The sequence below is a fragment of the Benincasa hispida genome, chromosome 12 (genome assembly GCF_009727055.1).
Source record: "Benincasa hispida cultivar B227 chromosome 12, ASM972705v1, whole genome shotgun sequence".
NCBI lineage: Eukaryota > Viridiplantae > Streptophyta > Magnoliopsida > Cucurbitales > Cucurbitaceae > Benincasa > Benincasa hispida.
The window spans coordinates 4,107,798-4,179,171 of NC_052360.1; the positions used below are offsets into that span (position 1 = coordinate 4,107,798).

General features: G+C 33.5%; 4 protein-coding genes across 5 annotated transcripts; 2 read left to right on the plus strand and 2 right to left on the minus strand.

Annotated features, from left to right (window-relative positions):
* Positions 1-16,935: 16,935 nt before the first annotated feature.
* On the plus strand, positions 16,936-28,946 carry LOC120092919 (ABC transporter F family member 3). Its single transcript, XM_039051164.1, has 18 exons — positions 16,936-17,139; positions 17,417-17,632; positions 17,892-18,081; positions 19,374-19,582; positions 19,680-19,820; positions 20,378-20,506; positions 20,599-20,700; positions 20,827-20,973; positions 22,178-22,240; positions 22,448-22,494; positions 22,599-22,658; positions 25,281-25,363; positions 25,570-25,664; positions 27,030-27,116; positions 27,874-27,961; positions 28,132-28,217; positions 28,377-28,439; positions 28,585-28,946. Exons 1-18 carry the CDS (start codon positions 16,936-16,938, stop codon positions 28,705-28,707), a joined length of 2,133 nt encoding a protein of 710 aa, XP_038907092.1. The 3' UTR covers positions 28,708-28,946.
* A 1,360-nt stretch (positions 28,947-30,306) lies between these two features.
* On the plus strand, positions 30,307-33,495 carry LOC120068525 (putative E3 ubiquitin-protein ligase UBR7). The gene is made up of 6 exons (XM_039020329.1): positions 30,307-30,529; positions 30,661-30,817; positions 31,220-31,378; positions 31,788-32,048; positions 32,346-33,002; positions 33,099-33,495. The coding sequence occupies exons 2-6, from the start codon at positions 30,737-30,739 to the stop codon at positions 33,186-33,188; spliced, it is 1,248 nt and encodes a 415-aa protein (XP_038876257.1). The 5' UTR covers positions 30,307-30,529; positions 30,661-30,736; the 3' UTR covers positions 33,189-33,495.
* Positions 33,496-35,039: 1,544 nt separating this feature from the next.
* LOC120067314 (putative uridine kinase C227.14) lies at positions 35,040-42,423 on the minus strand. The gene is made up of 12 exons (XM_039018873.1): positions 42,151-42,423; positions 41,580-41,713; positions 41,438-41,481; positions 40,266-40,343; positions 39,130-39,322; positions 38,707-38,737; positions 38,569-38,627; positions 38,282-38,355; positions 37,719-37,805; positions 36,118-36,179; positions 35,448-35,476; positions 35,040-35,348 (listed from the first exon to the last, which is right to left on the minus strand). Exons 1-12 carry the CDS (start codon positions 42,182-42,184, stop codon positions 35,262-35,264), a joined length of 912 nt encoding a protein of 303 aa, XP_038874801.1. The 5' UTR covers positions 42,185-42,423; the 3' UTR covers positions 35,040-35,261.
* Positions 42,424-44,475: 2,052 nt separating this feature from the next.
* On the minus strand, positions 44,476-47,991 carry LOC120067842 (short-chain dehydrogenase TIC 32 A, chloroplastic-like). 2 transcript variants are annotated; one of them, XM_039019438.1, is made up of 8 exons: positions 47,659-47,991; positions 47,335-47,566; positions 47,108-47,187; positions 46,856-47,012; positions 46,190-46,271; positions 45,968-46,055; positions 45,839-45,885; positions 44,476-44,854 (listed from the first exon to the last, which is right to left on the minus strand). In XM_039019438.1, exons 1-8 carry the CDS (start codon positions 47,783-47,785, stop codon positions 44,654-44,656), a joined length of 1,014 nt encoding a protein of 337 aa, XP_038875366.1. In that variant the 5' UTR covers positions 47,786-47,991; the 3' UTR covers positions 44,476-44,653. The 2 variants fall into 2 exon arrangements, with proteins under 2 accessions (XP_038875366.1, XP_038875365.1); XM_039019437.1 differs by having other exon boundaries at positions 46,190-46,274; positions 47,659-47,990.
* Between the last annotated feature and the right edge of the window lie 23,383 nt (positions 47,992-71,374).

Below are 71,374 nucleotides of genomic sequence, written 5' to 3' on the forward strand. Positions count from 1 at the left end.
TATATTAAATAATTTTTGTATTTTGCTCAAGATACAAGCATAATTGGAAAGAATACGAAAAATCATATGAAAACAGTGGTCATTTAACTAAAACAGAGTCGTATCGATGAATATATGACAAAACAAAATTATTGTGCATGCATAAAAGGTGGACGATCATTAACGTCATGGTGGATGATCGCTGATGTCATGGTGGATGATCGCTTACATCATGGTGGGCGATCGCTTACATCATGCAGTGCGATTGCTTTACAAATTTGTTTTTGTTACATCTTCGTCGATAAAACTCTGTTTTAGTTAAATGACCACTTATTTTCATAAATTTGTTCGTGTTTTTCTGGATCATGTTTCTAAATTTAGCAAAATGCTAAAAAAATAATGAATATAAATTATATTAAACATCTAAACTTAGATAAAATTTATGCATGATTGAAAAGAACGTGAAAAAATGTATAAAAACGAGTGACATTTAGCAAAAATGAAGTTCTATTGACGAAGATAAGACCAAAACAAAATTGCAAAAATGAAAAATGAGTGATCGTGTAGGCTGATATAAGTGATCGCCTATGCTAATATAGCGATCGCAATATACGGATGTAAGCGATCACACACTTTTTCTACACAAATGATAATTTTGTTTTTATCATATATATGTCGACACAACTCCGTTTTAACTAAATGGCCACTCGTTTTCATATGATTTTTTGCATTCTTTCCAACCATGCTTATAAAGTAAACAAAATGTTAAAGCATTTTTTTTTAAATGACTTTAAATTCTCATTTTGTTGCTGTTAGAAGGGGGGAGTACAAAAGACGTAGATAACATAAGAGAACAAAGCCTTTGATACTGAAGGTAAAAGTGGTATTTCACCTATCAAAAGGGTTAACAACAAAACAATTTTTAGAAAGAGGTAGAAAATTTTTTGCCTTTTGGTCATTTTATACAATTTTCTATACAAAAACCTCGAAAAATTGGAAAATTTCACAAAATGACCCAAAAATAAAAAAAATAATTTTTTTTTTACCAATGACCTATTCCTAAAAACTTTTCTACCACTGACCTTTTACCCATACAAAATTCCAAAATTACCCTCAGTTTTAAAAAGCTTTCAGTCTGTTTGCGCGCCTTTATGAATACTTTACAGTAATAGGTCTCTTCATTTCTTTCATTTCATTCTCAAAGTATTTCTCTTCGAAGAATTTCTCTCAAATTTGCTCCAGTTTTCTCTTCGAACTTCAACCGAGAACTCCTTACAGGTTTCTCTTTGGTCGTCTCTACACACTTGTTACCATCATCGTGATATGAAAGGTACGAGACACTTCTTCTTGAAGAATGCATGTTGATATTTGAGGTTTGACTATCTTTTAGGGTTTAATCGCATATTTGTTCGTAATTGATCGTTGAAAGAATACTAAGCGATCAGATAGAGAATCTAAGCGATCGTTTAGAGAATACTAAGAGAGCGTTTATAGAATATTGAGCGAGCGTTTAGATATTACTAAGTGAACGGATAGAGATTACTAAACGATCGAATAAAGAATACTAAGGATCTTTAGATATTTATTGTGTGATTGTTTAGGTTTATATCGTGCAATCATTTAGCTAACTGTTACATGATCTTTTAGATATTTATTGGGTGAGCGTTTAGGTTTATATCGTGCAATTGTTTAGATATCTGTTATGTGATTGTTTAGGTAACTGTTATGCGATCGTTTAGATATATGTTATGTGATTGTTTAGTTTTTGTTATGCGGTCGTTTAGGTTTTGTAGACGATCATTTAGATTTTATTGTAATGTACACGATTGTCAGATTGGTAAGATGGCGATTGTTTACCAATTCTTGTAATGTACACGATTGTCAAATTGGTAAGATAGTCATCCCTGCTGAGAAATATTTCCCTGCTGCAGTCGCTTGCCAAGTCCACAAAATTGCCTCCATGATTAAGAATAAGTTGACAGAAGAATAGATGAGATTGTATAGGAAAACGACCTTTGGTCCACTATTGGATATAGATATTGTTTTTAATGGACAACTTTTGCACCACTTTTTGTTAAGGGAGGTAGCAAATGCGAACCCAGACATTATATCATTCAACATTCTAGGGAAGAAAGTAACATTCTCCCAAGAGAATTTTAACTTGACAACTGGGTTGTGGCCAACCAGGGAAACAGTAGAAAGAGAAACAAGCAGTGAAAGGCTGCGAGAACTCATTCTTAGATCGCGAACCCAAATGGAAAGGATAGTTCTTGCAAGGATGTGGAGACCACATTCGAGAACTTCAATTTTACTAATGACGAAGATGCTGTCAAGGTTACACTGGATTGTCACTGTTTATTGAAACAGTGATGATTGGAAAAGACAAAAAAACTCAATTTGATGTGAATATATTTGGGATTGTCAATGACCATGACGTCTTCTATATTACGATTGGTCTTCTCTATTTTATCGACGTACATTGAATAGCATGAAGACTATCATGCGCGGGAAGAAGGAAGCATATGATTCAAAGAAAGCAAAAGGTGATCACCATGCCTCACATTACTGTATAAAGGGATTTGTACTTGCTTTCCAGGTATGTACTTTTGTTTCTGATTCACTTTAATATACATTGAACCTGTGTGTTATGTACATGTAACAAAGTTTCCATATCATAGGTTTGAGCTTAAGAAATTTTATCCACATCAAATAAGTTCGTAACCACCAAAGTCAGCAAGATTGAAATTCCTAGGACTTGTTCTCATACTCCATCTTATAAATAATTGAATAATAAAGTTTTCCACCCAAAAAAAGTAAGTAACTGATCACTTCTAACTTGCTCACTTGTTTATAGTTTCATGCATTATGACTTGCTTGTTTGTTTATGTACAGACTATTGTTGTGTCGAGACTTATACCTAGTGTATAAGAGATAAGGTACAAGGAGGACCAACTGGAAGGGCTTAATGTGGTTCCTGTTGTTAGAGCAAGAAGGATTGAAGGGGTTGAACACTCCATCAATACTCACGAGTCCTTTTGGAGGCACGAAGAGCATGAACCCTGTGAAACTCAGATTTCTATTTTCCTTATTTAAGCAAGTGATAAAAGGAATTAACTAAGTGAAAGTTAAATCCTAAGTTAAGGGGAGGGAAATTTCTAAGTGTTAAGTAGATTTTCCTTAAATAAATTAAGTTGAGCTTTAATTGGTAAAATTGTGATGAAATTAAGCATGTAAAAACCCTAATTTGAATGTAAGAACCCTAATTTGATGAAATTAAATTAAGCAAAAGGTGATCACTATGCCTCACATTACTGGATTATGCATGTAAAAACCCTAATTTGAATACAAACAAAGTTTGAAGACATAAGGGCAAACGTCAATTAAAATTTAGGTGTCTGATTAAGAGAAATTATTTGGGAAGAACACATTGAACCAAGGTGAAGTCAGCTTACGTTTATAAAGGGAGGATTAAACATTTGGCCATGCAGCCAAGTAGGTGCTGTCAATCCCACGAGCAATTTGAATGCCTATGAATAGGATTTCATTTTCAAATTACACAAAAATCATAAATTTCGTAGAGAAAGAAGAGGGCAGTGAGGGTTAAGAGGAATGTGTCAACTTTGGAAGAGGAGATCTTCCAACTACTCGTACATTTAGAGTGATTTCAAAGCCATCTGAAAGCTCTAGAAGTCTAGTTTTTAGAGTAGGGCTGCCGGAGGAAAAGGCTCAAAGGAACTGGGCTGGAGGTTGAGAAGAAGGCAAAAGGGTCAGACTGTCGGATCAGTCTGAGCTAGTCTTGAAGATTTTGAGATTCCAGCCAAACCACGAGGAATTCTGAGCTGAAAGTTTAGGATAAGATTCCTAAGAAATTCTAGAATAAGTTTGTAGAAGGAAGTATTTCCAAATACTATGAGTAATCTAAGTTTTAAATTGAATCTGGATTCTAGGGGTGAAAAAGGGACCCGAGGAGCTACTAGAGTGAAAAGTTCCTAAGAGTTCGAGGTGAGTGGCTAAAATGTTTTCGAACTAAAATGTTTTTAAATTGTTTTGAATACAACATTTACAGAAAGCATGTTTGCGAAAATAATTCTCATAACTACTAGTTTTACAAAGTGGTTTCCAAACAAGTTTGAATTGTGATTTGAACGCATGCATATTGTTGAAAAACTATTTACATATGTATATGTATTGATTTTATCCAGCATGTGTTAACATACTTTTAAAGTCATGTTTGTATATGTGTTATATTGTACATGCTTTAAAGAGAAAAGTTGTTTATAAATAGTTTTGGTAAAATGCGATGCCGAAGTACAAGGAAAAGGCATCCACCCAACTAGATACTGAAGTACAAGGAGAAGGTATCTATTGGTACTGAAGTACGTTTGAGAAGGTACCAAGCCAACGGGATACTAAAGTACGTTGGAGAAACTATCCTAGTAGCTCGATACTGAAGTACAAGGAGAAGGTATCTGAGCAGTAGTACCTAATGTTGCCACAGGTGAAATAAAGTCAGAGATTGAGCAAAAGGGTTCTCTCTGGACTAGTAGTTGGTGTTTGGGATTATTTTACCAGTTATACAGTACTTTGATTTGAGAAATGATTTTACTGTTTTATTGTTTAAAACAGTTTTATATACATTACGCTTGGAAATTGTTTTATGCTGCATTAAATTATATTTAAGATAAAAACTATCTTATGAAATTATGCATGAGATTTACAATGTTTAGGCATAAGCTCACCCCATTTTCAAATGTTTTGTTTTCCCCCCCATAGGTAGTGGTCAAATCCTCTGAAGACAGCTCAGTATCTACTCTGCCACTAAAGAAACTAAAAGACTTATAACCATTTGCTAGGTGGTTACTGTTAATATTGTACACATGTTACTATTGTTCATATAGGAACTAAGTTTTATGGGTTTTGGGAACTTGTAAATCTAGTGTTGTAATGACTCTAAACATATTATGTTTCTAAGTTAATAAATTGTGGGCCTAAAGACGCCCGTTGCATATGAATTATAATTGGTATCAGAGTTATTCTGCAAGAGTCATTAGGCAGTAAGTGTCAGCCCAAGGGTTCGTAACTGCTGCAGTCACGCCTTTCTCTAGGCTAAGAAGGTGGTCTGGGGCGGGGTGTGACAGTTTGGTATCAGAGCATAAGTTTTTGGGACAATTGAGGAATTAGTTGATACCAACTTGGTATTAAAGGATGGGTTATACGTAAGTTTGGAAAGATTTAAGCTAGCTTAGTATTAAAACATAAGACTTTGGGTGAAATAGAGAGTTCATGCATTATATTAAAGTCCCATAGATAAGTCCCTAACATGTGTACATAATAATTAGGCAAAGATGCTGAAGAAAAGAGGCAGACCGAGCAAGCAGACTGAGAAGAGGAATATTGACCCTACCAGTGGAGGTCCTGAGGTTTCGTCAGACCCAGATTCGAAGGGGAAAAGAGTTAGAGACTCAGTAGAACAAGAGGCAACTTCTGAAAACGAGTCTAGTACACTAAAAGTAGATGTAGAACCCCAGATGAAGGATCGAGTATTAGATAGAATCACTCAAAGATTAGCGGCGAGTGTAGGATCGATCCAAAATGATCCAGAAAAGAAGTTCGACATCGAGAGGCTGAAAGCTTTAGAAGCCACGACGTTCGATGTAACCACAGATCCATTAGATGCTGAGATCTGGTTGGATTTGATTAAGAAATGTTTTAAAGTTATGAGATGCCTTGAGGACCATAAGGTCGAGTTAGCGGCATTTTTGCTGCAAAAAGGGGCTGAGAAATGGTGGAAATTGATAGAGTCTAGAAGGAGTAGTTCAGAAACTATGACTTGGTCTGAGTTTAGACAAGTATTTGAGGATAAATACTACCCTAGTTCTTTTAGAGATGCGAAGAAGGAGGAATTCCTTAGGCTAACTCAGGGAGTGATGACGGTTGCTGAGTATGAACAAAAAATTTACTGAGTTATCTCAGTATGCCCTTTCGATCATCGCAGAAGAGAATGAGAGGTGTAGAAGATTTGAGAGTGGCCTAAGAAGAAAAATACGTACACTTGTTACCTCTACATCTAATTGGGTGAATTTCACTCAGTTAGTTGAGACCGCTATCCAAGTAGAGCGGAGTGTAGCGAAGGAGGATGAACTTCAACCAGGAGAAGGACAGTTTAGAGTGCCTGGAGAAACAAGAAGTAAAAAATTTAGATCTTCGTTCTCTGGACAGTCGGGGATAAAGAGTTTTGGGGGCATGAGCCAACAAAGTTTGAGTCGAAAGAAGTTCAAACCTGTAGCTAAACAAAGTGGTAGATCAGTATCAGGTCGTGCTAGTGAGTCGATGGCTAGTACGGAGAGGAAACCACTTTGTGTAAACTGTGGTAGGCCTCATACAGGAGTATGTTATGGTAATAGGAATGTGTATTTCCAGTGCGGACAAGCTGGGCATTTCAAAAGAGATTGTCCTCAGCTAGGTCATGGAGCACAGAATGAGCAAAGAAGAGTTACCTAGACTGTAAACCAACCTAGAACGACCAGAACTAGAGGTGAGGGATCCGGTGTAGCTAAGCAGAAAGGGGTAGTTGGACGACCTCAACAGCAATCGCAACAGCAGCAGGGTAGAATGTACGCTATGACACACCAGGAAGTGGAAGAAGCTCCAAATGTCGTAACTGGTACGATAACTTTATGTAATCAATCCGCTTATGCATTATTTGATCCTAGTGCTACATACTTATTCATATCTAGTATGTGTGCATTACATATAGATAAAATACCTGAACATATGGATGAGAAATTATTTAACTCTACGCCTATAGAAGATACTCTAGTGGTACATGAGTATTATAGGAATTGTGAAGTAATTCTTGGAGACTAAAGTTTTTGGGTCAACTTGATTCCATTAGAATTACTAGAATTTGATGTTATCTTAGGTATGGATTTCCTAAGTAAACACTATTCCACTATGGATTGCTTTAGAAGAGAAATTGTATTTAGGAAACCCGATGAAAAAGAAATAACTCTGGTAAAAAGTAAAAAAATACTCTCAGGAAGTTTAATATCAGCTGTAAAAGCTAGAAAACTGTTGAGTAAAGAATGTGAAGCTTATTTAGCATCTGTAGTAGTTTCCCAAGATAAGAAACTAAAACCTGAGGATGTACCTATAGTACAAGAATTCTTGGATGTGTTCCCTGAATAATTACCAGGCTTACCGCCTGATAGAGAAGTGGAATTTACTATTGAGTTAATTCCTGGTACTACACCTATATCCCAAGCACCATATAGGATGGCCCCAACGGAGTTGAAAGAGTTAAAAGTTCAATTACAAGAACTTGTGGATAAGGGGTACATTCGACCCAGTGTATCACCTTGGGGAGCGTCAGTCTTGTTTGTTATGAAGAAAGACGGTACTCTTAGACTATGCATAGATTATAGACAGTTGAATAAGGTGACCATTAAGAATAAGTACCCATTGCCTCGTATAGATGATCTCTTCGATCAGTTAAAGGGAGCAACGGTGTTCTCTAAGATAGATTTGAGGTCAGGCTATCACTAGTTGAAGGTGAAAGACATAGATGTTCCTAAAACTGCATTCAGAACTAGATATGGACATTTTGAGTTCCTAGTAATGTCGTTTGGATTAACAAATGCTCCTACGGTATTTATAGACTTGATGAATAGGATATTCCATTCTTATCTGGATCAGTTTGTGATAGTATTCATAGATGACATACTAGTGTATTCTAGTAGTGCGGAAAAATACAAAGAACATCTAAGGATGGTATTACAAACTTTAAGAGAAAAGAAGTTATATGCCAAATTTAGTAAGTGTGATTTTTGGTTAAATCAAGTTATATTTCTTGGGCATATAGTTTCAGCTGACGAAATTAATGTTGATTCCCAAAAGATAAAAGCAGTTGGGAACGACCCCTGAATGTAATCGAAGTATGCAGTTTTCTGGGTTTAGCAGGTTATTATAGGAGATTCGTGGAGGGTTTCTCTAAGATAGCCCTTCCATTGACAAACCTGACCAGAAAATATGCGAAGTTTGAATGGTCGCCAGAATGCGAGCATAGTTTCCAAGTGCTGAAACAAAGGTTAGTATCAGCACCAGTATTAACTCTACCTACACCAGGTAAGGAGTTTGAAGTTTATTGTGATGCATCATGACAATGATTAGGATGTGTGCTGATGCAGGAGGGAAAAGTAGTAGCTTATGCTTCGCGATAGTTAAAGAAGCATGAATGTAATTACCCTACACATGATTTAGAGTTAGAAGCAGTTGTGTTAGCTCTAAAGTTGTGGAGACATTACCTGTTTGGTGAGCGTTGTCATATATTCACGGATCATAAGAGTCTAAAGTATATCTTTGATCAGAAAGAACTGAACTTGAGATAGAGAAGATGGCTCGAGTTGATCAAAGATTATGACTGTACAATTGATTATCACCCAGGTAAAGCAAATGTGGTAGCTGATACTTTAAGTCGAAAAACTGGATCAGCTAGAGCTAGTATCAATTCAGTGAAGGGTACACTGATTCATGAGTTGTTAATGCTAAAGCAGCATTATCAGTCGGTCAAACAGAAGGGTTACTAGCTTCATTTCAAGTATGTCCTACGCTCGTAGAAGACATTCTACGTGAACAGTTAAAGGATTCTAATCTTCAGAAGTTAGCTGAAGAAGTGGATAAAGGATTGAGGACGGATTATCAATTAAGAGCTGACTAAGTGCTACTAAATGAGGGTAGAATATGCGTACCTAAAAATCTACCCAGGAAGGTAAGTGTGAATTTAAGTTATTCTCATTTTAGTTTTAGATCTGTTTATCGTGGTAGATAGTTGGTTCACATCTACCTTGAGATATCAGGTGAGGTATCATTGGATAACAGGGAATTGCATATAAAGTAGCCAGTGGAACACGTGGTATAGACAGGTTTAGGAAGGTTCCAGTGGTTGTTGTGAAACCTTACCAGAGTTTAGTTCGGTATTTCGAGGAGATTTTCTTCAAAGGGACGTAATGTGACCGGATTTACTATTTCTACTAAGCAGTGTATTAAAGGATTAAACTAAGTGAAAGTTAAATCCTAAGTTAAAGGAAAGGGAGGAATTTCTAAGTGTTAAGTAGTTTTTCCTTGAATAAATTAAGTTGAGCTTTAATTGGTAAAATCGTGATGAAATTTGTAATAATAGTAGGTTGATGAGAAAAGTTAGTGTGAAATGGTGAAGAGAAATGAGGATTTGAAAAGAAAAATATGGAATTGAGTTGGGAAAGTTGGGGAAAAATAATAAGTAGGTTGAGCTAGTGGTGGAATATAATATGGAAATTAAGTTTGGGAAAATTGGGGGAAATTTTGGCTAAGTATAGAAGTTTATGTGAAAATGCGTTATGGCTGAAGGACCGAGAAAAAATATGGAAGTTTATGTGTAATGTGTGTGTGCACAAAGCATGGAAGGCAAGTGACTATGGGCACAATCGTGTAGAAATTGCATGGAGACAAACAATGTTGCGCATAGCTAAGAGCGAGATCGTTGAGAGTGAGATCAGTTGAGATCGTTGAGAAGCGAGATCATTGAGATCAGAGACCAACGAGATCATTAAGAGCGAGATTTTGAGCGAGAAGTGGGAAGAAGCGAGAGTGGAGAAAAGTTGGAGGAAATCTGGAGAGAGTGGAGAACGAGAGCGAGATTGAGGAGAGAGCAAGGCCAGTGAGAAAAGTTGGAGAGAGCGAGACCAACGAGAAAGCTGGAGAGAACGAGAGTGGAAAAGAAAAGTGGAGAAAAAGTTGGGAGAAGCGACACTGCCCGAGAGCGGAAAGAGCGAGAGCGCCTATGCGTTAGCCTTGCTTTGTCCTATCTCAAACGTCACGCCCACCACCTCGCCTATGCATTGAACGGCCGACAAGCTTCTTGGGCGATGTATTTAGACGCGTTTGGGGTGGATTATGCATGTAAAAAACCTCTAATTTGAATACAAACAAAGCTTGAAGATGTAAAGGAAAAAACGTCAATTAAAATTTAGGTGTCGATTAAGAGAAATTCTTAAAACCCTAAAGAAACTGTGTTGGATGCGTTTGGGAAGAAACAATTGAACCAAGGTGAATTCAGCTTACGTTGATAAAGGGAGGATTAAACATTAGGCCATGCAACCAAGTAGGTGTTATCAATCCCATGAACAATTTGAATGCCTATTAAATAGGGAGTTGGGATTTCATTTTCAAATCACACAAAAATCATAAATTATGTAGAGAAAGTAGAGGGCAGTGAGGGTTCAGAGGAATGTGTCAAATTTGGACGAGGAGATCTTCCAATCTACTCATGCGTTTGGAGTGATTCCAAAGTCATCTGAAAACTCTGAAAGTCTAGTTTTCAGACGAGGGCTGCTGGAGGAAAAGGCTCAAAGGAACTGGGCTGGAGGTTGAGAAGAAGGCATAAGGGTCAAACTGTCGGATCAGTCTGAGCCAGTCTTGAAGATTTTGAGATTCCGGCCAAACCACGAGAAATTCTGAGCTGAAAGTTTAGGGTAAGAATTCCTAAGACATTCTAGAATAAGTTTGTGGAAGGAAGTATTTTCCAAATAAGGTTCAGAACTATGAGCAATCTAAGTTGTAAATTGAATATGGATTCTAGGGGTGAAAAAAAGGGACCCGAGTAGCTACTAGAGTGAAAAGTTCCTAAGAGTTCGAGGTGAGTGGCTAAAATGTTTTCGAACTAAAATGTTTTTAAATTGTTTTGAATACAACATTTACAGAAAGCATGTTTGCGAAAATAATTCTCATGCCTACTAGTTTTACAAGTGGTTTCCAAACAAGTTTGAATTGTGATTTGAAGCATGCATATTGTTGAAAAACTATTTACATATGTATATGTATTGATTTTAATCCAGCATGTGTTACCATCTTTAAAGCCATGTTGTATATGTGTTTATATTGTACATGCTTTAAAGAGAAAAGTTGTTTATAAATAGTTTTGGTAAAATGCGATGCCGAAGTACAAGGTGAAGGCATCCACCCAACTAGATACTGAAGTACAAGGAGAAGGTATATATTGGTACTGAAGTACGTTTGAGAAGGTATCAAGCCAACGGGATACTAAAGTACGTTGGAGAAACTATCATAGTAGCTCGATACTGAAGTATAAGGAGAAGGTATCTGAGCAGTAGTACCTAATGTGGCCACAGGTGAATAAAGTCAGAGATTGAGCAAAAGGGTTCTCTCTGGACTAGTAGTTGGTGTTGGGATTATTTTACCAGTTATACAGTACTTTGATTTGAGAAATGATTTTACTGTTTTATGTTTAAAACAGTTTTATATACATTACGCTTGGAAATTGTTTATGCTGCATTAAATTATATTTAAGATAAAACTATCTTTGAAATTATGCATGAGAATTTACAATGTTTGGGCAAAAAGCTTCACCCCATTTTTCAAATGTTTTGTTTTTTCCCCCCATAGGTAGTGGTCAAATCCTCTGAAGACAGCTCAGTATCTACTCTGCCACTAAAGAACTAAAAGACTTATAACCATTTGCTAGGTGGTTACTGTTAATATTGTACACATGTTACTATTGTTCATATAGGAACTAGGGTTTATGGGTTTTGGGACTTGTAAATCTAGTGTTGTAATGACTCTAAACATATTATGTTTCTAAGTTAATAAATTGTGGGCCTAAAGACGTCCCGTTGCATATGAATTATAATTGGTATCAGAGTTATTCCGCAAGAGTCATTAGGCAGTAAGTGTCAGCCCAAGGGTTGGTAACTGCTGCAGTCATGCCTTTCTCTAGGCTAAGAAGGTGGTCTGGGGCGGGGTGTGATAAACCCTATGTTGAAAGCTCTGTAAATATGCAAGGTATAGAGCCAGAACCACGTATGTCAGTTCAAGCTAACCTAATAGAGCCGGAACCACGTTGGCAACAAAAGTCCTCAAGAAATTGTCATTCCAAACCATACAAGATTCTTAGTGAGGAAATTAGAAAAGTTCGCAAAGATTTGGCGAACTTGACTACCATGGTTCGTCAGATGGTAGATACATTTACTATCCAACATCATCTGATGGCCCAATAATTGAACAAAATAAATATAATGGTCCATATTCTGAATGAGGTATGCATTTCTAGATGATAAGTTAAATATTCTTTAACGATCGTTTAGATCATATTAAACGATCGTTTTGATAGTCTTAAACGACCATTTAGATTTTTTAGACGATCGCTTTGATTTTCTAGACAATCCTTTAGATTTTATAGACGATCATTTAAGTTTTCTAGACGATCGTTTACATATTCTTAAACGATCGATTAACTTCCTTGGCAGAATAGTTCGTTTGATTTGTTCAAGATAGTAATAATACAAGGACTCATCATGATGAGTGGTACAATAATGACGGACCTCATAATGATAATAATGGTGATGGTAAAAATAATGAGGGACCTCGTAATAGTGATAATCCCCCTCGTACCCCCTAAGAAATCCACAGTGTAGAAGATCCCCCTTAAACCGATGCAAAAGAACATGTCAGTGAACATGTCAGTGAACAACTAGTCAATGAACAACTAGTTGGGACGATCAGTGAAGTCAATGAACTCCCCACTTAAGCGTTCAGCCTTAGGGGTCATTTCATTGCGGATTCAACCAAGGTTGTGGAGACGTCAACTCAGAAGGATGCTACTGGAGTCGAGGTATGACTATTGCATGAATTAGTCTTCTTAATATTGTACTATCACTAATTTATAGTTTAAATATAGGGGGGAAAATGATCGAGAGCGTCGGAAAAGGAAAAAACCAGTCAAGTTCACACCCGAGTTGGTGAAAATGGGGAAGAAGGGAGATTCTCAGCCCCAGTAGGCCAAAATCAATCCCAACCCCTTGGTCCCTGTACCTGACTTTCTTATAAGGACCGTTAGTTCTTATGACCCATGCTTCCCAATACCAGATGTTTCGTGGAATGCATACAAAAGATGGAAAAGCCATCATTAAACCAAAAACGAGGAGCGGACAGTCGTATATACCTTCAAGACCAATGATTTCTTCAAAACGCTTGAACATAACACATGGGTGCTTGGAGACGTGAGGAGTTCTATTTATTCATTAACCAAGATCGACCGTTCATAAGTTTCTTGAGCTATCACACAGACAACTTATACTTTTCTTTGTTGGACCAGACTATGGATCTTCTTTTGATGCACGTGCATCAGAAGTTGCACTCGAAACATGACCTATGCACGTATCGATTCACTGTGATTGACTCGTATACATGCCAGAGTTTCATTGACTGAGTTAAAGAGATTTTTTTCCCTAAGAATCAGAAAACTTTGATAAAGATTGAGGATAAGGGGGGAAGCCCCTAAATTGAAGGCTTCGCTCGCTCACTTTAACGTCGTTTATACGACAATGAAGCTTCACGGTATGGAAATTTTACTTGTTTGTTGAAACTACTCTTCACTCAACCATGTATTTACATCTTGCCTGTCCCAGGATGCTTTGATGGAGTTAGAGAGTATTTCTTCTAAGATCCGGTCAGGAGGTATTGAAATGGAGGGTGGCAAAGTGGCAAGCTGGTTGGATCATGAAGCACACCTGAGGTTTTGGGCAGACTCTCACTTCTTTATTGACTACGTGCTTGGATAGTATAAAGAATACAAGCCAGCGTGGATGGATGTTGACTTCGAATTTGGGCTGATCAACATCAAACAACATTGGCTTTGCTGGCCATCAATTTAGAGAGGTGCACAATCTTTGTATTTGACTCAATGCCGAACTACATCAATAGCGACATACTTGATGGTTATCTCAAGTAGCAAGCACACACTCAACGGTAAACCATTTTGCACGTAATATTTGAACATTAATGTTTCTAAGGGTTATTGTTGATATTGCTTGGGAGCACAGGATCTCGATGCAATTAAACTCCATAAAAGTACATGTCCGTTAACGAAGATCAACCAACCCCCCCAAATATCCATTGTCTACATTAATTATATGTTATCTACCAGGAAAACACGATATGTTCTAGACATCAATTTAGATTTCTTAAGAACATCATTGCGTAATCAGTTATAATGTTTGTGCATACCATTGCATGTATACGTTGGACATAAAACCAACCTTGTAACCACTCGCGGATATGCTCTAATAGCTTCATGATTGGTAGTTCTCGTGCATCTTTCAATACTCCATTGAGGCATTCTACTATATTTTTCGTCATCTTGTCATACCTACAATTGACTTGATATACCCTTGCCCACTGTTGTAATCCAACCTCCTCAAGATAGGCCGTCACACCCAAATATTGATGGAGCTTAGCCTAATACATCTTAAACTCAGACATTCTATAAACTTTTGTTGCTAGGTAGAAGTGTGGGATTGTGTCCTTATTTCTGAATTTGTCAACCAAATTGTTCTGAATATGGTATATACATAGAGCATGAAATGCATCAGGGAATATACTTGCAACAGCCTTTGCAATTGAGATGTGGCGATATGATATAATCACTCAATTCAGAACATCTCTTATTGAAGCCTTCAAATGAGTAATGAACCAAATCTAGGATACATCGTTCTCACCATCTACAATACTGAAGGCGATAGGATATATGTTATTATTGCCATCGATACACGTTCTTATTAACAATACACCTTTGTATTTCTCGTGCAAATGGGTCTCATCGACAACGATTACCGGGCGGATGTAGTTAAAAAAACCCCTGATACACGGACCAAGTGTCATGAAGACGTACTTAAAGTATTGCCCAACCTCTACTTCAACCTCAAATATCGTACCTGGATTTGCAAGCTTAAGTGCCTCGCCATATGCCCTAAAATTAGCATATGATCCTTCCAACAACCCTCGTGTGAACACCAATTTGTACTTTTTAGTGCGATAAGCCTGCCTGTAACTTATGTTCACTCCGTAATCTCGTCGGACGTCCTTAATTATATCCCTCAGATGGTATGTTCGACCAACTTATTCGTATTTGGACTTGATTAAGTGTCCAATAACCCAACTTTTTGCTTGTCGATGATTACCCATTCTTATTTCAAGAGAACATGTATGTTCGCTTGGATATTTCGTCACTTTGAAGGAATCACTTTCTTTCATTTTTTTCCACACGGACCCTCCACTTGCATTCCTCCACCGAACACTGGATAGTTAGCTAGCTCTTTGTTGATTTTTTTACACAATAGTCAAAGTTCTTTCTTATTGCAAACATCAATAATTTAACTGACAAATCATATTTTGAAAATAAATTTTGACCAACCTTTATATCCTCGTCATTCAAACAGTCATGAGGTATTGTGATGAGGTCGTCATACGATGGGACCTTTGATGGTCTGGGTATATCTACAAATGGTTGGGTTGGAATGGTGGAATGCATTTAAATCGAAGGCATCACAACTTGTGGGATGAAAGTAGGTGGGGTTGGAACATGGATGTAAGGTGTTGGAGAAGTTTATGGTCCTAAAGTTGTCCATATCCATGTTCGGTATCGAATTGTGAAGTACACCTGGGTTCATTGTTGTGACTAAACCAAGTTTCACTTCGGTCACCTCCAAAGTTACATGGTTCAATATGACCATCCAATGAAGACATGGTGTGAATATTACGTGTTGAAATGGTTGCAAATCCACAGTTTTGATTGGTGGAAATGGGTTGATTGGCTGGATTGCAATGCTGGTACACATTGTCTGTGTGTACTCAATGACTTTCATAAGGTATAACTGATACAAATAACGACATCTGGGATGCATCACTGCCTTCTAAAAAAAAGCTAAGGTCTTCATCGCTGATCATGTCGATTGGGGGAGCTGGGACCAATAAATTGTAACAATATTTGATGTGTATATCAAACATATTTAGATCGATATTTAGTTGTTGGTGCATCATACTCATTAATTCACTTACTGTTATATCATTTATGACTTTCAGATCTTTCATATGACCTCCAACATAATTCCTCCCGGACTCATCCTAATCCCCACCAAATTGTACAAAGATGTGAAGTAGTGTCATCGATCTACAATAGGATAAGCAAATCTTAAGCAAATATTGTAATTTATGACCACCGTTTATATATATATATATACACAATCGTATACTAAGTTATAATCGATCATATACTAAGTTATAAACAATCATGTAGTAATAAACTTTCGTGTAGTACTGTATAGACGATCTTTCAGAAATTTTATTTCTTAAAAGGATTTAAATACAGTACTACACGATCGTTTATAAATTATTACAAGATCGTTTATAACTTAGTATACGATCGTCTAGTAATTTATGACCGACCGTTTATATTGTAATGAATGATTGTGTATATATTACTATATGATTGTTCATTTAATGTTAAACAATACTTATTATGAAAGCGATTTGGGAAAAGAAATATTGTAGAATATCACTTACATTCTCTCCTTTCTGAATCTGACGATGAAAGCAATCAACAAAGATGTTAGACTAAAACTTTGAGAGAACACTCTGAAAGAACAATGGGAGAATTTCGTGGGGAGTTCAATAGAAAGTGAATACTAAGAGTACCTTCTATTCTGTTCATACTAATGTATTGTTATTTAATGCTATTGGTAGAATATTAACAGGAAATAAATACTTTGGTAGAATATTGGTGAATACACATTTAATTATTGAAAGAATATGGAAGACTTTGATCTAAAGGCTTTTTTAAATTGGAGTAATTTTGGAATTTCGCTGGAGTAAAATGTCAGCTATAGAAAAGAGTTTTTAGGAAGAGTTTTTGGTTTTGGCCCTTTTGTGAATTTTTAAGGTTGAAGGGAAACTCCAATATCCATAGCCGTCTTGGTGGGTGGCTTCTCGCGTTCATAAATCGAACAGCTGCTGGAGTTTGAAGGCCGACGAGTCTCCTGCCGAAGGAGGGCAAATAGCGGCAAAGCACTAGATTCAGCAGCCAATCTTCATCTGCTCAAGAGCCCCACTCAATTTTGGGTTCTCGAGATGGCGGAGGTGGCGAGCTCAGTGGTGCACGAGGTCCTTGGACACAGAACACAGGACGTGGATCAGCCCATCATCGACTACATCGTCAATGTTCTAGCGGATGAGGATTTCGAGTTCGGCGAGGATGGCGAAGGAGCTTTTGACGCTCTTGGTGAGCTCCTTGTTGGTGCCGGCTGCGTTTCCGACTTTGCCGAGTGCCGCACGGTTAGTTGAGCAGTGGTTTGTTTGATCAAGCAATTACCTTGTCCATAGAACGAAGGAAAAGTGAGATAAATATGTTCAAAATTCTAATGCATTTTGGATTATGTGGTTGAAGGAAACACTTCATCTATAAAGGTTAATTAAGAATTCAATATAGCTATCTGCCTTGAGATAATAATTTCCACCAAATAATGGTTACTTCGATGGTTATCATGTTGGTAACTTGAAACGTTTGTATCTTTGAAAATATATATTGATCTGACACCTGGGAATTATGCAGGTTTGTAGTAAAATCTCAGAAAAGTTTGGGAAGCATGGACTGGTCAAGACTAAACCAACCGTGCGCAGTCTTGTAACACCCATGAGAATGAATGAAGGAATGGATGAAGAGGAGGTTCCAAAGAAGAAGCCTGAAGTTACTGATGGTCCTGTACTGACTGAGCGTGACCGATTAAAACTAGAGAGGAGAAAGAGGAAGGAGGAACGTCAAAGAGAGGTGAAGAATTACTGATGTTTTATGGTTACCTTTTCAAATATGTTATTGCTACTTTTTAAAGAATATTATGTCATTACTACTCTGAAATATTTGCTAGCCATGGGCAACACAGATTGATTTATTCATTATACTGCCAGATGAGAAAATAATAAAAATAAAAACAAAAGGGTGTAGAACCTTTTCACTTGGACTGGATTTTCTAAATGGTCGAATAGATTGATTCCTTAACTAGCTTCCAATGCTTTCTTTCTTTCATCAGGCGCAATACCAAATGCATTTAGCTGAAATGGAAGCAGCCAGGGCAGGAATGCCTGTAGTATGTGTTAATCACAACAGTGGCTCTGGACCTGCAGTCAAAGATATTCATATGGAGAATTTCAATATTTCTGTTGGTGGTCGTGATCTCATTGTGGATGGTACAGTCACACTATCATTTGGAAGGCATTATGGTGAGTTTAGTTTTTCCACTCTGTTTGGTTGGATATATATGTAACGCCAAAAGGTAGAAAAGTTACTTGAAAGAAATTTCTGCATCTCAACTGCTGTTAAATAAACACGTGAAAAACAAAACCAAAATGAAAACAAAAATTTCAGATTTTTTAGAAAACAAGGACAGGGAGAACTGAGAATTTTAAAAAGCTGGACATACTAGTTGCTTCGATGTGGTTTGGTTTCATTTCTCAGGTTTTTTGCACACACACACTAAAGAACAGGCCCTTTGAATAAGACAGGATCTTAAGCCCATTAACACCCATGATGTTACACCACTAAAGGCCTTGTCACCCTTACCATCTTTGCTGCAATCAGATTTCTCATAGATGATGGTGGGTTGCAAGTTGATTGGCTCTCTCTGATGCCTTAGGTTGATCACTTTTTTTTTTTTTTTTTTTTTTTTTTGTGGTATAAGATAGTTTGATCACTTTGTGGTTCCTACGTTTGCCCTTTTAGTGGGTTGGAATGATGCATAAGTCCATAACTTCAACAATGAAGAGATGCTTTATAGATTAATGCTACTCACCAACCTGTTTTTCTTAGTAGGATCTTCATTATCTAGAAAGGAGGCTTTGTTTGGGGGAGGATTAAGATATTGGGAAAGGAGGTTTTCCTTAAAGGAAATCATTTCTTACCCTGATTGGCATTTGGTTTTGGGGTATTGGTATTAAGCCACTTCTGATGATATTTTGTCTACTCGAAAGATGTAAATGTAAGCTTCACTTTTAGATTATTTAAAAATTTTGTCGTTGAGGGGAGGAATGATACTGTAGCTGTCAAGCAAGCAAGCTCCAACATATGTGAAAGCAGAAAGAGTTTTATTTAATGGTTTTGGTTATCCTAGCTCTACTACCTCTTTCAATGGTAAAAGGATTTCTTTTCAACATAGCAGATTAATGGTTGTTTCCATTTTCAGAAAAAAAACATACTAATGGTTGTAGTTCATGCCATTGAAGGGAGGGGACGATCAAGTGTTGGTGGCATGGAGAACTGGGAGGGAGGCATGTGGTGAGATTTCAGTTGAGGATGAGGTAGATGCCAGTGTTGAGGGTGGGGAGAAGAGGCGAGAGGGGGAGCATCATTAGAAAAGAGAAAAATGTTATCTGACCAAGAAAGTTGAAAACCTACAAATTCACCAGTAATTTAAATGCAAGCATTATTTGCACATACACACTCACTCAAATCATTTGTAATTAGTAACTATCTTGGAGGATATTAATGTACTAGAATCCACGGTCTCTGAGTGCAGGTCTTATAGGCAGAAATGGTACAGGGAAAACGACTTTTCTTAGGTATATGGCTATGCATGCCATTGATGGTATTCCTAAGAATTGCCAGATATTACATGTAGAGCAGGAAGTTGTTGGTGATGATACTTCAGCATTGCAATGTGTTTTAAATTCAGATATTGAAAGAACCCAACTTTTGGGAGAGGAAGCTCGTCTTCTAGCCCTACAGGTTAATAAATATCTCTTTTGAGTGTTGGGTTTTGCTTTTATGGTTCCCTCCATTTTCTTTCAATGGATTGATGTAATTAAATTCTAATTTTTTGAAGAGAGAGGTGGAGTTTGATGATGGAAAAAGCAATGCAGCTATTGACAAAGATGGGATTGCTCAAAGACTTGAAGAGATATACAAAAGACTTGAGTTTATTGATGCCTACTCTGCAGAGGCACGTGCTGCTTCCATTCTTGCGGTGAGTGCAAGACATTTGCCTTTATGCGTCCCTCAAGGAACTTCTCATCAATTGGACCATTCCCCCACCTTGGTTGAGTGCATAGATCAGCTCCTGTGCACCTGTTAATAAATTCAAGAAAAGATTTTCTGTACCAACGTGATTAAGGCTACTCTTTTGTTGATTTGATTGAAATAAAACGAAGAATGTTCGATGATAGTTGTAGAGATTGGGTCATTTCTTTCCTCATGCTAGGTTCCGTGCTTCTTCAACTTGTTATGTAACCATAGCCCTTTTTCAACTATTTCTAGCTGTAGTAGTTGTTCTAAGCTTGGCGTCTGGGCTATTTTATGCAATTAATTCTTGGTGGAAAGGTTTGCTGTAAATCACCTTTGTATCTTCTTCTTCTTTTCTTCTCTCTCTCTCCTTTTTTCTTTTTCTTTTTATTGTCTTGTATGTTCTAATTATATATTTAGGGCTTCCTGTCTTTGACTTACTTGCTTCCTTGTACAGTGATACACTGTGCGTGTAAATTTGCATATTTGTCTTAACTGATGCATCTTTTGAATCCTTTTAAGGGCCTGAGTTTCTCCCCAGAAATGCAGCGGAAAGCAACCAAAACGTTTTCCGGAGGTTGGAGAATGCGTATTGCTCTTGCACGTGCATTGTTCATAGAGCCGGATTTGTTGCTACTTGATGAACCCACAGTATGTGGTGCATCTTAATTTTCAATGTGGAAGCAACCCCTCCGAACCTTTTTTCAATGTTTCAATTATTTTGTCATCTTTTCCTTGCACAGAACCATCTTGATCTTCATGCTGTTCTTTGGTTGGAATCCTACCTTGTGAAATGGCCTAAAACATTCATAGTTGTTTCTCATGCTAGAGAATTTTTGAACACGGTAAAGTTGTTCCTTTACCTTATTTCTTGCTTTACATCTTAAAACACTACTTTTGGTTTTCAATATTACTTGCTTTCAGATAACCAACCAACCAACCTTATTTTTTATATATTTTTTCTTTTTTAGGTAGTCACAGACATCCTTCATCTTCAAGGGCAAAAATTAACGACCTATAAAGGTAACTATGATACATTTGAGAGAACAAGAGAAGAGCAACTTAAGAACCAACAGAAAGCATTTGAGGCAAACGAACGGACACGATCGCATATGCAGGTCCCATAGACATGACAGCTCGATTGACTCTCTTCTATCTCTTGATATTTTTTAATTTTCTACAATTGCGATGGTTTCTAACTGCATGGCTATATGGATAGCTTATGTCGTTAAAAGTCTGCTTATTTCTAATTTACCACATAATGCTGCTTTGAACAAACTTCCGTGTGCAAGCATGCTTCTTTCTCTCTGTGTGTAACAATTGATGAAAAACAACTTCTATTGAGAAAAATAAAGGATGCACAGGCATAAAAAGAAACTAAACCTATAAAAGGGAGCACCCTAAAGGAAGGGGCTCTAATCAAGCAAATTAAGTCCTAACGAACAATTACAGGAGAAATTCATCATTGGTACCCCAAGAGAAACATATAACCTAATTAAGGACCCAACATCATTAGTATCCCTCTCCACTCCTCTTCGTGAATTCTAATTCAATAATACATTTTTTTTAAACTCTAAAGGTAGTTTCTTAGTTTGCTGTTACTTTATATCAATAAAATCTTAAAAGGTAAAAGGCTATTGAGGTTAACCACATAAAAACTTCCGGTGGTTGAGTTCTAACCTAGATATATATGTGTGTGTGTATTTAAAAAATTAATATTTAAAATAAACAATGATTCAGAGAATGTTATAGGGGAATATAGAAATTTGGATCTTATTATGCCAGACACCAGTCGTCATAAGATGAGATTTGCTTTGCCTGATAGTGTTTTCCATCTCTGTGGACCCAGTTTTTGTTCATTGCTTTTGCTCACCACTTCATCTTTTCATACGAATTTCTTGATCTGGCTTTTTTTGTTTGTTTGTTCGTTTATTATTTAGACTTTTTCATTTTTTTTAAAGAAGGATGTGATAGCGGCTATCTTCTTCCATTATTAAATAGAGGCCTGCTTGAATTGAATGAATTTTGTGCTAAACTGATTCATTTACTTGGTTCTTTCAGCTAATGTTCTTCCTTTTTCAATCGATTCTTCACTTTGTCGGCTTGTCTTAACATTGTGTTCAAAGATTTGTGCATGGTACCCGGAAATGAATGTGTTGAATTATGAACTTTTCTTGACCTTATTTACTCTGTTTGACCACCTACTAAAATATACTTCTTTTTTCTTTTTCTCATTTATGACTCGTGAGATGTCTGCTCTGCCGATTGTTTGAAGAATGATATTAACCTTTGTAATTCCTGAATGTATATTTTACACTGCAGTCGTTTATCGATAAGTTCAGATACAATGCAAAGAGGGCATCTCTTGTTCAATCAAGGATCAAGGTACTCTACCTTTGAATTTGAAGGGTTTAATGTGAGATCATCACTACTTCGTTTATTACTTTTTAGGTTCATGACCTCCGAAGGTGGACTGTTATGCATTGATTTACCAATAAACTTTATCATTTTAAAATTCCGAGGAATTCTTATGGTATATTGAAGTTAACAACATCTCGTGCTTTAATAGTTTCTGACTCTAATCTCTCTCAGGCTTTAGAGCGAATTGGTCATGTGGATGAAGTTATAAATGATCCAGAGTACGTATTAATTTCAATTAGCGATCAACTTACTAGAGCAATGAATTTTTTTCTCTCTTTTTAACGATGGCCGTAATGTAAGTAACCGACTTTCTGAACTCCAGCTACAAATTTGAGTTCCCAACTCCAGATGACAGGCCAGGCCCTCCTATAATAAGTTTCAGGTCAGATAGTTTATGCTGCCTATTGTTGACCTTTGACATTAATTTGTCAAGTTATGGCACTGTTAAACTGCATCCATTTATTATTCTTGTTCAATGTACCAATCGAAAGCATTACACTATTACTTTTGATTATATTTCTAGATGACTCTTATGTGTTGGCTACATCTTCACTCTCAGAAGGAGGAAGGATTATATTTAAAGTTGATTTTGAGAAAGCCTGAAAGGCTTTGGGTGGAAATAGTGATCTTGGATATGGAACTATATAGGTCAGTTAATTTATCTATATTAGTTACAAGGAGATTGGGAGGTAAGATTTTGCTATCTAGAGGCCTTAGGCAAGTAGACCCTCTCTCTCTCGCTCTTCCATTTCCATTTTCTTCGAGTAATCTATGATTGGAATTTCTTCTAGTTGCCCTTTTTTTTTAGGGAATAATACCTTTTTGGTCTCTAGGTTTTATCTCTAGTTTCTATTTCATCCTTAGGTTTTAAAATGTACACATTTAGTCCTTAGGTTTTGGGGTTTTGTTTCAATTTAGTCCCTTAGTTTCAAAATTCTACAATTTTACCCTTGAGATTTGAGTTTTGTTTCAATTTGGTCACTGGTTTTCAAGATTTTACATTTTTAATCTTAATTTTTCATTAAATACTCACTCTCAATAATTGACATCGATTTCTATTAATTAATTAAAAATAATCATGAAGTGAAATTTTAAATTTAATTTTATAAGTGATAAAAGTAGTGAAACTTAATTATAATTCTTTTGACAGTTTTAAATTTATTAACATAAATTAACTCTAAAGACGGAAAGTGGGTATTTAGTGAAAAAGTCGAGGTTAAAAGTGTAAATCTTGAAACACAGGGACCAAATTGAAGCAAAACTCAAATGTCAAAGGTAAAATTGTAGCATTTTGAAACTTAGGGACTAAATTGAAACCAAACTCAAAACTTAAGGACTAAATGTGTAACATTTTGAAACCTTGGGACTAAATAGAAATTAGACCCAAAACCTAGGGACCAAAAAGGTATTTTTCCCTTTTTATATTTATTATTATTGATATTAGTTTTGAAATATTTTGCTGGAGAAAGCTCACAGGTTTCTGAGAGGACTGGTGGGTTGGGGAATCTTCCTTGTGTGCTTTATTTTCTTGTCTCTATCACATTTTTGATAAGATATTTCATTCAGTTACTCCTTCTTCAGATCCCATTTATGTGCTTTTTGGCCTTCCGTTGGGATCCTTTTGAGAGAGAGACCTCGAATGTGTTGTCCTTGCCTAGCATTATGTCCTCCATAACGATCAGCTTAGTTTGGGGAGAAGAAGTGTTAAGGTTTGGACTCCTAGTTGTGTTACCGACTCCATTTGGATGCACCTACTTTTTTCCCTCTTTGGAAGAGTAAAATTCCTAACAAAACCAAATTCTTGGGGCAGGTTTTACTTGGTAGAATTAATTCCTTGAACTGTATTTACAGAAAATCTCCAAGGTCTCCTTTACTGTTAGGCCCACAATGGTTTTTTTTTAGGAGGCATGAGGAGGGTTATCGATCACTTGTTGTGGGGATGCCAATTTGCTCATGCTTCGTGGAGGAAATGCATGATTTTGTTTGGGTTATGATTGGCTTGACTCCTGAGGCAAGGGTTGCGATGTACTGATGAGGAGGCGCTCCTTAATCCCTTCTTTGGAGATCACAGAACTTTGTGGCAGTCGTGTTTCTCTACTATGTTCTCAGAAGTTTGGCTAGAGAAAAATAGTAGAATTTTTAGGTGGGGTTGAGAGATCGTGGAGGTGGTCTAAGAGATTGCTAGGTTTAAAATGTCCTTATGAGCTTCTGTTATCCGGCCTTTTTGTAGTTATGAGCTTGATTTGATTCTCTTCGGTTAGAGACATTTTCTGTGGTTAATGGGTAGACTCCTCTCTTTGTGGGCTATGTTTGCTTTATGCCCTTATAGATTCTTTCTTTTTTCTCAATGAAACTTGGTGTCTTACTGGAGAAAAATCTTTACTATACTCTATAGGAGTCCTGCAGAGGAACATGTTAGTCTGTGGAAGTTCCATTTAATTAAATGGAAAATGAAGTCCCGCACTTGAATGCTAAAAATATAAACAGTTAGGTACTGTTGGTGGTTGAACTTGAAAATTTTCAAAATTCTGATTGTATCTGCTACTGGAGTCAATCTAATACCCAATCCTAGAAATGTGATTGAATTCTTGAACCTGTGTATGGTTATTTCCCCTCATGCATCTTAGAAGATTAGAAAATTATAGAAGAGGAATCAATAACAGGCCGGGTGTTGGGTATTAGATATTAGGGTACCCAACATTTCTAGTTGTCCGGGGCCCGGATGCTCGTGACCTTTGAAATTTGACATCCTTGGTCAATTATGTTTGTTTTGCAAGAAATTTAATGAGGATGCTCGGGAGTGCTGGTATAACTATGTTTGTTTTGAGAATTTCTGCATATGAGACATTAAAATTACATGCAATGACAAAATGTTCGAACGCTTGTGTGATCTTATGCAGCTTAATGAGATATGAGATGGTGTAATTATCCTTGCTTAGAAAATTGTTGCATATAAGTAAATATTTTTTAAAATCCTTTTAATGTCTCTTCTTCGTGACTGCAGTGATGCATCATTTGGCTATCCAGGTGGACCCATATTGTTTAAGAATCTGAATTTTGGGATTGATCTTGATAGTCGAATAGCAAGTAAGGGAATCTGAATTTTAGATTGTTTCACATGTCTAGGACTTTTGGGTTGTTCAGTATTTAAAGCTGTTGAAATTCTGCTTCTGTGTCTTTGCTTTCATGTTCCTATTATTTATATGCCCCTGTTATTTTAAATTCTAGCATTTGATATGTTCTATATCATAGCTGCACCAAACTTCTCATTAGTTTTCCAAATTCTTCTGCAGTGGTTGGTCCAAATGGCATTGGTAAATCTACCATACTCAAATTAATTGCAGGGGAACTTCAACCTACCTCTGGAACGGTTTTTCGTTCAGCTAAGGTACTTTTTCCTTGGGTTTCAGTGGTGGCTGCTATTGAAAAGAGTAAATGTTGATGCTTTTAAGTGAAATAATTAACTTTGATGCTTCTATGTCATATTTAAATACCACCCTGCCCTTTGATTTTTATTGGAGACTTTAGATAAGATTCTACTCTTTTATTGATGTTTACTCAATTTCATACTCGAGTATTCTTCTAGCGGAAGAAGCATCTATATACTGATAATGCATAAGTCTCCAACTTGTCTAGATAAGATAGCCTTACAACTCAGATGTTTTTTGTGTGTGTGCACAGATGCACGCATATGCGTTCTGTTTTCTTGTGTGTTTATACTTCCATTTTCAAATTTTTGAAAACTTTCTTGGCCTCGAGTGCTAATTTAATCATTTAAAATTTTAATAGAACGGAATGGGGCTTTGATATTTCAACTTTTATGGTAATGGAACTATGGTATAATTCATTTATACATTTTTTCGTCATTAATGTTTGGACATTACAGGGCTGTTCTTTTACCCTAAATTATTCTTAAATAAGTTACTTTACGCACTCATTTATTTTCAATGCACCCCAAATGGTGTCATTTTTCTGTCACTTCTCCCCTTAAGGTGATAGAGTGCTTGTCACTTTTGTGTGCCTCCGACAAAAATAGGTTAAATTACAAGTTTAATCTCTGATTTTTAGCTTCGTGTCTATTCGGTCCAGCAACTTTAAAAAGTGTTTAATACGTTTTAGAACTTTCAATATTGTTGTCCTGAACTTTAAAAGTGTGTAATGAGTTCTTAAACTCACAATTTTGTGTCCAATAGATCCTTAAGTTTTTAATTTTGTGTCAAATAGGTTCTTGACCTATCCAACATTTTTTAAAATTCATGGACAAATTAGGCACAAAACGAAAAATTTAAGACCGAAAAGTTTAGGGTCTTATTAGAAATGAAATTCAATTTTATATTGATTAAATCAATAAATGTATTAAAATTTTGAATATATCAATGACTTATTGGACATTCTTAAATTTGGAGTCTTGTTAAACACAAAATAATAAGTACAAGGATCAATTGGACATTTTTTAATGTACAAAGAGCAAATAAAATACAAACTCCTAAAAATATCGATAAAAATTATAAGATAAAGTTATTTATAATGTTTTCAAGATGGTTGCATGTCATCAATAATGATGTGCAAGAGCCATCTATATTAGTGCTGCGGTATCATTGCACTCTTTTCCATTCTTTGGCTTTTGGATCTGCAGTAATGACTTTTGAGTTTTGAGGATTAAGTTAAAAATGCAGAGAAAATTATATATATAGTTTGTTTCGAAAATGTTATAAATTTCATGGATATGTGTTGACTAATTTATTGTCTACAGGTTCGAATAGCTGTCTTTAGTCAGCACCATGTTGATGGGTTAGACTTGTCTTCAAATCCACTTCTGTACATGATGCGTTGCTTCCCAGTGAGTTCATTTCTCACGTCTATCTTATTTTCTATTGGTTGTTTTTCTTTTTATACAGACAATATTTTAAGTAACATTTATATCATGAAAAGGTTTGATTACAAATTAGTAAATTTGATGTACTATATTCAGTATTGATTCTAGCTTCCTGATGGACTTTGACCTTCTTGATACTTTTCTCTATAAAAAAAAAATTGGTCATGCTCCAGCACCCTCTATTCTCTATGTATAATGGTTTAAGCATTGTGAGAAATAGCTATACTACAAATTTGCTTGGCAAATTTCCTAGTCATCCCTTTTCCTGGAGCTGAAACCTTGCTTTTGGTGATATTCGACTCATTTAGTTTGCAATGTAAACCATTCTTGAAAATATCATCATTGCTGGATGTGAACAATGCTTGTAAGTAATAATGATTATATCATCATTGATTGATGTTTCAACGGCCTGACAGAAATGCTTACACTCAAATACCTTTGAGGATGAGGGTTTAAATTATGGTGTCTAACTACTCCAGATATTATCTTATTGTTTATATTATGACATTAACTATTATTTGATAGTTGTCTGCAAGATTAGTTGAGATACTATGGTCATCCATGGTCATTAAAAGAAAAATAAATAAAAATAATAATATAAGGACTAGTATGGAGACTGAATGACCATGCTGGAGAGATATTGGGACGTTTTCTTTTTAATACTTAATTCATCTGGTTTGCAAGGGAAGTGATTTAACTAATTCATCATATCTTCTTGCAGGGCGTGCCAGAACAGAAGCTTCGAGCTCACTTAGGTTCATTTGGTGTAACCGGAAATCTTGCTCTTCAGCCTATGTACACGCTATCTGGTATTTTCCTTGACAATTGGATGTAGTACATTCTAGCCTCGAAGCTTCTATTGCTTAGAAACCCAAAATTATTCTTGGTACTTGAGCAAGTTCAATTTTCTTGGGGGAAAATTAGTAACTCTACAATCTAGATGCCATGGAATATTCATGTATCATAACAAATCATGTAGGTGGTCAGAAAAGCAGAGTTGCTTTTGCGAAGATCACATTCAAGAAGCCACACATAATATTACTTGACGAGCCATCCAATCATCTGGTGACTTCTCGTTCTCTTTTCTTTTTGCATGCTGATTATTCGTTTGTATGAAAGTTTGTAACTTGCGATTGTTGATACATAAAAAATATACTAGGTGACATCTAGTAAGAAAAAAAATTTCCCCACCATTATTTTGTTAAATGTTGTCATGATGTGTAGGATCTGGATGCGGTGGAGGCTCTGATTCAAGGCCTTGTTTTGTTCCAAGGAGGCATTCTCATGGTATGTTCGTTTCCCCTTCCTTGCCCTTCTTATCCATGATCGGTTCATTTCAGTCGATCTAAGTTATCTAACCACAAAACTCGACATTGAGACCTTAAGGTCATATCTCTATTTTAACTTTATATCGATCGATATCTGTTTACAGGTTAGTCATGATGAGCATCTGATATCGGGAAGTGTTGAGGAGTTGTGGGCAGTATCAGAAGGTAAAGTAAATCCATTCCGTGGCACATTCCAAGATTACAAGAAGATACTGCAGTCTTCGTAGAGGAACTTAGTGGTTGGTTTTAAAATGAATTGAGTTCCATCTGGTTGTGAGAGAGTTTTAATATATAATCCGTGCGCTTGAAGAGTTCCAACAGTTTTGGAATTTTATATATGTATAAAAAATTCAGGCATGAAATTTTCCGGGAAAAAATGCCATTTTGAAAGTGTAACTGAAACAGGCATGAAATTTTACTCATTTTTGGCAATTCAATACATAATCATTCTGACTGTTTTCATTTCGATTATTGGAGGTATAGGGATTTGAACCTCCAACATCAAAGAAAGGAGCATATACCAAACATCGGTTCAAATATGCTCACTTTAAATTGATATTTGATATGAGAAGTAACATTACTGTTTCTTATATTTCTCAAGTATAATAATAATTTCTATTTAAAGTTGCATTAACCTATGTCAGAGGAGATAATGTCAGAGGAAGTTTATCTCATATTATTGTTACTACAGAAAATGTTGTATTTTAGCTCTTCAGAAGGTTTGTTTCTTTTTTATTATAGTCTTGAAGTAGCTTGATGCTCTCGTCTCCATCCTTTTCATTTTGATTCACGATTGAATGGGGAAAGTGAATGTTTTTAATATTTATATAAAGTTTCAATTATATTTTGGAAGTTTTAATTTAAAATGTATAAAACGAATAAAACAAAGTAAAAGGGTTAAACAATCACAAATTAAAATTATGTTATAAATTTACTTCATTCATTGTAATATGATAAATGATTCATTTTTATTACATTGTCTCATAGTATTTATGTGTAGAACTAAAGTATAGTTCAAACTCATTAACGTTTCTATAAATCTAAGGTACATTTAACAACTATTTAGTTTTTTATTCTTTGCTTTTAAAAATTAAGTTTAACGAGGGTTTTTTTATCTCTTTCTATCTAGCTCTAAGTATTAAAAAAAAAAAAAAAAAAAGAGAAAGAAAAAGAAAAGAAAAGGAAGGAATTAAAAAGGTTAAACTACACATTTAAGTCATGAATTTTGGTATTTTTTACATTTCACACATTTAATAAAAACAAAAATGAAAATTCAGGGTAACATTAGGCATAAAATTCAAATATGCATATATCCAATAGAACAATTTAATTTTAAAAATTTCAAATGTGTCAAAAATCTAGACATAAAAATGAAAGTTTAAGGATTAATTAATCATTAAAGCGAAAACTTAGAGACATATAGACACGTTTGAAAATTTAGGGACAAAAAAATCACAACCCTCAAACTTAAATATTCATAAACTAAACTTGAGCTTAACTTTTAAACAACTTGTTTTTGTTTTGTTTTGTTTTTGTTTTTTTTTTTTTTTTTTTTTTTTTTTTTTTTTTTNAAAAAAAAAAAAAATAATAATTGAATACAATTTTTAATAATAGGAAACTAAAAATGAAATTGCTATCCAAAATCAAAATCATCACTTTCAAATCCATAATACATGCACACCTAACTAGGATGGATCTCTATTTGGTTTGTTAGTTTAGTAGTTAGTCTTACTCTATAAACCCCTAGAATTTGAAAATGTCTTATCCTTTTTGGGGCTGAAACTTAGAAAGTAAAATAAAAATAAAAAAATCCAAAGAGTTGGGAAGTGGAGGGAACCAGAAGCGAAGTATATATTTGATTTTAGCTACGAAAGATGCCATTTTTGCTAATTGTGGCGGGAGAATGCCGTAAGAGTCCCTCCTCTTCCAAACCCATTTCCATTACTATCCCTCTCTCTCTCCTCGGAGAAAAAATCTCTCCCTCAATCGATTCTTTTTGTTCTGTGCTTCAATTTGATCGCCTTCAGGTCTCTCAAAACTCCATATGAGGTACTTTTCTTCTCTGCAAGTTTGGTGGGATCGCACCCTTTTGTTCTAGGGCATCATCCACCGCTGTTTTTGGGCATTTTCGTAAAGGGGTTTTTAGTGTAACTTCTGTTTTTTGGTCTTTTGTTCTTCAGATTTGGATTCTGAGAACTGGGTTTGGACTATCAGAAGTGGAGTGTTGTTCGAAGTTACTACAGGGTTTGATTTGTAATGGCTGAAGTTTTCGATGATGAAACTGAACAGACAATTTCTATTCAGGAGTATCTGAAGGAAGTTGAGGAACAGGAGCTGGTAATTCTCTCTCTCTCTCTCTTTCCCTCTTTGAATTAGGGTGTCTGATTATTGGTTGGCTTTCCAGAAATCTAGCGATATAATGGCCTGGTAACGTACTGGGGTTTCTATAATTAGGGTTCATGGTTCGTTCATGGCCGCAAAACTTATCAAAATTCTTTAAATCGATTGGAGCGTTCGGTTTGTGTGTGTCCGTAGTGTTAGTAGGGGATGTAGTTACGTACTCGAAAGTCAGAACACGTGTAATCTTTACTGTTCTAAAGTTTGCAATTATCGAAAATCATTCTAGCTTTGTACACGGTACACAGAATATGATACATCTCTAATGTCTTCTTTTCTTGTTTCTGTATCTTCTTTTTGCGTGGACGCTATCTGATTATTATTATTATTTTATTAATCAAGGAAGCGGATTTAGTTTTGGGAGGTGACGAAGGAAAGGAATGTACTTACAGCAAGGGTTATATGAAGAGACAAGCCATTTTCTCATGTCTAACTTGTACCCCTGATGGAAATGCTGGAGTTTGCACAGCTTGTAGCTTGTCATGCCATGATGGACATGAGGTATACATGTTATGAGAAAGAACTCTGTTTAGAGTACGCAGCGATTTAAGTTTCTTTGTTCAATGTATGGTGCTGATTTATTTATGACACAGGATACAGCTCGGATTGCTTTTGAGCTGTATAATCCTAAGGATATAAAAGATGAAGTTTTTCACCATATTTAACTGAACCCTTTTTGGACAAGTATTTGGAGAAGATCCAGCTTGTTGTGTGTGGTTCATGTTGTAAATCTAGGTTATTGATTCATGAACATACCATTTACTCACTGATTGTTGATATTTCTAAGTTGCATAAATGAATATTGTAATTTCTTTCGATTGTTTTCTTCATTCCAATTATGTTAAACTCTCCAAGTACTTTGCTTTCTAATCCCCACTATCTGATTATGATCATTGTTCTCTTGGGCAAGATTGTGGAACTATGGACCAAAAGGAACTTCAGGTGCGACTGTGGAAATTCAAAATTTGGAGACTTTGTCTGCAAGCTGTTCTCAAACAAAGATGTAGAAAATTCCAACAATTCGTATAATCATAATTTTAAAGGATCATACTGCATATGCAATCGCCCTTATCCTGATCCAGATGTTGAAGAGCAGGTGGAGATGATTCAGTGCTGTATGTGTGAGGATTGGTTTCATGAGGAACATCTTGGTCTCAGTACCATAGATGAGGTGTGTTATCACACAAGCCTTTCATGGGTTTTCAAGATTTCTCATTTCTCCATTTTTATTGTTATACAATGATTTGTTGCTCATCATGATTTAGTGAATCTTGCAATAACCTGGATAATTAAACAAAGTTTGCAAATAGTAATCTCTTAAATGTAAAGTGAGTAAAGTTTTATCTTCACAACATAATTACCTTGCCTTTTGTCTATGACGGTGGAACTTTCTTCCAGCATATTTTATCATACCACTTGTTAATGGTTATTGAACTTGCATCATATCATGTACTTGTTTGCTCTGCAGATTCCAAGAGACGAAGAAGGGGAGCCCCTATACGAGGACTTCATATGCTCAGCATGTTCAGCAGTTTGTTCTTTTCTGAGTCAATATCCTTTGTCTATTTGGTCTGTGGGAAGGCAGTCTGATATCTCCTTGGATGCTAGCAACAAAAATGATGCTCCAGAACACACACTTCCAGCTAGTACATCTGTGAAGCATGATGATGTTAATCCTCACGATTCTGCCAATGTGGATTTTACAGTAGCTACTGACAAATCTGCAGGAAAAGACAGCATGCTTAGCGAACTTCCTGAGCACAATTCTAGTTCTAGCGAATCAATTAAAGATAACAATCAAACTGATAGTTGTGTGCTTGGAACTTCTTCATCTGCTTCCATAATCGTTGAAAACAAGCCAATGTTTCTTTTAAAGAATTGGAGGGGTGCCTTGTGCAGATGTGAAAAATGCATCAATAATTACAAGCTGAAGAATATTAGTTTCCTGCTAGATGAAGAGGACTCCATTGCTGAGTATGAGAAAATGGCAAAACAGAAGAGGGAAGAGAAATTACTGCAACAAGAGGGTGCCGAGTCAAAGTTATTTGATAACCTTGGCCATGTGGAGAAAATTGAGATTCTAAATGGCATTGCAGATATGAAGAATGAGATTCATACATTCCTGGTATTTTCGTGTCTATAACAAATAATACGTGTCATTGTATGTTTGTTTGTTTTCCTATTTAGTTCGGTTGTATATATGTTTTGTTCTTCTTTACAGGAATCATTCGATTCGTCGAAGCCTATTACATCTGCAGATATACACCAGGTTTTTGAGAATCTAGCTAAAAAGAGACGTCGTACTGAATGAATTCTCTTAGAAGCTTCAATATATTTCAGGATATATAAAGGGAGTAATCTGCCGCTGGTCTAGGAGTTCTGAAGTTGTGCTGACTACTGAATATACGTATTTGGGGTGGTTTCTTTTAGAATTCTGTATGGTAAAACTGTTAACTATGAAACTTAATTTTCTTTGAGATCTAGATTATGCTTTCAGAAACGACTTGTTTTCGGAAACCTTGTTAACTACCGGAGGTGCCGACCCCTGTGGTTTAAGCTGTAAAATTAACTTAGTTTCAGACCTTTTTCTAATATATGTCAGACCTGTTTCTGATGTATTGTATTGTGTCCCTTACTCTCTAGCCATATCTGATCTTTTTTCCAATTGAGCAATACTTGGGTGGTGCAGTGTGGACTGCATTCATTTCTATGCCTACCTTTCAATCACAGAGGGGAAAAAATCTAAAAAATATATCTTTTAAGAAAGAAAAGTTTGCTATGTGTTAACCTGAAATTGGGTACTTGAGTGTGATTCACAAAGATAGGTGTAATTTGGGATGTATTCAAGCATTTTTTATTTTGATTTTAGTGATTGCTTCGCTATTTGTGAATGTTATCACGAGTGTCTTTACGTGTACAGTGCACGTTCAAAAAATTTGAGAAGTTAATTTGTAGATGACTATCATTGAGCTGGTCGAGAGAGTTGGACGAGTTAAATTTAATGGGGTAAAAATTTCCATCAAATTTTGTGGAGATTATGTGGGAATTCCTTGTGAATTAGGTTTCTTGTGGGGATTTTTTTCCCTATTTACTAAATATTCTTTTAAATGATTTTTTATGAGGAAAATTTGTAATTCATTAGACAGGTGTTTAGTTCTAATGTTGACGATCTAATAATTATTTTGCATTTCAGTCCAAATATCTCACAGAAAATTTGTCAATGAACTGAAACTCAAGTGTCTTAAATATCAAATTATTAATACAAGTAAATCCAAACTGTAAACATCACGACAATGTAGTCCTTTTCAAATTTCAAATTCTTATTTTATTCCTTTGTTTTATTTTTGTTTCTTTTAAGAAAATTATCAACACTTGAAAAAACTTCCCTATATCCCAGGCTTTTTCTTAGCCTTTCTTAAGGCATTAAATATAACTTATGCAAAAGTTAATCCAAATAATTCCATAATTTTTTAAGTGATATGTACTTAAAATGCTTGTAACATTTTGTTTGTATTTTACTCCCTCTATGTGTAGATATTTCATTACTAATCATAAACAGAAATTAGAATACTATGTTTTATGTTTTATGTGCACTATAAAATATCAGATATATTGACAAATTATTTCAATCCTTGCTTAACGAATGAAATTAAATAAGACATTTTAGAATGCATCTCTCTCAAGTGAAGAATTATTCTAAAAACAACTTCAAGAAAATGGAATTTCCAACCAAACAAAGTAGTTAAAACAGAAATGTCGAGAATTGGATGGCAATACAATGCTGAAAGCTCGGGGAATGTACGAGGATTGAGGGTTCATATTCGACACCATAGTCCTCATAATTCATTCAAATAAGTTCCATGAAACCAAATTAATATTTGGTTTTATACTCTAACCTAATTTTTATATCATCAAAATCGATTATAAACGAACCGATAAAATAATCAGTTTGGTAACCACTACTCTGTCAAATTCATCAAAGCATTGTCAAGTGATTATTCGATATTTTCTTTAGTTTATAATGGCATCACATTCATATCAAAAAATAAACATTTGCAATATCTTTTTCTTTTTCTCTCTTTTGAGCTCAACGATATGCAAACATTTGAAGAAATATGTTTTGCGTTAGTTGATGCTCACGTTGATATTTGCAACATCTCCATTAGTCTCCTCAAAAAAGATTTCAAATTAAGCCCAATCATACTATATACTATACAATTCAGTATCTTCAAGCCACAGCTGCTTAATCAACAAGCTGATCACAAGTTCGTCACATTATTATTAAACAAAACCACTGATTTTCAGGGTTTCCAATTTATTTTAATTGCTTATGAATGACCTCAGAGCTTGAAAGGAAAGACCTCCAACAATTTAAATTCTACATTCAGAAATCGACCGACCTAATTACTAAATCTGCATTCTTCTTAGACTTCATTATGAGCTCGGCATTGGGTCGGTCATTGTACTCAATCTGTTGTTTGTATGAATGTTAGTTCAGGGATATGCTAACAAGAAACAGCAAATTGTAAACAGAGAAGAAAAACAAAGCTAAGAATGAGGAGGAACTTACACGCCATTTGGCAACGTCGGGAGGTTTTCCTATAATTGATTCGATCATGCACGAATGAGTAGTATAACATGTTAATTTACAAATATAGTTATTTCTCAGTTGAATTATAAAAAATACCAATATCTGAACCATGAAGTTGGTTTCAACTATACTCCTAAGCTTTTAAAAGTTTCACTTTAACCCTTGAATTTTGAAATTTGTTTTGAAACAACCCAATTGTGCAAGTAAATTCATATTTTATACACAAAAATGTTTGTACCGACCTATGCGAACAATTATTTTCAATCCTTCGTCGCCAAATTTCTATTCTTCTGTTTATGATTTTTTCGCTAATTTAATCCCAAATTTACTTTTCGCAGCATGTGTTTAGATTTGTTTACTTAAGCAACACATAAAAAACCACAAACTTTTCCGTCCATGAATTTAACGGCAAAAACATTAAAAAAATTTCAAACTTCATGGGTTAAAATAGAACTTTTAAAAGTTCGTGGGTATAATTGAAACCAACCTTTATTCAAAGGTATTTTTTATAATTTAAACTTATTTCTTCAACAAATGTGGTTGAGAAGGTTTAAGGTGAGCAAGTTTACCAACCATCAACATAGACCATCTCCCAGTTTTTTCATTTTATTTTTTCAAAAGGATAAAAGGGAATGGCCGGACACCATACCTGTTGAAATATGTCTTTTGAGAACTCGTTCCATCGATTTGTCAATATCTATTTCTACGAACCTGGACAATCAATACCATTAGAATAATCATCAACAAGAATGAAAAAGAGACTTCCAGTGTAAAAAGAACAAAAAGTTGCATTATCTTCTTTTCTGATTAGATTAGATAACATGGAATTCCATCTCAAAACTAACATGAGAAGATTAGCTCATTTATCTTATAAAATTATTAGACCCCTTCATTTTTCTAAGGTAGAATTCTCAACAAATATCAAGCTAGTAAGCAAAGAAGATAATCAATACCATAAGATTAACAACAATTGAAATTCCTTCACCATCGTTTTAAGCCTACAAAATCAATCCCGAGTCAATATTAACTCTCGGGAACTTGTTTAATGGGTGAAATTAAAATACCCTTCAATAATTGAGTTTTATATCTTCTTTCTTTTTGGTGAAGATGTGCATAATTGTGGTTCAATTTGTGGCGGGACGGGTATTTTCGTAGGTACTAGTTCTTCTACTGGAGCTGATTGTTTTATAACCAGGTTCAGGCATGTTAGTGTTCAGTTTGGGGCTGTTTAAAAATGCTTAAAATTATGGCAAGGTTTTATGTATTTTTGTAGTTGGGCAAGAATGTGGTTGGATTGATTAGAGAAAAAAAGTTTTTTAAAAAAGTCATTTTTATTTAGACTCTGTTTAAAATACACTTTGAAAGTGTTTCAAAATCTAATTTGAGTGATTGTCAAACACATCATTCTTTTTCCAAATGACATATTTTCAAAATTAAACACTTGAAAAGTTAAACTAAATATACCATAAATTATAGAGGAAAAACCAATTTTTATTTTTCTTTCACACGTCTAATGATGTGAGAAATCAAGTTAGATGAGACCCAACAATACATACACACACATAGATGTAAACACGTGTAGCTAAAGAGAAAAAACTACAAATTGTTTGGTAAAAGATGTGGAGCTTGTACCTAAATGGTAAAAGAGGTGAGCCATAAAACTAAATTACCTGAGAATTTTGGAATTATGGTTTCAAATTTCATACTCTGGTTGTTGGTTCGCAATAGAGATTGAGGAGGAGCTTTTATTTCATCCGCCCTTTAGTGACAAGGGACATGCCTTAAATTTAATACCACTCTATAGGCGTATGTGTCTAAGATTTTTGTGTAGGTCTTATCATCTTAGATTGGAGGATATTTTATCACAATAGGTTTAATGAATTCTTTAATTAATTATTGTAGGACAAAATGAGGGTTCAATTTCATGCAGTGCTGTGCTCGTCCAGCCAAGTTCCGTCTTAGGGATCAACAACTAACAAACGTGTAATAAACAACCACAATATTATTTTACAACCAAGTGTCTTTCTTGTCCGTTTATATTTCCATCTTTACCTTAAACTAGACACACACACACACACACAAAATAAAATAACATAAAATAATTGTCTCGTAATCTTTTAAAATATACCAATGATTAAACCATAGCAAGCAAGAAAAAGTAAATCTCATCACCAAATGACAAAGTGGTAGCAAAAATTGAACCATCTCAATTGAACACAAGAATAGAAGCCTAAGGTAATGTATACTTACCATTTCTCATTGAACATCGATGAGATCTCTTTCCAAACTCCATCGTCCAGTAATAAATAATTTCCTTCTACTATAACAACCTTGTGCCTGAAAGTAAAAGAATATAAGTATATAAATATACTTTGTAATATAATGAAATAAAACCGTTTTCAGAACCAGTTCGCATGGGGAAAATTGAATCTCCAAATTAAAGATAGATTGATTTTCCAACCAAGATCGAAGCAATAAAGCAGAAAACCCCATGAATGTTTTTGAAAAACCTTCACATTACTTTGAAGAAATTAGACAGATCAAATCTTGAAATTCTAAACTTCAGACAGCCAATTGATACAAGCTTTCAACCTAGTTCAACAGATTAGTTGAGACTGGTATCAGCTTTCCATCTCCTGGCTTTTACATTTATTGGATTTTATAGCTTTCCTACGTATGATAGCCAGACAGGTGTATCCAAAAGAATTTCCATTGGTTATAATAATATCAGCAAGGGAAACGTTTGTAGTCTGCCAAATTATGTGAACGATTGACGAAAACATTAGTATCCAGGTAAATAAAAAATCACTTACCGAAGGCTCACGAAGATATCATCCTCAACTGGATCACCGACACCATGATCAAATGATGGTGCATATACAGATCCCTAGAAAAGCCATCATTTCAAATTGAACTTTAAGAAAGCGCTTGAAGATAAGCACATCTTGCTAAAGTACGGCAAGCTCAAACAGGAAAGAAAATAGGGATAGCAAAAGAAAGATCTTTTTGACACAGAGAAGTTCGTTATGGTCGCAACTCCACAATTTTCAGCACCAATATACAATATTCTTTCATCCTCACTCCTCAGTAACTAAATTACCTGACTTTTTAGTGTCTTGAGGCATGTAAGGAGCAGCTGAGGATTGAATGTCCAAGGAGCTGATTCATCAATTAGAAATCAACCCACCTGCTGCTTGCAAGGAATAAAATCAACAATAAAATTAACTAAAGATCTCACCTCCCCGTCTTGCATGTGCTTCTTCCGGATTCTATTGACATGAGAACACAACGTTTACAGTTAGGAGTAAGTAAAAAAACATACATGATAGAAAGATTTACCGGAAAATAGGTGCTTTAGTTAGCTGAATCCCTACTCAGATCATGCACATTAAAAGATACACTCACAGATAGGAAGCTTTGAATGAACGTGGTAAAAGATGGCTGGAATGGACTACCGGCAGAATACAAAATCTTAGCAATTATTTCACGTACTTCATATCTCAAGGAAATGGAGCTGGATAAAAAACAATTAAATCTCCACTTGTAATCTATCAACCTATAAGTTAAAGGCTTAAAGCAATCTGATGGTTTTCATATAATATGAAAATTGTTCAAACAAAAGAGGCAGGGTGAACTCCGGGAAAATCAACATAGAGCTCACCTCCATTGCATCAAGCTGAGAACGATAAAGATGGAAACCGTCCATAGGGAGAACTGCAGCAACATCAGCAGGCTTTACTTGAGAATCCATTGAAGAAGCTTTCTGGGGCCATAACTTATTCAAACGTTGCACCACTTCAGATGCTATAGTGGTTTTGCCAGCACCAGGAGGACCAGCCAAACCTACAATATATCTGCACGATCAGGTAAATTTTGTTAAAAAAATGTGAATATTATGGCGGATTGACATAGGTATCAAATATAGTAATGAAAATTGAAAGAGGGGAAACAAAGAGGCTGCCAGTGCCAGGTATTCTGAAATTTATAAGAAAATAAGCTGGCTCTATTCACCACACTCGAATATAAATGGACAATATGATTTTTTATTATTTCCAAGTATAATAATGCATTTTCGATTAAGCCTTATACAATGTAACATTTCAGTTTGGTTGCCATTTTTTCTATCTGACAATACCTCCAGAGTCATTCATGTTTGAGTTCACAGGTAGATTAAATATGAAGAGCTTTATAAACATCTCAGTTAAAGGTGATCAACCTCTTCCATATATAAAGTTGCAAAGCTCATATATACTCGAATGCGCATCAGTAATTCTTGACTGAAATATGGAATTACATGTGTTTTTACATAGAATAAAGGGCTTTGACACCCTCCCTGGTGCGATCAAGGGGCAATAGAAATGAGTGAATAGCGAAGATGAAAAAATAGATGTCCTATTGGAGATTCAAGGGTTTTTTCATTTTTCTTTCCTTTCTTTCAATTTTTTTTTTGGAAGATACCAAACTTTCATTGAAAAGAATGAAAGAATACAAGGGTAACAAGCCCCAAAAGAACAGAGCCCAAAAATCTGAAAAGGCACTATGCTTGGCATTAACAGATGATCATTGAAATTCTAAAGAGAAGATTTTTCTGTCTATTAAAATAATGGCCTAGACTTAAGTAATAATATTTAAATGTTTCTGATGGGGCAATACAATTAACAATACAAGATGGATAATAAATGAGACTTAGTTGACAACAATGTTGTAAAGCTTTTTTTTTTTTTTTGGTGTGTGTAAAAAAATTAACTTTTTCCTGCCCCGACCCCCTCTTTTTACAGCCTTGGAAGGTGTACTTACTTAAGATCAGGATCTGAAGCTGCTGCTGCCATTGGAAGAAGACGCCTTGCTAAATCATCATATATGTCATCTATACAACTTGAGAGACAATAGAAAGAAGGTCAAAATAGACACAAGAAAAGTGGAAATAGAAAAATTATTAGTTATTAATATGGATAGAAAAACAAATATATAACTATGTTTAAAATTCAAAAACCATTCTTTTAAATCATGTGTAGAACACATTTTTCATAACGTGACCCCTCTTAGGACCAAAAGGAGCATGTGAAATTCTCATTAAAAAAAAATAAAAATAATAAAAATTAAAATTAAAATTAAAAAAACCCCATCTACGACTAGTGCAATATTTGAGAATTGTGAAAAGAATGCCACCAAACAATTTGATTAGTAATTTCTACTTATCTTCTGTCCATGGTCTGTTAGTCGATTAAAATTTGCAGTGTCCTAAACTTAATAATGGTTAAGACTGCCAAATATCATGCATTCTAAATTTAAAATACTAAATAAATTAATAAATCTATATTTATTAAGTTTGGTTGGAAATGCAACCAAAATACTAGTGAGGGACAATATCTCAATTGATATGAGGCTTTTTTTGGTGAAACCAAAAGTAAAATCACGAGGGTTTGTGTCCAAAGTGGATGTATCATACAATTGTAGAGGATTATTGTCCCTAACAATTAAATCTTAGAGCTATGCCCTGATTTTGATGTCAGTAGAATCCTCAAGTGCAAAACAAAGAAATGATGAGTTTCGAAAGATGGTTGTGGGGTGATATGTGGTTGAGCTTTATCAGATAAGTGGTATGCTCTTGTGAAAAGGAATTAGTTGGATAAAGAGTTCGATGGATAGATGACTATTTGAGGGACGACTCAGTGGTCCGTTGTTCGAGGGGAGGATTGTTGAGAATGTAACCCAAATCCCGCATTGGCTAGATAAGGAGAAGATCATGGATATATTAGTGAAGAACAATATCTTCATTGTTACGAGGCCTTTTGCAAACGTAAAACCATGCAGGCGGCTTATGCCCAAAGTAGACAATATTACACCGTCGTAGAGATATGGAAGACCCTGTTGTCCCTATCAAAGCCCTATTCTTTTCTCACACTTTTCAAATCATGGAAATCAGTTGAAATACAAATATGGTCACTAAATATAGTTTGTTAGCGTACCTGCCCTCTACAAAAGAAAATTCTTTCTTTTGGCTGCAAAAGACCTGGAAAAGGGAAGATTCAACAGTGACATTTCAGAGTTCATATAAAAAGAATCGAAAGCAATTATTGAGACCGCAAGAGAGAAAGAAAGAGAACTTACCGTCACACACCTATTCTTCCTGTAGAAACCTTTAGTCTGACCATAGTGCAGTGATCGACATTTATAGGCTGGATTGAATGACAGAAAGTTATAGTCTCTTGGTACAGGTTTTTCCTTCACGAAAGACACCAATCCTGCAGATAAATTTATTCTTGAAATGAAAATACAACAAGACATTTCAGTTGACTAACTATTAAGAATACTGATGAACAATACTATTTTCCGTGAGAAAAAAATTATATCCATCACCAGAACAGCCATATCAAAAAACCACATGAACACAAATCCTCTACACAGTTACCTAATTACATCAACAATCGACTTGAGGATTAAATTTTACGAGGAAAATTATTAAGAATAAATGCAACTGTGATGCAAGAATCATCAATCGAGAGCGAATTGAAGCTCCTCTATTCTACTAACTTGAACGTAATTAGTTTTCTAGATATTCAATTACATCAAGAATTTGAGAGAATATTTATCAGTTGTATCATCGGAGGGAAGAAACCTGGTGAAGAAGAAGAACAGAGATGCATTATGAAAAGAAGAAAAATGATTACAGTCTACAGACCTTTTGAGGCAGCAAGAGAAGGGGAAGCTTCCATGGCGGAATTATGAAGAACAGGAGAATGTTAAGTTCATGAAAATGTTCAAATCGAAACTTAAAACTCCATGAAAACTGATTAATTCAAGAGAGATTCAAATGCTCGAAGCACCAAATCACTCCTCCAAAATTGCCCATATCCATGATTTTCACTGTCTTTCACGGCGTTCTGAATCGAAGACAGAGATGACGGGTCGACTCAACCGAACCGTGATATTGCGAACCGATTGACACCGTCGAAACAGTGACGTGCCTCGTGTCGCTCAATGAAAAATTCATGATCTGATACTTTATATGGGCCTCATTTATGGGCTTATCATCTATTCTTTAACATTGTGAGTAGGCCCATTAGAGGATACCTTCACAAGAATGGGCCTCATGCATGTTTTTGGTTGGGAATTGCAATGGTTAGCGCTTGGGGTTAATAATGAAGTGTAAGCAACTTTCTTAAAAAAATTACAAATATAATAAAATTTATTCTTAATGGTGATAGACTCTATCGCTGATGAACTCATATTAACGATATGGTCTATCACTGATAAATTCGAAGAGTTGATCTAGATTTTGGTATATTTGCAAATTTTTTGCATTGTATTATATCTTCAATTACTTTAGTCTGATTGTTATTTTTGCAGTTGTCCCTTCTTTCTAAAAAGAAATATTTTTTAAGACCTTGACCTGAAGAATGCATTCAACCTATGAATTTTTAAAATGCATATTTTGTCCTTGAATGTTTAATAACTGTATTGGGTTTCTGAGTTTTAAAATATATTTTTTTTAGTCTTCAAATTTTTAAAAATAGGTTTAAAATGTCCTTAAAGTAATTGTTTTATTTGAACTAATTATATGACACTTGAAATTAGAAAAATTAATTTAGGGAGGAGACAATCTTCTAAAATTATTTTTTCTAATCTAAAATGGTGTGTAATTATTTAAAAGAATAATAAAAATTACTTCAAGGACCTTTTAATTCTTTAAAAAAAAAAAAAAAAAAAAAAAAAAAAAAAAAAAAAAAAAAAACAATAACCAAAAATGTAAATTTTAAAAATCAGTGGACCAAACACATTCTTTAGAACTTAGGGGCTAAAATGTAATTTTTCCTTCTTCTTTTTCTAATTCTTAATCAACCTTGTTCTCAATTTCTTGTTTCTCTTTGCTTAGAGAGCAATGATCAATTCTTAATTCAAGTGATATTCTATTAAACATTTGTGTTTTTTCCTAAAGATGGAAACCTTTTTGTTCTATGACCTCTTGGATCATGCATGGAGAATTTCTTTGAGCTTGTCATATGATTTTTAATCACTTATTGAATTCTATTTAATTATTTTAGAGAAGCATATTTGTGTAAATAATAAAGATGCATACATCTTGGCTCATACTTTTGTTTATCGAGTGAGAAATTTAGTAGTTGCTAGTCCTACACTAATCCAAGGCTTACAACATAGTTACATGTCAATTTATTTTTTGGCTAAGTTTTTAGTATATTGTCATTTTTTTTCTTTTTTAAAAAATATATTAATAATATTAGTAACAAAACTTAGAAACACAATTCAAGCTTAACTTAATTATTAAACTAGTTTTTTTTAAAAAAATAAATATCTATAATAGAGTTAGATGAACCCTAGTTTGACCAATCACAATTATTTGATCTTATCATATTTAATAATTTATATTTTAGGTAAGTGACCACTCATAATTTAAATCTATGTCTTCAAAGAGGTCTTTTTTTTAAAACTAAGGCCACATGTGAGTAGGTCCTATGTTTTGATCAAAACCCCAAAAATAAAGTCTTTTATTTTTCAATTATTAAAAATAAGTATAAAAAATAATCCCACCCACATGAAAAACTGCCACCAACCTACCCCACATTCCCCAAAGTCCAAAGATACAATACGCCGTCGTTTTCCTATTCTATACATAAACAAAAGCATGGGTCTATCAAATAATTGGAATGGAATACTAACCATTTGCATCATTTTAATTATTTTACTTTTTTTAAAATAAAAAAAAACCACCTTTTTCTTGCTTTAAATCTGACCCTAGAATCATAGTATCATGATGATTAAATGATCTTACACACAGCCAAATCCTCCAATACTTTTGATGGGTCCAATGATTTAATGAAAGTGTAAAGAGAGCACTTAACTTGGTTCATATGTGACAACCCAAAATTAAAAAAAAAAACTATAGATTATACACATGAAATAAAGCTAACTATTTGATTGATTATATATATCCATTACCATATTCTAAAAAGCAAAAAAAAAAAAAAAAAAATAAAAAAAAACTATATATTATATTTGTTTAAATATATATATTCCTTTCCCCCACTACCTAGCTAGCTTCTTGCTTTTTGTCTACCTACCATCTATTAATATATATTTTATACTTGATTTTGGACTAAGATTCTCTCTCTCCAAACCAAATATGTCACATCTTTTTTTTTTTTTAATTTTTAATAGAAAGTAAATTAGTCCAAGGCATTGTTTGGATCGAAAACGAGTTTTGAGTTTGCGTTGACCATAATCTCGGAGGCGGACCAGAGACGGGCGGCTTCCGTCGGACTAGCGGCGAGTTTGGACGGCGAGGACTCGTTGCAGTCGGCGAAATACTTGCCGGTGACGTGGCTTAGCCTCGGGTTTGTCGCCACGTAGCATGTCGTTGCCGCCGCCTGTGGAAGAAGGAAAATCAGATTGGCCTGTGTGTCAGTTCTATTACTATATAGCCTTTTTTCTGTTTTTTCTATTTTTTTCTCGGGAAACAAACGGAAAACGTAGACTTCAAAGTAAATAAATAAATATATTTTTTTAAAAAAATTCTTGTTTTTATATCTAGAACAATATTGAATTTAAAATAGATTAAATTACAAATTTAATCCAATCGCGTAAAACAGAAAGGATGAATGTTAGACCGCTAACTTTCAAGAGGGAGTGCATTTCACTTGCTTAACTAAATTTTGGCTATTAATCTCGTAATCTAACCTTCAAAATATATGTAGTTAAATCATCAACCGATCTAAAAGCAATAATGTATAAAATTGGAAGAACCAACCATCAAAACTCTAACTGAGAGTGAAGGAAAGAACTGTGAGAGGAAAGGCTTATTTTCCAAACTTGAAGAAGCTTAAGTTGCTAGATTATTGAGCAACTTTGTTCTCCTCCAAACGGCTGAGCAGATGGATTATGATAAATTTACTTCTATCAACATTTAAATAAAATTAAATACAACTCCTATTGCACTTTTGGGAGTGATACTGAAATACTTTTCAGGTGCAATATAACAATTAGTTCCAAAGAATTAGTAAATATAACACAACACAAATAAAATTTGTAGAAATAGCAAAATTTAAATTAACTCTCAGAGTTTATCAATGACAAACTATATTAGAGTTTATTACGCATGAATTTTGTTATATTTGTAATTCTTTAAAAATGTTGCTTTATACTTGATTATTAACCTTAGGAGTGCTAGCTATTTCAATTACCCCACTTAAAATGGGTATTTATAACATTTGCAATCACACTCTTTTATCATTCAAAATAATTTGATATTTATATACTTTTAAACGATACCATTAAACGTATCGTAAGTGATTTTAACAATTTTCAAATGTATAATTTAATAAATGAATTAATGAGAGGTTTGGCTGGTTTACCTGAGGGATTGTCTTTAACAGCTTGGAAGCCATAAAGAACACCAAATCTGCAGTAATTTTTTGAAATTACTTTTAATTTTGATATATACTGAAGTTAAAAGAAAAAGGGAAATTAAAGAAATTTCATACCTGTAATGAAACCTTCACGATCTCTAGTAAGTCGAGTTCTGACGATTCCCGGATGAACACAGTTCACAGTAACATTAGCTCCCATTTGCTAAATCAAAAGAAAAAAAAAAAAAACAATAATTATAATTTTTAATGCAAATTAGAAATTATTGAGAAAAAAAAAAGGAATTAAAGAATTAATTTTTTTTAAAAAAGTAAAGAGAATATTATAATGTAAAGAACCTTCAATCGGCGACCAAGTTCGTGGGTATGCAGAACGTTAGCAAGCTTAGAGAGCGCGTAAGCACGTGTCGCATCGTAATTCCTGCTGGGAATCCACCCACATTAAACTGTATTAGATTAATTTATACAATACTCTACCAAGTCAAATCCCTTTTATTTTTTAAATTATTTATTTTTTGTCTTTCAATTTTATTTTTATTCATTTTAGTCTTTTATACTGTTAAAAGTGATTACATCTAAAATAGTCATTTTCTAATGGCTTTACTGGCTCAAGAAAATGAATCAAAGTCTCGTAGAGGCTAAAATAAATCAAAGCCGACCAAAGTAGAATTTAAAACGAAATTTCATACAAAATAGATACTTTGATTTCAAATGAATTATTTGATACGGCAAGAAAGAGAACAATTTGATATCTTGTTTTTATGTACTAATAAAATCTAACTAGAAATTTGCAGGATCTAGAGTGAATAAAATAAAAATTATTCAAATTATTTCCAACTTTCTTTTTTTCATTTTAAACGGAGAGTTAATGAAAGGACCAAAATGGTAAGCTTTTCAAACTAGAGTGAGACGTTTTGAAATACAAGGATGAAAATGAACTATAGAAATCAAAATAATATTTATACTAAGAAATTAAAAAGAAAACCATTTAATATTTAAATTTACCTTTTATTTCGGCTTATCTGACCGAGGTATTTAATGATGTCGCCGGAAAACCAGCCGTGAATGCTCGACGACACGTTCACAATCCGCCCCTCAACCCCCGTCGCTTTCGCCGTCTCCACCATCTTATTCACCAACAATTTCGTCAACAGAAAATGACCTGATATTATTTTTATTACATTAATTTCCCCTTTTTTTTTCTATAAACTTCACAAAAAAACAATTTATTATTATTATTAAAAAAAATAAAATTACCCAAATAATTAGTAGCAAAGGTCATCTCGATCCCGTCCTCCGAAATTGCATGCTCATGCGAGAATTTTCCAGCGTTATTTCTAAAATTCAAAAAAATCAAAATCAAAATCAAAATCAAAATGCCATTAAAAAGGAAAAAAAATGTTTAAATTACAAATTTGGAGTTAGAAATTAGGCGGCACTTAACAAAATATATATATATATATTGAGGGGATTGGAGAATTTACATGAGGAGATTAAGCGGGAGATTGAGGGATTCAAATTGGGCAACGAACGTTCTAACAGAAGACAAAGAGCTCAAATCAAGCGACATAACAATGATTTCCGAATCAGAGCATTCAGACTCGATCCGAGCCTTAGTTTCCTCAGCGGCTTTAAGGTTCCGCGATGGAAGTATCAAACGAGCCCCACGTTTGGCAAGAACCCGAGCCGTCTCAGCTCCAATACCCGAGGTGGCACCTGAGAGAGAAATGGTTAAAATCATTTTGATCGTTCTAGTGGATAATGGAAGAAAAGAAGAAGTTAGAAGTTAGTTAGTTAGGGGGGCTCACCGGTGATGATGGCGGTGAAGGAAGGGAGGAGGAAGGGGGCGGAGGAGGTGACGTGTTCGGCGGTGGATTTGGAGCCGAAGCCGGAGGGGCCGGGGGAGCCGGAGAGGTAGTTGAGGGAAAGGAGCATATTTGGAAGAGTAATGGAATGGGAAAATATGGATGTATGTCAGAAATGGCAGGCCACGCCGCTCTTCATGTGTCAATTTCAGCGAGGAGAATGGATTGAAAGAAGAGAAGGGTGTTTGGACTATAATTTATAATAGGGGAAGAGAGAGAGAAATGGTGGAATAACATATTTGTCATTTCAGTAGTACTTAGAGATTTGTTTAATTCATATGGGGTAATTGGGAGCTTCCATTCATTTATTACTATTTTTTTCTGCGATGTAATTATAGATGCATTTTAGTAGATCTCTCCTTATCTTTTTCTTTTCAACTTTATTATTAACAAATCATTAAATACTTCATGGGTTAAACATTAGTTCAATTGACATTAAATATATCCGTACATTCTAGACTATAAGATCAAAAATTCGAATCTTCTTATAAAATTTATTGTACTAAAACAAATCATAGTTTAATTATATTATTTTATAGGAATATGAATAATTCTTATTGCATTATCTCCATACATCCCTTCAATCAACAAACTAATATATATATATATATATATATATATAAAAGATATCAGTTTGAAAGGGAAAAAAGTTTGCCCACTTGATAATTCGTGATTGTGCACTTGGATTGCCAATATAAAAATGGGTGCAAACTCAAATGCACCCAATTTATTTTCTATTTGGATACATAATAGATTACACTTATCTTTTTATGGCTACTCCGATCACATACACCACTAAATTTTCAAAAATACTTTTAGAAAACGTAAAAGAAAAGTTTGTCACTTGATAAATCATTGTTGGATTGACAATTAAGTGGACTACTAAAAGATAAGTGTGAGATGTACTCAATTTTTCTACTATTTATTATAGTTCTTATATTATATTGAAAATGTTTAATTTACTTTCTATATTGATAAAATATTTATCGTATGCAACTTAACTCATAGTGACACATTTGTTTTGGTGTATTGAGGTCCTCACTCTTAAGTCACGAGTTTGCATAGTCAAGTTTAGTGATTTTATCTATTTATGTTGTAACTCTTAAAACGTAACTTTTAGTCCTTTTAATTTTCAAACGTGATGATTTGAGCTCAGAATATTCAATAATTTTTTAAAATATAGTTATAAACTTGTATTAAATAGAATAATTGTATTGGAGTGATTATATGGTGTGTAGCATTTAAGTTAGAATTTTGCAAATAAGAATCACGAGAGAGTTGTTTGTTCACAAGTAATGTGGGTAAAGCAACTTTTCAAAAAGAAAAGTACATAAACCAAACCACAATATGAATAAAAGTCAGAAAATAGAAATATCAAAATAGATTATGCATAAAACAAGAGTATATATGATCAATAATTAATATGAAATTATTTCCTTGAATCTAGAAGTTCAAATGTCTGTAATCTAATTTGTTAAACTCAAAATAGACATTTTTGAAAGAAGAGAGTCATACACTCATAATGTTACTTCTTTTTTTCTTTTCTTTTTTTTTTTTTTCCTGAAGACAGTATATATATTTTTTTTTTTTAATAAATCACATCACATATCTAATCATTTAACCTTTTTTTTTTCTTCTGAAAAGATAACATATATTCAGTTGGCAAGTTATGCAATGGATGATTGAAACAATTCCTAAATTTATAATTCAGATTTCAGAGTTAAAACTATCTTAAATCAGCTATTAACCCAAAAAAAATTCTAAAAATATATTATAATTAAAATATGGGAGAATCCAACCTCAAACCAAGAGCTTGGTAGTATAAACACTAGACCAATTGAGTTACGTTTTTGTTAGCTATTAATCCAAAAGTTTAAGCCAATAGATGAAAATATATTTAATTATTGTCCCTCGTTTATGGACTTGAAAGATTTGAAAAGCCCAACAAGTGGAATTTAATATTAATTAAGGAGAAAACAATAATGCAGAGATTTGAATACACCACCTCTAATACCGTCTTAAACCATTGACTAACTTAATAATCTAGTGAATGAAGGTGAATTTAATTATATCATCTAACACTCTCTTACTTGTGTGCTTGAAATATGAAGAAGACCTAACAACTAGAAGTCAATATTAATTAGGGAGGAAACAATAATGGTTGGGTTTAAACTCGAGATTTTCTGAACCAACCTGCTCTGATAATATCTTAAATCATAAATTAATCCAAAAGTTTAAGTTGAGGGGTGAATGTAGATTTAATTATATCTTACTTAACAAATTATTAAAAAAATTATAAAATAAATAGATATGAATTTATAATTAAAACAAATTGAAGATGCTTTATGGACACTTGAATCGACTTTGATATTTTGAAAATAGAACTACATTTATTCGAAACAGAACACTAAAATTTAATTTAATTTATATCTTGAAAAAAAAGTTTCTTACGCAAACTTTTTTTGTTAATTTTTTTAATAACGTTAGATAATGTGGAATTACGAAAGGTGACACATGGCCACTCTCTTTTTCTTATTTTTTATTTTTTAATGTTGAAAAATCTCAAGAGCTTTTTTGGGTATATCTAGCTAAGAAACGACGACGTTCCAAATCACTTTGACCCAATTAAAGCTTGTTATTTCTCTCTCACACACACTTTTTTTTTTTTTTTTTTTTTTTTTTATATATATATATCTCTTTACTTTCTTTAATTGAGTGCTTTTATCATATGTGATTTTAATAAATGTCACTTTTATAAATGAATCCCAGCTTGATTAACCATTAAAGAAAAGCTAAGGACATTACAAATGTTTTCCCATATTTCAAAACCATAGATTTAAAGATGTACAATCGCTTTACAATCATTCACTTTTTTCTTTTAATTCTATGGTGATCTTAAAGGATTTGGTTCACTAAAGTAGATGTTTTATGTTGAGTCTCTTGTTTATGATAGGTTTGTACTAACTAATACTATTAAGCTTTAATTTTTGTACTTCTAAAAATGTTTTATTTTATATTTGAAAATGTAAAATGTTGTATTTTCACTCTCAAACTATTAAATAATATTCACGATTAGTCGAAAAATTCCCTGAAAATAATTTGGATCATTGGATCTTACACTTTGTTCAAAATCAAATTGTGGTCATTAGAGACTTCCCAAGTTGTCCAAGATTGATTTGTGACTCTTAAATTATTCACATCGATCAAGGTGAATTATGAGTCATTAAATTTGCTGTCAAGTTTCTCTGTGCTATAAATAGGTGGAAACCCAAAGTTGCCAAACTATCCCAAAATCTCAAACTAAGTGAGTTGTGAGATAAAATAGAGAGTTTACTACTCTTCTATAAGAAATAAAGTTTGTAACTCCTATTTTAAATAGTTGAATTCTTCTATATTGTCCGTGGTTTTTACCTAATTTGTTTAGAGGTTTCCCACGTAAAATCACGGCGTATTATTCTCTCCCTTATTCTTCTTTATTATTGTTATTCCTAATTTTTTTTTGTTGTAATCTTACTCTACTCGATTTCAATCCTTTCACGATACTAACCTCAAAGTTCATTATAATTTGATCTTTAAACTTTAAAATGTATATTTTAAACTATAAGGCCATGTTTACGAAACCATAATGAAAATTGGTTTAATCAAAATGAGATTTGATTGATAGATTAATCATAATGGACTACAATCGCAAACAAAAATGGATTATTTTTTACCGCGTTTATTGGAATCTATCACATTTTACTGTTACTGTTTGACTCTAACGATAACAGTAACGATAATGATAAAGGTAACAATAGTGTAGCAAATACATAATTTTCATATTGTTACAAGACTAATATTTATAACAATAATGGTAAAAGTAGTAGATCCCACATAATTTTCAACCACAATCAGATTAAATACCTTTTATTCCTAAATCAGGTTACCCTACTTGATTACAAATTTCATAGTGAGTCCCACATCTCATTACGACTCCGAAAAGTAGGTAAACAACAATAAAAGTAATCAACTGAGATCCACTTTTTACATTATCATCGATGAATCTCTTTTCAACCAGTGTAAACGTGGCCTAAATTATGTATATTCAACTCTCATTGTTTTGCAAATAATTTGTCTCGACTTTATTTGTATAACTAGCCTTTGGTTTTATATACGTGGAATCCCTTTTGACTTCCATGACATAACCCTTTTACTCAAATAAATAATCTTAAAGTATTTATTGGCGTCAGGTTTATTAGTACAACAAATCTTGATATTGAATTTGAAACTCTAATCTCAAATATGTAAATTACTCTCGAATTATACTCGTATAATTTGCAACACATCAATTAGTTAATGTGAGTATATTGAGTATACAAATTTCATGCAATAGCAAAATAATACATATAAATTATTACATATTTTTATTTAAAATGAAACAAAATAGTTGTTTTTTTAAGTATAATTTAATTAGAAACGAAAATAATATTTAGATTTTTTTTAAAACTTTTGTAAATAAACCAATCAAATCTTATCAAATTTACATCAACACACACGATAATTAATCAATTGAAACTAAGAACACCAGTCCATATACCATACAAAATAATTGTGGGGAAAAAGGTCATCTTCAAAGCTTTTTTCTTTTGTTGGTTAAGATAATATTCAAAAGATTTCTCACTTCTATATTTTCTTTTTTATTCGACGAATTTCACTCTATTATTCTAAAAATATTTTATAGATTATGTACATAATATATCTTTATGTCATAATTATTAAGTACACAACAACGTGTTAAATTTTCATTAATGTTTTAACGAAAAATTGTTGGAACCAAGTAATTAAAAGAAAAAAAAAAAGGAAAATTTTTTTTTGGTCTCGCAGTTTTGGATATGGTTTCCATTTGATCTTAAATTTCAAACTGTACATTATTATTTTAAAAAATTTGGATGTGTTCTAACTTTGATTTCTAAATTTTAAAATATTACATTTTCACTCTTGAATTTCTATGTGTTGATTTTCTAATAACTAATTAAAAAACATACCAGTTATAATGAAAATAGTTTTTGTTAATTTTTAGTCACTAATAAAATTAATTTTAAAAGTCCACATCATAATAACTTCAATAATTAAATGAAAGTAAATATCAAGAGAAAAAACATTAATTATTCAAAATTAAAATTGCAAAATTTATAAATCTAAGAATGGAATAAAAACTAAATTCAAAACAAGAATGTAATAATTTAAAAATTAAGAACCAAATGAAAACTAAACTCTAAATTTAAGAATTAAAATGTAATGATTTAAGATATGAAGGCCAAATCAAAATCATACTCAACATTTTGTATTAAAGATATAATTTTTCCTAATTTTTTTTCATCAACAAAAATACATATTAATCACTTAGTATGTATCATATGAGTAGGTTTGATTCCGATGTTTTCTCTTTTGTACTCTGTTTTTGTAATGTTCTAGTTGATTTCGTTGCCAAATTTGCAAAGAATGATCATGGAAATTGTTCGTGGATGAATAATTTTCCATCTATTTTACTTTGAATTGCATCGAAGATTTGTAAATTTTTTGTCCATTGCCACTTAATAATACGTGGTAGTATTTTTTTTTTTAAAAAAAAAAATTCACTTAGTAGGCATAAGTACGAACGAATTAAATATATATTAAGAATTGGAAAAAATGTGAATAAATTATAAGCTAATCTTTCTTAAAAAAAGAAGAAGAAGAGGAAGAAGAAAAAAAGAAAAAAAAAAAAAAGAAGCTAATCAAAATCTAAGAGGGGGAGAATTAGTACTGAGAAATGAATAGCGTCATATAAATCGAAAAAAGAAAAACAGAGAATGAAAAAGGCTTACCTTCAATTTTGTCCCTGAAAATTTTGTTATATTTTGGTATTTAAACTTTCAAAATATCCATTTTAATTCATAAATTTTCAAAAAGTGTCAATTTTTATTGATTTAGATGAGTAAGTGTGTTGTCGAATAAATGAGTTGGTATTAGATGGAAAATTAGAATTTCCATTTGGACAATATTCAATAAAAAGATAGCGTAATTGCAATGGTTAACATTTTTAGGCTAATAATCAAGCGTACAACAATATTTTAAAGAATTGTAAATATAGTAAAATTTATTAATGATGGGACTCTATCAACGTAATAGTCTATCACTTATGGAATTCTCTTAGCGATAGTCGATATGGTTTATCACTAATAGACTATGAAAATTGAATTTAAATTTTACTGTATTTATAATTTTTTTTATATTATACTACCTTTGTTAATATTTTAGACTTGAATGCTGCATATGCAGTTGGCTCTTAAAATTTAAAAGTTAAGAAATTAAAACCAAGGTTTAAAAAGGTTTTGATATTAAAATAGAATAAAATTGAAAGTTTGTGAAACTAAAATATGATTTAAATGAAAGAAAAATAAATGAAATAAAAGGGGAAAAATGGAGAATTATGAGAAGTTGATTGGTGAAGGAGAAGTCGGCGATTAATTTAAACGATAGAAAAAGTGTGGAGGGAGTGCACGTGAGGGTTTGTTTGGATCGGCTGGAATAGTCAATTCCACGGCCTCGATTCCCTAAAACTACATACCGGGAGAAGGAAAATGCCAGCTGGCTAATCATTAATCGTCAAAAAGGCATCTTTTAATTTTTAGTTAAATATTTTTCATTATTTTTTTGGTATTATTATTATTGTCCAAGAGAGATATTACAACTACAATACAACCACATGGTTTGAGATTAATTGTACTCCTCGATGAAACTAGTTGTCATCCCAAGATAAAATAAAATAAAATAAAAAGAGGCAAATTTCGAAGTTTCTTTCACTCTCTTAATAAACATGGTTCAACTAACGGGGAGTTTCTTAAACAAACTCACCCAATCATATTAATCATTTTTTTATTTTTCATATAAAGATGCTTTTGCTCGACGTTACTTACTTACGATGAATATTTGGTTTTTGAAAGCACAAAATATATTTTTGATCTATAAAATTTAATGGAAGTGTCTATTTAGTCACTAAGATTTCAAAAGGGACAATTTAATCCCTGAGATTTGAATAAAGATTTAAATGGTCCCTAAATCCATTTTACCATTAGTTCATTTAACATATTGTTGATTGGAATGTTAAATGATGAGGTAGATTTGCTTACATTTTTTAAGAAAATTGTTAGGTTAAGTTTAAAATATTTAAAAAGTAAAAAAAAAAAAATTGTCTTTGGGAGAATCCAAACCGACAAATTCTTTGTTTCATATCGAGCTCAAAGAAAATTTTGTCTCGATCGTGGTTTGCAACCTCTTTCGATCTCTGGATTTAGTCATGGCGTGACAAATTTTTATGAGTTAGGCTTAAGTTCATGCAGATAAATTCATAAAAATGCACCAGCATCCAAAAAAAAATTGTCAAATGATTTTTTTTTCTTTTTTATTAATTGAATTATCATATTATAATAAAAATTAGTAAACAAAAGTTTAAAAGAAAAATATGAAATTGACCGTGGAAGATAAAATTTCAGCGAATCATTTAGAGGAAGTAAATGGATAAACTTGTTATGGCATAGGTCTAACCATCACCAAAATTTGTTTCAAACTTTGAGTGCATGTTGAGATTTTCCCAAACCGATATGATGGAAAGAAACCAACATTCTATTGGTCTATTTTCTCAAAAATAAAAGATTTATTATTTTTTACTTTTAAAATAATTTAAATCTAATCCAACCATTTTCTAATTTAGATAGAAATCGATAAGTCCACCTCATCATTTAACAATCTAGTCAATAATCTGTTAGGTCAACTAATGGTAAAATATGTTTAGGGAGTATTTAAAATCATTATCAGGGATAAATAGACACTTCCATCTTTAGGAACCAAAAATGTATTTCACTCTTTTTAAAAATTAAGTTTATGATTTTACCTCTATTTATTGATTGTTCAGATTGATTCTCTATATTTTAGAAGTTTTCAAAATCCAGCTTTGAGAATTAAAAAAAAAGTTTTTTTTTTTTTAAAAAAAATTAATTTATCATTCAAATGTTTACTTAAAAAATATGAAAATCATTTTATGAGAAAATAGGTTTGATTTTAAAAAACCAAAGATCAAATGAAGGTTTAAATCTATTTGATAAAAATTTAGTTTTAAAAAATTTGTGCTTGTTTTCATCCAAAATCTTTAAAATAAGTTTCACAATTTCTAAAACAAACATGTGAATTGTCAATCAAATTCCAAATTCAAAAATCAAGTCTTTTGAAAGTTTTTTTAGAAAGATTATTGGTATTGTTTCTTTAAAACATTTACACATGGTATATTACATGAAAAGGAAACTCATAGATACAAGTATTGTTTATAAGTTTTTTTTTTTTTTTTTTTTTTTTTTTTTTTTAAAAAAACTAAATGGTTATCGGAACCTTAGTTTGTGGTTTCTAGTTTATAAATGCCACTTGTACTTATAATTTTTTTTCTTATTTTTTTTTTGTGTTATATTAATTTTTCAAAAACTAAGTGAAGTTTTGAAAACTAAAAATACAAACTTATAACTTATTTTTCTTTTTTAAAATTTAATTAAAATTCAAATATTTTTAGTTTTTTAAAAATTGAAAGTTATTTCAAGAAAAGTTTAGTGGAAATCAGCATAAATTTAAAAACAGAAACAGTATTCAACATGCCTTAGGTTTAAAAGTTTTGTTTTTAATTTATGGATTTTGAGGTAAATTTAACTTATTTGTCATTATCATGTTGATTGTGTTTTTACTTGGTGTGTTTCCTTTAAACTTATGGTAAAACAAGATTGATAACTTAACACTCTTAATTGATCATGGGATCATAGGATAAGAATAAAATAAAAATAATAATAAAAGTTTGGAACAAATGTAATTATATCATTTGGTAAGGGAAGTATTGGATTACATATAAATTCTTATAATGTTGCTCTTTTATAATTAAAATATTGATAATTAAGAGTAATTAATTATAAACTCACATGTAACCTTCTGACTACAACATTGTCAAATTTATAAGCCAAAATTTCTTACCACAAATACCCCTAAGTTATTATCTTCAAAAAGAAAAAAGAAAAAAGAAAAAAAAAGCTATTGCAAACCTTCAAATTGCTTTTTATTTATTTAAAACTATTAAAATCTTAGGATATTATAGTTTCTTTGCCTCTACTTGCATTATTTTAAAAGCAAAAGTCTACTTGCATTATGCATCATTATTGTTCTATGATTGAAAAACATTGGTATATTGATGGGTCTTCTAAGTTTCATAACATATATCTATGGGACCTTATTTACTTTAAAAAATGAAATTGAGATCTATAGTTCTCTTTTTTTAAGTTAGTATTTTGAACTTACATTTATATTGTAAAGGCCTTGTATATCATAATATTATGTTTTAAGTATTTGAAAAGTTAAGCTGGCTAATATATATATTTCGATTTTTTTTCTCAAATTTAATTAAACTTTTAAAGAATAAAAAAAATTTGAAAATAACTTTATGTTCACTTATGAATTTTGAAAAAAACAATGGAGCTAACTTGGCTCTACCATAAAGGAAAGTAGATAGACGAAATATATATATAATAAATCTGTTATCAAATATTTATTTATTTATTTGTTTATTTGTTATCAAACATAAAAATATAATATTTTTCACATAGGCATATTTTAAGTATTTGAAATGTTGTTTAGCTAATTATGTACCATTTACCTTTCATTCTAATATTGATATATATTTCTAGAAATATTATATACTTTCTTTAATATATTTATATTTATTTTGTAGAAGTTATATATATTCTATCTAATAAAATTCAATAAATGAAAAGAATGATATTATTTCATGTTTAAATTATAACATTTTAAAGTTCTAAAATTGATTTATACTTTACTTGTTTTCTTGTATATTTGATCTTGAAGTAGAAGACGTTCAAACTATTCATGAATAGATTTCTTGAAAAGGGCTTCCACTTGATGTCAAAAATTCATCATGGAAAAAAGGACTCATTGAGCTGAGTTCACTAAGTAATATATACTAATCTAATATAAATATAATAGAAAAGAATCGTTTTTTTTTTCATACTTTCCTCGATTATGCTGCTACCGCAAACTCTATGCAATCAATCGAATCATATGTATATATCTTTAACACAATATAAGTCAATCGAAAAGATCCCGGAGATCTACCAAAATACGAAAGTCAGAACCTTTCACAAAATTGGATTCCTATTTAAAGAGTACATAACCGCATAGATATATAAGCCCACACTAATCCTTTGAGATTTTTTTAGAAGATTATATATATAAATGAACCATAATTTCACCGTATAATTCAAATTTTGAAAGGAAATTTCCATTCTTATATATTATTAAAACATGATTGAAATAAAAAAAATTCTGAAAAATAAACAATAAAAGAGGAGGCAACAATGAATTATTAATTGCAACATGTCACATGTCGTATGTCACGTGGGCATGCATGTGTCACAATCTAGTAGCCTTCAACTTCATTCTTTCATTTCACTCTATTAGGTTTTACGTCCTAAAATCCAAAATTGTGGAAGGTGTTTTTCGTAATTACACTTTTTTTTGTTTTTTTGAGAAAACTATTTTCCGCTTGAAACTTTTCTCAATAAATTATTAGTTATATTTTTCCATGGTGTATATGGATTGGATTGAATTAGATCATGGCATTTCTTAATTGATAGTCCAAATAATCCAAACACGGTCTCTAATCTGATCCAATCCAAAATTTGGGTTAAATTGGATTGAATTGTCGAGTTATTATTATCTTTTTCTTCTGGATTCAAGATACTTAAATTTATCTATAACACATCTAATAACTAAATTCTTACCTACCAAATATCTATAATATTTATTATGAACTTTATATAAAAACATATTTTTTTTTTTAAAAAAAAACATAAAGAATTCACGAATTCATCAATTTTAAAAGAAATATATATTTTTATCAATACATATGTAATGCATGTTGAGTTGGGTCACTCAATTTGTTTTTATTCAATCTTAGACCCAACCCAACCCAAGAAAAATAGAAAAAATCAACCCAACCCAAAAACAAAACTAATCAAATTCAACCCTTATAGTTTAAGTTAGGTAGTCGGGATTGTTCGAGTTGTCGGATCATTTGAACACTCATACCAAATAATAAAAAATTATTATTATTAAATAAAAAAACTAAAAATTCATTTTTCAGTGAATTAAGAAAGTGATTGCATACTACATATTCTTAGATTAAGATATAATTAAAATTAATAAATATAAGTCATATTTGGAAGAAGAAGTTAATTTTAATTAAAGTTGCATCAACTTTAATAAAAAAATTTCAGTTTTATCGAATTACACCTCAAATTTTAACCAGTCATAAAATTTTAGAGAAAATAGTATTAGAACTAATTTTCAATTCAAAATTATGATTATTCGTACGATTATTTAATAGTTAGTTTGCATATTTATTTTGGTACAAATCTTTATTTTAATGAAATTAATGAGTTGATGAAGATTTTTGTCACGATTTTCTGTTAAAATTAATAATGTAATTTACAAAATTTAAATCAAGGTGAAAACTACCTATGGGAAGTCTTTGATCTAAATGGATACAATCTAAACAAGTTTACAATTAAAATTGTTTTTTTTTTCTTTTCAAAAGCATGATCAATATTTTTTTATGATCTAGATTTTAATCTAAGATTTTCCTTTTGGGTGGAGTGGTAGGGACCTTTTTGAAAAAGAAGAATTAAATTATTTAATTTTTATGGCAAACCAAAAGTTGGAATTAAAAAAGAAAAGAAAAAAAAAGAAAAAAAATCAGCTTTTTGGAGCACTTCCCTCACGAACCCGTGCCCTAAGGAGGGGACCCTGTGACATCATATTCTCTACTCCATAATCCCTTTATCTTATTCTCCACCGGGCTATGATATCATTACCTGCTCCTCCTCTCACTTTCGTACAACCTTATCTCCTAAATGCCACGTGTTCCATCGTAACTTCTGTTTGTTTTTGTCTTTTCCGTTTTCCCCTTGCTTTCAGTTATGTACTTAACGATACTTTCCGATCCTACTTTCAAGTTTCAATTCAAATATAAAGTAGTTTAATAAATAAGTTGAGGGATTTTTAATTTTTTTTTTTAAATTTTAAATTTTTTCAAATAAAAAAACTATCTAATTAGGATGAGTGATTGAACCATGATATGAAAGTTGATAATACAAGTTTTACGCTAATTAAATGGTACTCATTTTGGCTCTAATAGTTTGAGATTTAAAACACAGTCGACTAATGATTATGACGTTTTTTAATCTCCTAATTGTATATTTAAAATATGGAAAAAGATGCATTTTTTATCCCTAGATTTTGGGTTTAATTTCCATTTGGTTCGTAGGTCTTAAAATGATATTTACTATTAAATTTTGAATTTAATTTTAATTTGGTTACTAAATTTCACAATGTTACAATTTTACACTTGATTTTTTAGATTTGAGCCATGTTTACCGAGTAAAGAGTATGTCTTATTTCATTACATTTGTTGTTGTTTACCTGTATTTCATAATCGTAATGAAATGTGATACTCACTTTCAAGTCTATAATCGAATAACATAATCCAATTTAGGGATATAAGTTAATCAATCCAATTGCATTTTAAAACTATGTGGAGTCTAATAGCTGATATTGTTACTGTTACCATTATGGTTACCGTTATTGCTATTGTTACAATATTAGAAGTATTAGATGTATAAATTTATTATTGTTTGATCATAAACAATAAGTAACAATAAATGTCATAAATATAAGTAAATGTGATAAAAAAACAATTCAATTAAATTTGTAATGGTAGTCCATTACAATTGATCCAACAATGAAATCCCATTACGATTATACCAATTTTCATTACGGATTGGTAAACGTGACATTGTTTCAATTTGATTTATAGGGCTTCAAGATGTGTGCTTTTAACCTTGATTTTTCACAAATATTCAATTTCAATTACTGGTGATAAGTCTATTAAATCAACTAATTGAAAGATACTATCAAATATAAAGAGAACATTAGTAAAAAATCAAGAGTAAAAGTGTAACATATTGAAACCTCAAGACCAAATATAAACTAAATTCACAACTCTAGAGTAACACTATAACATTTTAAAACGTAGAAAACAAATAAAGACTAAATTGAAAATCTAAACAAAAGGTATTTCCCCTCAAACCTTTAATTCTATTACAATGTAATGTTATTGATTAATATTCTTTTATTATATTTTATTTTTGCTAAAGAGTTATATTACTTTCATCTAATTCATTTGTGGAATTAGATTCTTAAGATGGTGTCCATTTTGGATTTACCACCATGTTTAATAGTTTTGAGTTTCATCTTAAAATCAATTGACAATGGAAGGAGTAATTTATTTATATTATAAAAAAAATGTGAAGTTCCGTAATTTTTCCAATGTTTGCTGACACTCTTAAACCTTGAAATTTATATTCGTTTATTTTTTCTTTTTCATTTTGTGTTTTGTTGAAAGTTAATAGAAGTAAATGATGAAAAGTTGGAATTTTCATGTTGGTCATGTAATTCACTTACTAATATTGGAATTTTATGTCACTAGCGTTGCTTCTTATAAATTTCTTTGAATCTGAAAAGATTAACATGATACTAAACTTGATAATCATCAAATTATATATATGATCATGAGAATTAATAATTGACCAATCATGTGCCTAAAATAAAGCATAGTCTACAAATCAAGCCAGCTAGAATATATCTTGGAAATAGCTCTAAATCAAGATATTTGACTTTGCAAACTTGGTGGAAGATAAATGAGAAGTGGTTGAACAAAGCAAATTATTATTGAGTCTATTATTATATATATATATTTATATATATTTAAAAGTCTAATAATATATTTTCATCAGTCAAAAGATACTCAATAAATTAAATTAATTACATATTAAGCGTCTTCGGATTTTAAAAACAAAATTCAAACTAAATATATTTTCCCTCGTTACCTTAGATGTAGAGGTTTGAACCTTCCGTCTCAACAAAAAGATCGTGACTTAAATGTAGTTTAGTAATCGACACATCGTTTATTTTCTTTTTAATACAACTTTTTTGAAATAGTTATATGTTCAAAGGTTTACTCTAAATTTGGAATGAAATATTTAAAAGAAAAGGAAAAAAAAATCAAACTTACAATGAAATTAAATGACATTAATATCCAAAATTCAAATATGTAAGATCCATTTTATAATGATTTTAGTCCGTTTGGTAACCATTTTATTTTTTATTATTTTTATTTTTTTTAAATTAAACCCATTTTCTTTACATTTCTTACCATGATTTTCGTCTTTATCAAGTAATTGATTGAATTCTTAGTCAAATTTCAAAAACAAAAACAAATTTTTAAAATTACTTTTTTAGTTTTCAAATTTTGGTTTGATTTTTAAAACTAATGGTAAATGGTAGATAACTAAGGAAAAAATTTGAAAAAGGAAGAAATGTCTATGAGCTTAATTTTCAAAAGCAAAAATAAAAAATCAAATAGTTACCAAACGGATCTTTATTTTTAATTTTTTTTTCTTATTTTCTCTTTTTTTTTTTTTGTTATGAACCTTTACCTTCTTTAAAGGAACAACTAAAGAACTATTTTTCTTTTAGTTTTTAAACATCAACTTAGTTTTTTTAAAACATTGAAGGTAGTGTTTACAAAATTAAATTTAAAAAACTAAATGGTTATTAAATGAAATCTTTAAATCGTAATCAATTTAGTTTTTAGTTCTTAATTTTTTTAAAAAGAAAATTATGTTTTTTTTTTTTTTTTTTTATAACTTCTTTTCTATGGCATTCCATTTTTTTCTAACAATAAATTTGTATCCTTAGAATTTTTTTTTAAAAAAAATACTTCGCAAGTATCTTGGATTACACCAATCTTTTGCCGCCCTAGCTTAATAGTCCAACCATAGGTTGCCATGTGGTGAACTCTATTTTTATCTTTTTCTTTTTTGAAAATTTATCTACTGTGTGTTGAGGTAGGCTACAAGATTACGAATGCATCATAAGAATAGTATCCTCAAAACAAACACTACAAAAAAATATGGGCTTTGATGTCGGTTGAAAAACTAAAAATGGATGTATAATGTCGGTTTCTTAAAAAAAAAAAGCGAAAATGTCAATTTAAAACAAACATTAAAAGATTTTTTTTAAAAATAATTTTTTAAATTTTTAAATAAAGGAAATAGATAGAATTATATATATGTACTATATAAGGATTGGGGTGAGGAGGAAAAACTCGTGCGTACAAACCCTCACCCCAGTTGCCTCAGCTTTTCCATAACCTCATACCCAACCACTTCAACCGTTGCTCGTCGACCACCTCCAACATTGCCGACCGCCGTGATTACCCATATCCAAGAAAATATAATTCACAAACGTGATTACCGGTAAGTTCTTTATTGTTGAATTGTTCATCTTTGAAAGTTTCTTCATCATAATCGTTCTCGTAATCTTCGTAACTTTCTTCTCCATCGCCACAATAGAAATTACTTTCTAATTCTCCTTCTTCTTATTGTGAATCTGAAGGAAATCGGACATGAGGATTTCCATGAGCAGCGGAATGATTGTTCCAAATTTCTTTCGTATATGAATATTAACAATTACAGTACACAAACAGAAACATACAGGTTATGCACAATACGAAACTAAAGCATGCTTTACTACGATCAAGGGAAGAATTACACATACCTTTGAAGACTCATCTTCAACGCCCTTGATCACGAATGCTTGATCAATCAGTAAGACTGCAAACCAAAATGCTCGAACACTACGAGGCAACTCTGCACGATCACAACAACCACGACGCAACGAACACCAAGATCACGAACACAGCGATCTCAACGAACGACCTCCAAAAACCTCGACTATGTCGAGTTGAGTACGACACCACCAAAATGGCTACCTTGGTATTCTCGATGTGAGAATCCAGAAGTGTGGGCTCTGTGTGGACTTGGTTAGAGGACGAGACCAAAGGAATAACAATCGTGTAAACGATTGAGCAAGTGGGAGATGACAAGGTCTATCGTATAGACGATGCCCAATCGTTTAGAAGAAGCTCCACGATCGTTTAGCAAAAGCTGCACGATTGTTTAGCAAATTGGCCAGCTGAGTGGCTATCATATAGAAACACTCCACGATTGTCTGGTCTCTCTTCAACTGTCGTTTAATAAATCTCATTTACTTGACAACCACCGTGAGTAATTTTCGAGAATGGAAAATCTCACAACCACTAAAATTAGGAAAACATTTTTTCTTTTATCTCACGGTTACCATGAAACTACCAATAACCTCCCACTCAATTGATTATTAGAGAAAAAGAGATAATTATCCAATAATTAATATTATTATAAATATATATGATAACTAACTTACCATACAATATTTATAACCTATAGTTTTAATATTTCATCTCATGAAACATATAAACCATAACTCTTTTTCTATTTCATGGTCCTTAATGTAAATCTCATTTACATTAGACCTCCACTTGATGTATCTCATACACCACACCGATCATATCATATATAATCGAATTACCTTTTGTCAATTTGAAAATTTCAAATCAACACCAAGATCTGATCCTCAATTTAAATCCATTGAGCGATTAAGGGGACCTTATGGACCTGTAGCTCAAAGCTTCAATGGTACGTGAATAACTGACTAAAATCTTTAGTCACAGAATCTACCATCCGTTAACTGTCATGCACTCTAGTAAAGATCGACAGCTGAACTCTCTTTACTACAGATATATTATGTGTCCATATCAACCAATCAACAGTGCGATAACCTTTCACAGATCGCCCATAAGTACACCTGGGCTAATAACCATTATGCCCTTGTAGTTACATCTAACTTATTAAGTACCATTGATCCGTCTAATGAATATAAGTCATAATCCTACAATGACTGAGTCCTCTTTTCCAAAGAGAAGCTGTGACCACTATGTTTAAGCCCCGGAATCAGCCCTTAAGGGAGCAATCTATCTACTTACCCCTGCTTCGGGGAAGGAGTGAATTCCATATTCTGTAATTGAGTTCCCAGCTCTCAAATAAGATAAGTCCCCCAAAAGATAGGCAAGTTGAGTTGGCAATCTGGTCACTCTCACCCATACTAATCAAAAGACTGCCTTCAAAGGCGGAGTTTCCAAAACACTCAAGATTGAGGTCATGTCACCTATGGTTATTTAGGTGAGATGTAAGTCTCCAATATCAACAGCGTTATATACAGAGACGAATCATCTCATGGTCCTGTCTTATACAAACTCTTTGTATAGGACACCCCTACTCGCATATCTCCACATGAATGGTCAGGATCTACCATCTGTAGTAGTTCACAACACTTGCAAACCTCTACAAAGCGGGTCGTATCCGTAGTGTCACCAGGATCAAGTATCCCTCCTTAGTCCTTATACTACAAACCTATTTAAGTTACCACTTAAGGTATGATCCACTTGTATATCTCATATACATGCTTAAGTTTACATATTATAACCATAGAGCTTTGTTTATTGAATATGAGTAAATGCCAGATAAAATAACTCTTATTTTATTCATAACAATGTGTATAAATTACAAACTACGAGCCATTGGGAGAATTAGGACACCAATCCCAACAATCTCCCACTTGTTCTAATGCCTCGGGAGACTAATGTATAATACAAGATAAAGACATGTACAATATACAATAAACTAGGGCATACCCCAATATCATCTCCGACTTGCACTAGACAAGTTGTCGCATGTCCCGCAAACCCAGACTCTCTAGGTGACCCTCGAACACTTTAGCCGTGAGAGCCATTGTATATGGATAAGCAACGTTATGCTTCGTCGCGATCTTCGTGACAATCACATCACCGCGATGCAAAATCTCCCTGATCAAGTGGTATTTCCGCTCTATATGCTTGCCTCGATGATGACTCCGAGATTTTTTTGAATTTGCCACAGCCCCGCTGTTATCATAATAAAGAGTGATCGGCAAATCAATATTTGGAACAACTTCCAAATCTGTAAGGAATTTCCTCAGCCAAACAACCTTCTTAGCTGCTTCACAAGTGGCTACGTATTCAGCTTCCATGGAGTCCGGGATGCATCTTTGCTTGATGCTTCACCACACTACAGCTCCTTCATTCAGTGTGAACACTGACCTCAATGTCGATTTGTAAGAATCTCTATCAGTCTGGAAGTCAGAGTCTGTATATCCTGTAAGGATCGAATCCTTATCTCCATACACGAACATGTAGTCCCTTGTTCTCTGAAGATACTTGACGATCATCTTAACCCCCGTTCAATGATCAAATCCTGGATTGAACTGATACAGACTGATAATCCTTATAGAATAGCAAATGTCGGGTCTGGTACACAATATTATATACATTAAGCTTCCTACAGCTGAAGCATAGGGAATCCGTCTCATCTCCTCAATTTCTTGAGGGGTCTTAGGATATTAATCCTTAGACAAAGTGATTCCATGCCTGAAGGGTAACAAACCCCTCTTGGAATCCTACATCCTATATCTGATCAATAATTGATCGTTGTACGATACCTGAGACAAGGCTAACCTCTTCTTCTTATGATCCTGAATAATCTGGATCCTTAGAATATACTGAGCCTCACCCAAATCTTTCATTTGGAACTGTGCAGCTAGCCATCTCTTAATGTCAGTCAGATACCCTACATCATTCCTAATGAGTAGGATATCATCCACATACAGTACCAGGAAAGCTACTGAGCTGTTGATGATCTTCTTGTAAACCCAAGGCTTATCAACGTTCTGATCAAAGTTAAACAACTTGACTGTCTTGTCAAATCTAATGTTCCATGATCAAGACGCTTGTTTCAATCCATAAATGGACCTATTGAGCTTGCAAACTATTTTCTCTTGATTTGAAACTACGAATCCTTCTGGTTGAGACATGTAGATGGTCTCCTCAAGATTACCATTAAGAAAGGCAATCTTGGCGTCCATTTGCCATATCTCATAGTCATAAAATATTGCTATGGGCAGGAGTATCCTGATAGACTTGAGCATGACAACATGTGAGAAACTTTCCTCATAGTCCATTCCCTTGACCTGGATATAACCTTTTGCCACGAGTCGAGCCTTAAAGGTTTGCACCTTTCCATCTACACCTCGCTTTCACTTATAGATCCACTTACATTACTCCATCGGGCAGATCCACAAGGTTCTAGACGTTATTGAAGTATATACACTTCATTTCCTGGTTCATGGCCTTAATTCATTAATCCTTGTCAACATCCTCCTTTGCTTTATTAAAAGACAATGGATCCTCAACCCCATCATTAGAAATGACGTTATGGGCTTCAATCATACCCATGTAGCGATCCAGTGGGTTCATAACCTTCCCATTACGTCGAGGCAGTCTCAACTCTTAAGCTGGTTGACTAGATGCACCAACCTCACCAATTCTTGTTGATCTGTCAGTCTGTTTAACAACTCTTGTCGAACCCTCAGTAGTCTCAGTCTCAGTAGAAATCTCACATAAAAAAAGATTACTTCGTGGCTTATGACCCCTTATGTGGTATTCTTCCAAGAAGATAGCATTTGTTGAAACAAACACTTTATTCTCACTCGGATCATAGAAGTATCACCTCTCGTTTCCCTAGGGTAGCCTACAAAGAGGAAAAGTTTTGAACGCGGTTCCAACTTCTTCGGGTTAGTCCCAAGCACATGTGCCGGACACTCCCAAATCCTGAAGTAGCGTAAACTACCTTTATGGCCTCTCCATAGTTCAAAAGGTGTTTAAGAAATACTTTTCAAGGGAACGTTGTTTAGAATATAGCATGCAGTTTCTACTACAAAACCCCAAAACGAGTCTGGAAGATGAGCATAACTCATCATAGACCGAACCATGTCCATCAAGGTTCTGTTTCTCCTTTCTGATATACCATTCTGCTGAGGTGTACTTGGGGCCGAGAGTTGGGACGTAATCCCATTTTTTATCATATAGTTCGGAACTGGAGGTCCATATACTCTCCACCACGATCAGATCGTAGTGTTTTTATCTTCTTACCTAACAAGTTTTCAACTTCAGCCTTATACTCCTTGAACTTTCAAAGGCTTCAAACTTATGTTGTATTAGGTAGAGATACCCATACCTTGAATAATAATCTATGAAAGAAATGAAATATTTATGCTCATCTCAACCCTTAACACTTATCGAACCACAGAGGTCAGAATGTACAAGCTCCAAGGCTTCCTTGACTCTGTAACCTTTTCCAGTAAAAGGTTGTTTGGTCATCTTGCCTTCGAGGCATGATTCACATACCGGTAAGGAGTTTTCTTCTAAACTCTTTAGAAGTCAACTTTTCACCAACTGCTCAATCCTATTGAGGTTGATGTGACCTAACCTTAGATGCCAAAGATGGGCATTTTCCTTAGGAGAAACCTTTAGTCCTTTTAGTTGTTGTCGCTATACCGAACATTTTAGTGTTAAACAAGGTTTTTATAACTAACGACCTTAGTGCATATAAGTTACTTTCCATCGAACCAAAACCAATCTCCATTCTATTCTTTAAAATAAACACTTTATTCTCAGAAAAGGAGACGGTATAACCTTGTTTAGTGAGACAAGAAACCAATATTGGGTTCCTCTTGATATGAGAAACTATAAAAACATTATCCAGTAACTGATAACATTTCTTGACCAAAAATAACTTCAGCCTGCTTACAGCAACAGTTGAAACGGCCTCACCAGTACCGACTCGAAGAGTCATCTCTCCTTGTGGCAACATTTTTCAGGAACTAACTCCTTGGTAAGAGGAACTGAAGTGATTAGTAACACCTGAATCTAGAATCCAGACAGAATTATCATTCTCTACCAAACAGGCTTCAAGACCAATAAATCAGATTTACTATCTTTAGACATCCTTCTCTTTTGGAGAGCGTTTGGATCAGTATTAGAACCTAAATAAGCTCCAAGTTCCATGTCAAAGAACATTTCTCTTCTATGAACCTCAACAGAGTCAACAACATTTGCTTCCTCTTCCGGAAGTTTAACTTGGGAACTGATACTACTGGTTTTGTCATTCATCCCTCCTTGCTCGAAAAGTAAGAACTGATGTTCAAACAAATCTTGTAACGAGTCTCTGATCTTGCATGCAATGACCATGTTCTCAATCTTTTTGGCCAAAACATTAGGTATGCTAGCCAAAATGTGAAGTTGGGCCAATGAATTAGCCTTCATCCACACCTCATATACATTACGAATGCTTCGCGGTGCATCAAGGGTCGGGACTTGAGGACACTCTTCAACCATGATAAATTCAAGGTCGTTTACCATGAAATACGTTTTACAAGACTCTTTCCACTGTATATAATTGGTCAAATTTGAGGCATTAAATGGAAATACTAACACGTTGCTGAAAATAAAAAACACATTGACCTACGTAAGGTTTTAAGCAAATATCCGTTGAAAAAACATACAACATCCATTAAGGTTTAGCAAAACTAACATGATCCCGTGTGACATCTAATTTCACAATGATGCTTCAAAGAACAAAAGCCGTCGAAGGGAGGTCAATTATCCCTCCTCTGAATTAAGAAAGTCTCAACCAGTCATTAATATCAGAACAACTCTTTCTCTTATAACGACTAGCCACCATTGATTTGGTCAAGAGATCATTAACTTACTTAAAAATCTCCCGTAAGTGTGACCCGCCATTTTAGGCCCTAAAGATCTGCCCCAAGCAGCCAATCTGAAGGAAAAAAATTCGATTGGGGCAAAACCTAAAGTGACCCTATCCATTTCTGGAGTTCACTTTGATCTCGACCAACTACATAAAACCCATCCGAAGGGGATGCTCCCAGAGTGCCATGAGGGAGTACAGAATGATCTCACGATGCGAACCAATGATAGAGACCTGTAGTACTGTTGACCGCACACCTTTCACCCACTTTACTATAAACACTTCTCTCCGTCTATCCTTGATATTGACTCATGCAAACACCATCCGAAGGGGGATGCTCCCAGGCACCACGAGTGTGAAACCCCGGATTTTCATTTTTCTTACTTAAGCAGGTGTTAAAAGGAATTAACTAAGTGAAAAGTTAAATCCTATTGTTGAAAGTAAAGGAAATTTCTAAGTGTTTGAAAGATTTTCCTTAGTAGTTTGAGTTAAGCATTAATTATTGAAATATTGGTTAAGTGTATGGTAAAAGAGACCCATGCGTAAAGGGTTAGGAGACATTAAAGCATAAGTTGAGAAGGCAACCTTGCATTTTTTAAGGTTGGACGCATGGATTGGCTAAAATATTGGCAAGAGGAATTGCCAAGAGTTTTCATGTGTTGGAAGCTAAGGAGAAAAATGTCCATGTGTTGGACAATGCGTTAATGTGGTGCCATGCGTTGGCCATAAAGTTTTGAGAGGTTACTTGGGCATGGAGAGAGATTGAAGTAGGGCCAAGAATAACGCATGCGGCAGCCACTGCTTTTGGAGGTTAGATCAACGCATGAGGTGCGACGGCTGCGATTGTAGATTGTGTTGGTGTGAGGGCATGCGGTGCAAAGGCATACGGTGATGCGAGGGCATGCGATGATGCAGTGAGAGGCATGCGTCGATGGATGTCATGTGGTGATAGAGGCATGCGGTGATAGAGGCAGACGAGGCATGTGTTTATGCGGTCGAAGGAGATGCGTTGGTAGATTGTGTTGGTGCGAGGGCATGCGATGATGTGGTGTGAGGCATGCGTCGATGGATGGCATGCGACGATAGAGGCATGTGGCGATGGAGGCGGACGCGATGGATGCATTGGGCGGGAGAGTATGTGGCTGATGGTTTGCGGCCGAAGAGATGCGTTGATGACATGTGCGTGCTGCTATGCGTTGCTGTCATTCGACTGTAGTATGCGTTGATGACATGCGGCAGTGCTATGCGTTGATGTCATGCAATAGTGCTATGCGTTGGTGGTCTGCGACGGCCTTGCTACGGGAGAGTGTGCGGTGATGCATCCTATGGTATGCAGCCGAAGGAATGCATTGGTAGTATGTGATGGAGGCAGCAGCCTAAGAAATGCATTGGAGACATGCGACCAAAGGAATGCGATGGAGGCATGCAGCCGAAGGAATGTGTTGGTAGTATACGATGGAGGCATGCAGCGATAGATTCAGCAGCCTTTCTAAGGTATGAGCTATGCGATGGAACGAGCTAAGGTGGACACACGATGATTTTCCCTTGCGTTGTTAAGGCTTGTGGTAACAAGGTAAATGAGGAGGGTTGTGTTGGTTATAAGAGATGTGTTAGCAAGAACTTAGGCGATGGTGAGCTATGCCTTGAGGTGTTGAGTTGAAAACCAAGTCGACCCAAAGGTTGCTATGCATTGGTGATGTGTTATGCGTTAGACATCCGAGAGCATGTGGGCGTATAGGACAAGGCTAGTTAAAGGAATGTTGGTCCTTATCCTAGTTGAACGCATATGAAGTTGGATGAATGCATATAAAGGATGGACGCATTCAAGAACGTCATCCGGACATGTGGCTTGTTGGGAAGAAATCTGAAGCCTTAAGAAAATGAAGTGGATGCATAAAAAGACATGCAAAGTTGAGGGCTATGCGTTGGTAAAAGGGGAACAAGACACCTTGGGTTGC

Coding starts and splice junctions, on each gene's coding strand:
- LOC120067314 (XM_039018873.1), bottom strand. CDS start 42,184: ATGGAAGCTTCCCCTTCTCTTGCTGCCTCAAAAG. Junction 38,738..39,129: donor CTCAGCTTGATGCAATGGAG/GTGAGCTCTATG, acceptor TCATGTCAATAG/AATCCGGAAGAAGCACATGC. Junction 35,477..36,117: donor CAAAAGACATATTTCAACAG/GTATGGTGTCCG, acceptor AATCAATTATAG/GAAAACCTCCCGACGTTGCC.
- LOC120067842 (XM_039019437.1), bottom strand. CDS start 47,785: ATGCTCCTTTCCCTCAACTACCTCTCCGGCTCCCCCGGCCCCTCCGGC. Junction 46,275..46,855: donor CAGATAAGCCGAAATAAAAG/GTAAATTTAAAT, acceptor GTGGATTCCCAG/CAGGAATTACGATGCGACAC. Junction 45,886..45,967: donor TCGTGAAGGTTTCATTACAG/GTATGAAATTTC, acceptor AAATTACTGCAG/ATTTGGTGTTCTTTATGGCT.
- LOC120068525 (XM_039020329.1), top strand. CDS start 30,737: ATGGCTGAAGTTTTCGATGATGAAACTGAACAGACAATTTCTATTCAG. Junction 30,818..31,219: donor AAGTTGAGGAACAGGAGCTG/GTAATTCTCTCT, acceptor TTATTAATCAAG/GAAGCGGATTTAGTTTTGGG. Junction 32,049..32,345: donor GTCTCAGTACCATAGATGAG/GTGTGTTATCAC, acceptor TTTGCTCTGCAG/ATTCCAAGAGACGAAGAAGG.
- LOC120092919 (XM_039051164.1), top strand. CDS start 16,936: ATGGCGGAGGTGGCGAGCTCAGTGGTGCACGAGGTCCTTGGACACAGA. Junction 17,140..17,416: donor ACTTTGCCGAGTGCCGCACG/GTTAGTTGAGCA, acceptor GGAATTATGCAG/GTTTGTAGTAAAATCTCAGA. Junction 25,665..27,029: donor CGGTTTTTCGTTCAGCTAAG/GTACTTTTTCCT, acceptor TATTGTCTACAG/GTTCGAATAGCTGTCTTTAG.